The sequence below is a fragment of the Cornus florida genome, unplaced genomic scaffold, assembly GCF_030987335.1.
Source record: "Cornus florida cultivar Cherokee Brave unplaced genomic scaffold, ASM3098733v1 CherokeeBrave_3.0.0_Hap2_Chr08, whole genome shotgun sequence".
NCBI lineage: Eukaryota > Viridiplantae > Streptophyta > Magnoliopsida > Cornales > Cornaceae > Cornus > Cornus florida.
In genome coordinates, this window is record NW_026775578.1 from 43,180,833 (window position 1) to 43,252,921 (window position 72,089).

At 34.2% G+C, this 72,089-nt stretch overlaps 4 protein-coding genes and 2 pseudogenes across 6 annotated transcripts in view; all 6 read right to left on the reverse strand.

Moving 5' to 3' along the window:
* Positions 1-235: 235 nt before the first annotated feature.
* On the reverse strand, positions 236-2,718 carry LOC132268617 (uncharacterized). Its single transcript, XM_059769441.1, has 4 exons — positions 2,236-2,718; positions 1,687-1,806; positions 1,148-1,232; positions 236-1,045 (listed from the first exon to the last, which is right to left on the reverse strand). Exons 1-4 carry the CDS (start codon positions 2,386-2,388, stop codon positions 1,017-1,019), a joined length of 387 nt encoding a protein of 128 aa, XP_059625424.1. The 5' UTR covers positions 2,389-2,718; the 3' UTR covers positions 236-1,016.
* A 13,671-nt stretch (positions 2,719-16,389) lies between these two features.
* On the reverse strand, positions 16,390-24,473 carry LOC132271512 (AMSH-like ubiquitin thioesterase 3). 2 transcript variants are annotated; one of them, XM_059772910.1, is made up of 11 exons: positions 23,869-24,472; positions 20,617-20,681; positions 20,453-20,528; positions 20,160-20,357; positions 19,758-19,852; positions 17,985-18,090; positions 17,861-17,907; positions 17,317-17,647; positions 17,096-17,189; positions 16,938-17,000; positions 16,391-16,754 (listed from the first exon to the last, which is right to left on the reverse strand). In XM_059772910.1, exons 1-11 carry the CDS (start codon positions 23,983-23,985, stop codon positions 16,729-16,731), a joined length of 1,218 nt encoding a protein of 405 aa, XP_059628893.1. In that variant the 5' UTR covers positions 23,986-24,472; the 3' UTR covers positions 16,391-16,728. The 2 variants fall into 2 exon arrangements, with proteins under 2 accessions (XP_059628892.1, XP_059628893.1); XM_059772909.1 differs by having other exon boundaries at positions 16,390-17,000; positions 23,869-24,473.
* A 721-nt stretch (positions 24,474-25,194) lies between these two features.
* Positions 25,195-28,066, reverse strand: LOC132271513 (putative pentatricopeptide repeat-containing protein At3g16890, mitochondrial; annotated as a pseudogene).
* A 13,337-nt stretch (positions 28,067-41,403) lies between these two features.
* On the reverse strand, positions 41,404-49,497 carry LOC132271515 (AMSH-like ubiquitin thioesterase 3). 2 transcript variants are annotated; one of them, XM_059772912.1, is made up of 11 exons: positions 48,883-49,496; positions 45,631-45,695; positions 45,467-45,542; positions 45,174-45,371; positions 44,772-44,866; positions 42,999-43,104; positions 42,875-42,921; positions 42,331-42,661; positions 42,110-42,203; positions 41,952-42,014; positions 41,404-41,768 (listed from the first exon to the last, which is right to left on the reverse strand). In XM_059772912.1, exons 1-11 carry the CDS (start codon positions 48,997-48,999, stop codon positions 41,743-41,745), a joined length of 1,218 nt encoding a protein of 405 aa, XP_059628895.1. In that variant the 5' UTR covers positions 49,000-49,496; the 3' UTR covers positions 41,404-41,742. The 2 variants fall into 2 exon arrangements, with proteins under 2 accessions (XP_059628895.1, XP_059628894.1); XM_059772911.1 differs by having other exon boundaries at positions 41,404-42,014; positions 48,883-49,497.
* Positions 49,498-50,977: 1,480 nt separating this feature from the next.
* Positions 50,978-53,080, reverse strand: LOC132271514 (putative pentatricopeptide repeat-containing protein At3g16890, mitochondrial; annotated as a pseudogene).
* A 13,344-nt stretch (positions 53,081-66,424) lies between these two features.
* Positions 66,425-72,089, reverse strand: part of LOC132270144 (AMSH-like ubiquitin thioesterase 3) — an 8,084-nt gene continuing 2,419 nt past the window's right edge. Inside the window, exons 2-10 of the mRNA XM_059771346.1 lie at positions 70,649-70,713; positions 70,485-70,560; positions 70,192-70,389; positions 69,793-69,887; positions 68,020-68,125; positions 67,896-67,942; positions 67,352-67,682; positions 67,131-67,224; positions 66,425-67,035 (exon numbers count right to left, since the gene is read on the reverse strand). Coding sequence (XP_059627329.1) covers positions 66,917-67,035; positions 67,131-67,224; positions 67,352-67,682; positions 67,896-67,942; positions 68,020-68,125; positions 69,793-69,887; positions 70,192-70,389; positions 70,485-70,560; positions 70,649-70,713 — 1,131 coding nt within the window. The 3' untranslated portion in view covers positions 66,425-66,916. The remainder of the gene's footprint in view (positions 67,036-67,130; positions 67,225-67,351; positions 67,683-67,895; positions 67,943-68,019; positions 68,126-69,792; positions 69,888-70,191; positions 70,390-70,484; positions 70,561-70,648; positions 70,714-72,089) is intronic.

The following is a 72,089-nucleotide window of genomic DNA, read 5'->3' on the forward strand; positions in this document are numbered from 1 at the left end:
TCACTCACACCAAAACTTTATACATAAACTACAGCAGTAATCTAGGGGTGCAACTTGGGCTGGCCCAACCCGGCCCAACCCCAACCCAACCTCAACCCGAATCGGGTTGGGTTGGGTCAACCCGAATTGTACCCAACATGAATTGGGTTATAACCCGAACCAAATATGTTCGGTCGGGTCGAGTTCACCTTTACTTTTTGTCATTGCAATGGATATCATCTCTTCTGTTATCACCAAACTCGCCTCCTCTAATCCATCTTTAGGTACCATTGGAGATGCAAGGAAATGACTATTACACATGTAGCATTTGCCAATGAGCTACTGATGCTATTTTATGCTGATTTAAATTTAGTGACTATCCTAAAATGTATTGATACATTCTCTAATCTCACTGGGTTGAAAGTTTAACTAATCAAAGAGTTGTGTCTCCTAATAAATTGCAACCTATAACAGCTTCACCTCAATCTTCCATTGCTATTTCCAAGGATGAAAGCCAAAAAAATAAATAAATAAATAAAATAAAATAAGAAGGTGAAACACTGGTAAACAAAGGGAGTACCTAAAGAGACATAACAATTCCATCAGACAACTTGAAAGTTGAATACTTGTATAACCATAATAAGGAGGATTAATTATAAATAAATAAATAAAGATATGAGAATAATCTAATGCACTGTTCTTGTCATTCAGCAACACAGAAGAACAAAGATCTGACAATAATGTACAGAGAGCAACCAAGGGCACACTCTTGTGAACAGCAAAATAACAAGATAAAAGTTAACAATGTCAAAATTAATACCATTGATTTGAAATGGACTATTATATTTTGCTACTGAATACTTTCTCCTTTTTAGAATTAAAATTTCAAACATTAAAAACAGATACGGCTAGTTCATTACTAACAGGCAACTCTTCCTCAAACAGTCTCTCTACTCTTAGTTTCCTTCTCAATATATGAGCAGCACTTTGGTTGATCAAGCATATCACGACTACTTGTCATCCATAGATGAAAAAGATCAGAGGAAATTTTGAGCCTCCAACGTCTCTTAAATTCCAACAAAATGCAAATTAAAAATATGTAAGATTCTCTTATTATACTGTATAATTTATACATATATGAACAAGTAAAAGGGTAATTATTCAATACCTTGTTCGACAACCTCAAGAGCCTCTAACGTCTCTTCAATCTCAACTGGATTAGGTGAAGCTCTTAGCCAATCTTGAGCACAATACTAGAAGTTCCAACATTATGCATTTAGAAGATTATTGATTTCAACTCACATTGCCAAAGGAAATTTAGAAATATTTGCAAGAAATTTTAACTAAAATCGTAACAGTTCATCTATTTAAAAGCTCCTTTTAATGTACATTTTTAATCTTAGTGGTATTTCCTCTCTCTTAACAGAGTTTGGGAGAGTAATTAAGGTCTTTTTAAATATATATATATATATATATATATATATATATATATATATATATATATATATATATATATATATATGGATTTACCAAATAAGCAATTGATTAGCACAAACACACACACACAAACAGATAAGGGAGTGGCAAGAAAAAGGTATAAATATTATCACATAAGCAAAATGAACAAAAATGCTCATCTCCTTCTCACGTATTCATGCAAAGCTTTTGGGCTGTGTGAGTATTTTTAATATTCAATGACACACTTACAAGTAAAACAGGAAATAGGAAACGTGAACTCCCAGAAAAATGGGCTCTTAGGCCCCTTGCAAGATTCCCAATTGCTTGAATGGCTTCAACTGCAATAGCTATGTTCACATCTCTAATAAGCTGGAGAACAAAAAAAATAAAGAAAGAAAGCAAGGAAAAACTGCATGAATATTTAACAATTTTGATGAACCGCAACACAAACAAGAAGAATATATGAATTTAGAAACTACAGATGGATAGACATATAAACTTCCAAATTCAAAACCCAGATCTGAACAGAAAATGGGATGCAATGGATAGAATAGTTCTGGGCTTCACATCTTAGTTAAGCTTTAGCCTCTATAGAAATGTATTAACATAAACAAAGTATATGAGAGATCAAAAAAACTCGAACAAAATTCAATTCAGCAGTACAAAGCTTTCACGTCCACGATTTGTTAAACATTAATCGTTTTGAAAATGCAACAGAGTCATGTGACTTTGTGAAAATCCATGAAATCAAATACTATTATTAAGCATAATTTAAAGATCGAAAAAGTTAATTATTACCTCAACCCACCAGAGATGTGAGATAGAAGGAGTCCCCGAGAGATGTGAGATGGAGGTGAGGGAGTCGCTGAGAGATATTAGATAGAGGGAATCGCTGGTAGGTGAGGGAGTCGCTGAGAGATATGAGATAGAGGGAGTCGCTGAGAGCTTCATCGAGTTTCGAGTTTCACAGGAGATCGAGTTTCACAGGAAATCGGCAGGAAGGCCAGAGAGAAGAGAAGGATGAGGAGAGAGAAAGTTAGGGTTTCTTTATCGTTATTTTATTTTTTTTTTTTAATGAAATGTTTAATTTGGGCTTTCGGGTTGGGTTCGGGTTGAACCCAGCCCAAACCGAATAAGGTTGGGTTTTGAAAAAACCCAACCCGACTGAAACTCGAATTGTAAATTTATATGTCCAGATTTTAGAATTCATGGGCAGGACTCGGGTTGGGTTGGGCTAACCCGCCCAAGTTGCACCCCCACAGTAATCACTCAATCAATCACTCATTCACAAAATTGCATCTATTGGTTGCTACACACTAATGGTAGACTCAAGATCTCCCATTTATAGTTGATTAAATCGGTAACAAATATAAATTGCACTTACCGGTTGTTACACACCGATGGGAGTTTTTAGAAATAGAGAGATATTTTGGTGCAGGTAGAACAGTAGACGGTTAGAGATATTTTGCTCCAGGTGGGAGGTTTCTAGAAAGAGAAAAAGAGGAAGTGTAGAGAGAAACTTCCTAGAGAAAGAGTACCACTGTCCCTCAACACAAAAATCCTATCTTTCTCGTAGTTATTCCGATTCGATGGTTTATCTCTCTCCATAAGGGGTAACGATTGGTGAAAATTTTAATTCGTTAATTTACGGATTAGAGTTAGAGGGAACGGATTAAGTTTTTTTTTAAGAATTGATTTTACGAGTTGGGCTATTTAAATTCACCAATATTATTATTATTATTTTTAACTATGGATAATTTTTATCCGTTAATAATATTTAAAAGTTTGTAAGTTTTTAGGATTAAAAATTAATAAAAACTTAGAATAATACTACCTCCGTCTAAAAAAAAAATGTCGTGTTTCGAGAACGGGGACAGTTCACTTTATGAAAGTCACCGTTTTCTAAAAGTGAAACTTTTTATGGAATGAAGAGAGTAAAATTATAAAGAAAATAGACACTTTTTATGGAATGAAAAGAGTAAAATTATAAAGAAAATAGAAAGGGAGGTGAGTTCAATAATCTACATTTGTACTCTCATTTTAAAGGAAATAACAATTTTAATTCTAATTTTATAAGTAAATAAATATTAATTTTCAAATGACACAAATGCTCTTTCAAATTTTTAAAAAAAATGAAAAAAAAATTATTATTGTTGAATAATATATATATATATATATAGTCAAAAGTCTTCTAGCTTAACTAGTAAGATGCCTCATGTTGGTTCTTGGAGTGCATGAGTTTGAAACTGGGCACCAACTAACTCCTTAAATATATATATTTATATTTTTACATGACAAACAAAAAATATCCAAAATAAAAGTTATTTTTGTTGAATAAATTGTCTCTTCTGACATAACCCCAAAAAAAATTATCTATATTGAATAAATTACCTTTTTGACAAAAATAAATAAATAAATAAATTATTGAACAAATTATCTCTTTTGTCAAAATTCAAAAAAAGGTTCTCTATTTAATAAATTATATATTTTGATAGAACCCAACAAAAAGTTAACAAAAAAAAGGTTACTACTTTGGACAAGACCGAAAAAAAGAAATACTGGAAAAAAAGTTAACTTTGTTGAATAAATTATCTCTGTTAATAATTGAAAAAAAACTTCTAAAAAAGTTATATATAAATAAATTATCTCTTTTGACTATCAAAAAAATATATGTATTGAATAAAGCATCTTTAGGACCCGGAAAAAAAAAAAAGAAAAAGAAAAAGAAAGTGCAGCACAGGAAAGAAAAAAATGTGATAGGAACCATTTTATCATTTCATTTAAAAGAAAAACATATAATATATGAGTTCAGCGGGTAAATAAAAGATTTGTATGTCCATTGCAAACCCACCTTTCTTCTTTTCTAATCCAACAAAACCAGTCTATTCCCTAATTCAACAAAACCACTTTATTCCACTTTAACAATCCACCCAATCCTTCTTTCCTAATCCAACAAAACCAGTCTATTCCCTAATTCAACAAAACCACTTTATTCCACTTTAACAATCAACCCAATCTGTTTTTTAACAAATGTGGGTGGTCGATGTAAACTTAGAATTTTAATTTTGTGAGAATAATGATTTAATAACCAAATTCGATAATTACCGAATTCAATTTATGTCGACAAATAATTACCGAATTCAATTTATGTTCGTGGATTTCACCATATTATGGTGACATTTGATGAAACTCATCACTCTTCTCACATAAATTAAATCCGTTAATAGTCAAATTCGTCCCTAAATCACTAATTTTTTAATATCACAAAAATTAGTTGGCGGTAGACATAGATTGTAGAACTGTGTCATTGGATTAGTAGTAATTGCGCATCCTCAATTCTGCATTGCAGCAACTGCCCACAAAGCCATGGCGGGATAAATCAACAAGTTTGAGAGTATCAGTTCCTGCGGGTTGGGTGGTAGTGGTGGTGGTGGTGGTGGTGGTGGGTGGCTCATATGGTGACTAGAGGAGAAGGCAAAGAAGGGGTTTGTGTGGGTTGGTTCAAAAAAGGACCCATCCAATCACGTCAGCATCAGAATTTACTCTTTCAACTTTACTCAAGTCATCAGAAAGGTGAATAGCTTTAGACAATATTATTAGACTACATATTAAATACAGTACACCTCTGGTACTCGTATCAAAGGGACCCATCCAATCACTAATGTGAATGATCATTTCCTTGGTACAAAATCCTGGTAATAATACATATTTTTTCCATTATCATCAATGCTCCAACATGGATAACAAGACTCGCGACTGGGGTACTGATATGATGGTGTTAGAAACACAACATCACACATGCATATCATGTTCACTTCCCTTCAAAGTTCTAATTACAACAAACCAGTGACTTTACAATGTGCTTGACAGAGAAAACTCACCGAAGATCTACTACATCAAACTCCAAATTGGGGTTCATAAAAACATGAGAACAGTGCTCATAAGTCATATATTGGACTTCCATTCCTCATGCGGATGAAAACCACGCTGTTGGGACAATTTCGAATAATAGAAACACCACTAGGATCGGACAAATGAAAAATGCCATGCGGACTGCAGTGGCATAAAACACAAAAAATGAATATTAGTGCCACAAAACTTTAAATACGTGCATCGATTCAAAATTACTTATACAGAAGAAATGTATGCATTCATGAACAAATGTTTATAAATAAAAAGGTCATTATCCAGTGCCAACGCAACCTATATTCACAGTGTTTGGAGGGGAAGACTGGGTGCGAGATTACTTTTAACACCATTTTGCACAAAGTAACTACAGTGAAAATCAAACATGCATCTTCATGCTACTCAACTTGAGCTTTCTACAAGCAATGATCCTTCACAAATATGCTCAGATACACACGTATGCACGAGAGAGCTGACAACCTGCCCCGTAATAGTCAGTGAGGTCAGTCAAGAGCAATGGTGGTTATTTATTGGAGATTTCATTGGGCATGGGTATTACGGTTGTATAGGACGTTCAACATACTATCCTACCTCCCACTGTTATTGTTAATCTCATATGAGATTAAGATCAATCTGGATGAGATTAAGATCCAGAAACCCAAAGTTGAGACCTGAGATTTGGATTGATGTAGTAATGACCAAAGGGCCATATATACAGTGTCTTTTACCAGTCCCTGCCAATCCTCCATCAATGATTTATGGTATTGATTTTAGGAATCCTCCATCAATGTATTTCCATATTTATCACTTGTATTCTTTCACCAATAAATAGAGGCCGTATAATTTCTCTCTTCAAAATTTTTATCTTTCAACAAAAATAAATCACCATATATAGCAGTGTCTAACTACAACTCGTTGGTCCATGCCAATTGCCAAGTCAAGGCGAATCGAACCTTTCTGCAGTGTGGTTTGTAACTACATATATAGCAGATAAAAAATTTTGCGCACGTCAAATAATTCACTTATGTGCAGCAGTCAGATATATTGAAGATAAAATTTCAAGTTAAAAACACATACTTGTGTGCAAACATACATTATCTAAGTTGATCACTCAAAATTATTAGTTACTAAAATTCATGCATTTTCCAAGAAAAATTCTTGCAAGACTGTTTCAAAATAGGATACAAGAAAACTGGGAATCAAAAGAACAGTACCTGGACGTGTCTGTAGGAGCCATAACAATTGCAATTGATTCTGGTAACATGATCTAAGAAGAAGCCACAAACCAGATACTTCAGTCAAGTACAATTATAATAGATCACACATAGGTCAGCAGAGATAATAGAAGTAACGAACCAGTACTAGGCAAGGTCATGTGCACCTATGGTGAAGAACAGTACGATTATTCGCAGGAATTAGATAACCTAAAAGAATAGTACATTCTTAACTTACTCGCGGAATTAGCTGTTTGTTGAAAACCAAATAATCTTTATTTTACATGACAAATTAATCATCTATTACAAAAAAAATAAAAATATACACCTGTGACTAAATCTCCCTTGGAATATGAATGGTCCCAATGTAATTGTTGAAGGGTAAATATCAACACAACTGAAAAGGGGACACTAAGGAAAGTATTTTCGCAAGTTTTTCAATATATATATTTTTTTGATCCAATCTGAAAATTCACACCAATTTTCAAATTTTCTTGAACTTATAATATATAGCTGTCAGAAATACTTGGTACTTAAAACTATGAATATTTTGCCCAAATTTAATAGCCCTATTCATCAACATTGACTGGATTTTTAGCTGAGCAGATAAAAATATAAAAATGCTTTATTTTGCCAAAATACTAATCCAGAATTCTTCCAAATTCCAACAAAACTCTGTTGTTACAGCCAATTTTTTTTTCTTCCAAACTTTTTCCTATACGAATGCAAATACCCAGTCAGAATCCAAATTTCGCCAAAATTACTCCCAAGTTTGGAAAATTTTAATATCATGGATATGTCATCATTTTTAGATGTCTCTGGTATTACAACATCCATATTTTTAATATCATCCATTTGTGAGATGGCAGTGAGATTCCCTTTGGCTCCATGAGAAATATTACACTCAGGCTGAAATCTATACAAAGTCTCAATAAAACTAGTGACTTTGACCTGTTAATGTCTCTGCCCACAGTTAGATGTCTCTGCCCACAGTTAATGTAGAAATAGTGACTTTGACCTGTTAATGTTGACCTGTTACTGTAGAAATAGTGATTTCGGGCCAAACAAAGTTTTTAACAGAATGGATCATCTTGGTATGGGTTTTGACTATCCTGGAATACAGGGTCATCATATAAATTAACTGGGTGACTAGTTTCAGCTGTAAATGCTTCTTCTTCTTCCTGTGATAGCTCTTGGAGGCGATCAGTTAAAGAAGCAGCCATTTTCTTGAGCTCTTCAATCTCCGACTTGGGAGCTTTCTTGGACTTGGAAGTGGTTGCAGAAGAGGGCTGCTTGGATTGAGTTACTTGTTGTGGTTGTAAAACTGCTGTGACTGGTGCTGGTGACTGCTGGGGAAATTCTCCCTCAATGTAACCAATGATTCTGTCAATTTGAAAGGCGTCCCACCATTTAACATAGTGACGACGAATAACTATGGTTCCTTGGACATCATATTGCCATTTGAATATCCATGGAACTTTGTATTTGCAGGAGAACAAGAGGAGAATAGGGAACTGAGAGTTGTGTCTATTAACTTTGTAAACTGTGTGGAAGTACTTGATTTGGTTGGCAAGATCTATGGGCAAGATCTCTGGAATAGAGCCATACTGAGACCACCATTTAACAAACCAGGTAGGAATTTGGGCTTTGTAATTGAATTGGTTATCAAAATTGAGAAACCAGGAATGAGTGAATGACTCATTTTGGTGAAGCAGGATGAGAAACCAGGCATTCATGTAATCATGGTAATTAAACACATAATCATTATCAGGTAATAGTTTGCACAAAGCAGGGTGACTACCCCATTCTTCTAAGGACATGATTTTTTGTATAGAGAGAATGGTAGAGTACCTTTTTGTTATCAGTTTTATCAAAAATTTGGTTAATACAGATGGACTTTGTGGAATGCAGAATATTTTTGTAAAACTGAAGTGACTTGAAAGGTTGATTGGAGCAATAATGAAGATTAGGAGGAAAATAAGACTAGGCCAATTCAATGGGGTCATGTATGTGACTAAGAGAGGGTTCAATTTAGAATAAGGGAGAAACAGGTTTTTCAATATAGTTACTGGGTGATTTGGTAGTGGTTTTTGGTGCATATGACTGGGGGGAATTTTGAGTAGTAACTTGGAAAGGATCAGGTGCAGGATCAACTAAAGCAGATTTGAAGGATGGTAACTGAGAAGCAAGTGGTTGAAATCTATTGGTAACTGCTAGGGCAGAAGATTGTGATTGGGTTTGTGATCGGGTAACTGGGGCTTTGCTGGAGCAAATATCAAAAGGTTTGACTAGGTAGGGCCTCATATATATATATATATATATATATATATATATATATAAAACACATAAAACACACACAGAAAGATGTGATTAGTACTACTTGTCCCTCTTTTACTCGGAAAAGGAAAATAATACAAAATTCAATTGTCCCCCACTTTTTTTTTTTTTTTTTTTAGAGTAACGATAGGGCAGTCCCAGTAGGACACATTCCATTAATATTATATAAATATTGATGTTATTTATACTTGTCTTGTTTTGTTTTTAAAATAAACAATATTCTAATCCAATTTTGCATTTTGATTTTTATTATTATTATTATTTTTATAGAAGGTAAAATAATTTAGGGTTTAATTCAGTTAAACCCCCTGTGATTTGTCCAATCTCCAAAAAGACCCCCACATATTTGTAAAAATTCAATCAGACCCTTGTCAGACATTATCGGCTGACAAAAACAAATAAATAAATGCAATGACTAATTTACTCTTTTGTCGTTTTCCTATATACACTTGACCAAACAATATATTTTATAACTCCCACCAAGATTAATTTTATTTGTTGAACCAAACAGTCAGCTAATCTTCTCTCATCCCTCATATCTCAATAGTAAAGTTAAGGTTACAAAATTGCTAGGAGTCAAAGTAGCACGAAGAGTCTCAGCGACTCAATGTCAAAGTTTTAGCGACCTGCTAATATGAGCATGGAGCTTGAGAGACTAGGAAGAAAACGGACATATATCGACCCAACCGTGAGCTTTAGTTTCGATGAACTTCAATTTCAGTAGGTTACGGTCCGATGAGCTTTAGTCAGATGTACAACTTCCGATACCAAGATCCTAGAGGGTACAAACTGAAGTGGACGAAGCTGCAGCAGTCACCGACGAGTTTACCCCAATTCTTCATTGAATTCAGACACCCAATACCAGAGAATGAGTACTAGATCGAGTATGCTCTCAATCAGATCCGCGAGCTTGATGGATACATATGGTTGAATTGATGATTTTATTAGATTATTTCAATGATATATTGATAAGAATGGTTGAATTGATGAGTTAAATTGAATTATTGTGGGTCGGATTTGACAAAATGGTGGGATGGAGGTTATGAAACTAAAAAATTCTCTATTTTCGCGACCTCATTGGCAGCAAGAAATTCGTGATCCGAGCCAGCGAGGCTGACCCAGGCCTCGAATATGCCAACTAAATCCTCGCCGTCGTCAACACACTCCTTACCACCGAGAGTCAGTTCAACAACCTGGCATCTGAGATGGGCTTAAAGGTTTTGTCGACAAAGGCGAGCTTGTTCTTATTAGGGTTCAAGAGGAGTGCGAGTCGGTGGTACTGAGTGGCGATCTTGAATATCTTGCTACCAATGAGTCGCGGCTGGTGAGGATCTTGTCGGTGATGAAGATCATCACTCGGCCTCTGCTGCTGCTACTATTGTGGGTGCTCTGTTCTCTTCTCTCTGTAATAAGTGTTTTTTCTAATTTATTTTCTTTTGGATTTGTATATAAAATGTCTACCTAAGGTATCTTATGGTGGAACAGGCTGGTCATTAACAGGGGCGGTGAGTTTTTATCGACGGGGAAGAAGACTTAAACGATATATTAAAAAAGAATCAAGTCTATAGCCAAACATAACCTTGGAGGGCAATTTGGGCATTTCGTCTACTTTTTTTTATTGATGCCAGTAAATAGTATCTCTGATCAGCTTTGACCGTTAACTGAGGGGGACACTGATGTGTATCAAAAAAAGTAAAGGATCTGACTGAATTTTTGCAAATGTGGGGGGTCTCTTTGAAGATTGGACAAACCACAGGGGGTGTAACTAAATTAAACCCAATAATTTATTCACATACATTACCTATGAGGCTATGACATCCCTTTTAAAAGTATGAGCCCGAAACCACAGCTGGGTCATTACGTTGTAACCTCGTCCAAATGGACAACAAAAACAAGGACTTAAGGGTCTATTTGGAAAGTGTAATGATATTATTTTTCTAATATTGATATCTAAATTTGGATCTATATTATGTTTGGGACGACTTATATTAATTTGGAATAGTTCATAATATATTAAAAATTTTGGTCAAAATTTTTATCACAAAATTGGTGATATTGTGTACTTCAGTACTATAGCGAAAGAAGTAAAATAAAATTTTGAATTTCTCAAAACAAACTTTCAATTAAAAGACATTCAGTTTTCTAAGCTTAAATGTTGGTCATATGAGCAAAAATTTTTTTATTTTTTTTATTTTTTATATACAAGCATATATTAAGTTATTAAATTTTTTTATTATTTATTCAGTGACTTAATTTTGTAGAATTATATGTATTACTGTATTCATGTCGTACCGTATCAAGACCACGTCTGTGTTTAGACTTCATTGACTTATTATTCTACGAAAAAACAGGGAAATTTTTTTGTTGTATACGTGAAAGCTACTTTGTATTATTGTTACTGTGTTGTAGGGACTTAGGTGTCTACTGTGAAAGTTTGTATTATTTAAGTTTATTATAGGGACATAATGTTTAGGTTATTTATTTATATTATAATATTATTATATTATTTAATTAAATATTGAGTTGCATAATTAATCAATTACTTCTTAACATATTTTAATTATTTCATAACATATTAATATAAAATTTGTTATATCTTTAATCTCACATAAAATATATATTTTTCAATAATATATTTTTGTACCAAATAAATGGGATCCTCACATCAATCCTATTTTTTTCATTCTCTCTTTTTAGATCACATGTCTTCTCTAAAATTTAAGTTTTTAAATCGCGTGCTATGATACTTTCGATCTAGGCAAACAATTCTCTCTTTCAGTTGCATGAACCCGTTGCACTTGTATCTTTTTCAATGCCCAACAATAATATTTTCTGAAATGGTAATTTTAGATCATTAATAAAGAAATTTATTAAAAAAACATCTAAATAAAAAAATTTCTCTGACCGATGGTATTCAAGATTGTGCTAGTTAATTTGCTTAATAGTAACCGAAAATTTTACAATTTGTAAGTATTATATTGTTCACTTCACAAAAAAATAAAAATAAATAAATAAATAAAAATCTAGGAACTTGGATAAGTGGAAGAAATTAAGTTACTATCATTGAAGTATATACAATTTTTTTTTTTTTTTTTTTTTTTTTTTTGGGTTAAAGCACTGAAGCGTACACTAGAATGCTCTGATTGGTACCTTGATTTCTTTCCCAGCATTTCTTTTTTCTTTTATGTTATATGATTTTTTGTTCGATTTTCTACATTTTCTTGCTGATTAGACTGAAAATAATAGTGTTGATAGGCATGCCTTTTTCTTTCAAAAACAAAGATCAAGTCCATGGTATTGGCTTTTCTTTTCTTCCTCGTTTCCTTTTTTTTTTTTTTTTTTTTTTTTTTTTTTTTTTTTTTTTAAGTTTAACTCTATTTTTCTTTCAAAACGAGGCATATGAATGCTAAATTTATTTATTTAATGGTGATGAAAAACAAAATCAGTAATTTTCTAAACTATTGCAAATAGAGTCTACACAAAGACATTTTTTTCAGGTTGATTTCATGAACTCTTCTTTAAATTATGACATTTTGAACACAAAAATATTGCAAGTAACATCCTCTCGTAGCCAGTACTAAAATTATTTATTTGTAAAAAAAAAAATTAGCCACAATTTAATTAGATTTTCATTTGAATAAATGTACACAACAATATAATTGAGAAAACTAATGAAAACTATCATGAGATTACTTCATGATAGCATTACTCAATTATTTATATATATATACATATATATATAAAGAGTAATATTCTCCCTAAATTATTAGATTGAGATAATTTTTTAGTAATTCTGCATTACTAACATTTATTTTGACACATGGTACTCTGCTAGATTAAAACTTATCATAATAAAAGCTTCTCATTAATTTTGAAACCCACCGCTGGAAAAAAGAGGTATCGTGGTGCCAAAATACCAGTTGGGTATTGTAAAATTTCTTACGCTGACTTAATTTATTTATTTATTTATTTTAAAAAAATAATTATAATATATATATATATATATATATATATATATATATATATATATATATATATGTTATGTTAATTTGTAGTAAGGGAATGGATGTTGATACTATTCCTAATATTGTAATCATAAAACAACTAATGAATGATACAACAATGAACATGAATCACATGATGTAGATCCTTCTTCTGTTGTTTAAAATATCAAAAATTAAAAATAAAAAAAAAATGGAAAAAAATAAAAATAAATATATTTCTCTTATATCATCCAGACTGAGAATGAGAAGGCAATAGCCTTGTTTCAACTTTCAAGAAACAAGTTGTAACAGTCGACTCCTCCTAGTCGTTGTCGTGGTGGTGGTGTCGTCGGCTTCTTTGTGAATCCAATCGAGTAAGAACCTGCAACAAACGCTGAACAACCCAATTGCTATATCGAAGAGACCATTTTGGGTTGCAAATAATCTATCAAAATATACGAAAAGTGAAACCAAAAAGAGTAACGTTACTGTAGAACCCAAAACGGTCTCGTAAACAATCACAGGATTTGACATCACTCCACGAATTTTAGCCATTAATTTAGCCATAGTTCGTGCACTCCAAACCATTACCAGAACCCTCACAAACCCCACACACATATATAAAAATTATTTTGTTATTTAATCAATGACAAATTTATTGGTTAAATACATAAAAGGATATATTAGGTTGGATGTAGTGTGATTGTCCATTGGTAAGGCATGTGTTGCTTGTGACGAAATTCAAATCTCCACTCCATCAATAAATTTAACAAAAAAAAAAAAAAAAAAAAGAATATAATAAGTTATGAAATTATTTTGTTATTTATTTCAATGACAAATTTATTGTTTATGTACATATAAATATATATTATGTTGGATGTAGTGTGATAGCCTAGTGGTAGGGCATGTGTTACTTATGGCCAAAGGCCTAAGTTCGAATTCCCACTCCATCAATAAATTAAAAAAAGAAAGTATATAATAAGTTATTAAATTATTTTGTTTATTTATTCAATGGCAAATTTATTGTTTATATACATATAAGTATATATTATATTGGATGTGGTGTGATAGCCCAGTGGTAGGGCATGTAATGCTTGTGGCCAAAGGCCCAAGTTCGAATCCCCACTCCATCAATAAATTAGAGAAAGTATATAATAAGTTATTAAATTATTTTGTTATTTATTCAATGACAAATTTATTATTTATATATATATAAGTATATAATATATTGGATGTGGTGTGATAGCCCAGTGGTAGGGCATGTGTTACTTGTGGCCCACTCCATCAATAAATTAAAAAAAGAAAGTATATAATAAGTTATTAAATTATTTTGTTATTTATTCAATGGCAAATTTATTGTTTATATACATATAAGTATATATTATATTGGATGTGGTGTGATAGCCCAGTGGTAGGGCATGTATTGCTTGTGGCCAAAGGCCCAAGTTCGATTCCCCACTCCATCAATAAATTAGACAAAGTATATAATAAGTTATTAAATTATTTTGTTATTTATTCAATGACAAATTTATTATTTATATATATATAAGTATATATTATATTGGATGTGGTGTGATAGCCCAGTGGTAGGGCATGTGTTACTTGTGGCCAAAGGCCTAAGTTCGAATCCCCACTCCATCAATAAATTAAAAAAAAAAAAAGTATATAATAAGTTATTAAAATATTTTGTTATTTATTCAATGGCAAATTTATTGTTTATATACATATAAGTATATATTATATTGGATGTGGTGTGATAGCCCAGTGGTAGGGCATGTATTGCTTGTGGCCAAAGGCCCAAGTTCGAATCCCCACTCCATCAATAAATTAGATAAAGTATATAATAAGTTATTAAATTATTTTGTTATTTATTCAATGACAAATTTATTATTTATATATATATAAGTAAATATTATATTGGATGTGGTGTGATAGCCCAGTGGTAGGGCATGTGTTACTTGTGGCCAAAGGCCTAAGTTCGAATCCCACTCCATCAATAAATTAAAAAAAGAAAGTATATAATAAGTTATTAAATTATTTTGTTATTTATTCAATGGCAAATTTATTGTTTATATACATATAAGTATATATTATATTGGATGTGGTGTGATAGCCCAGTGGTAGGGCATGTATTGCTTGTGGCCAAAGGCCCAAGTTCGATTCCCTACTCCATCAATAAATTAGAGAAAGTATATAATAAGTTATTAAATTATTTTGTTATTTATTCAATGACAAATTTATTATTTATATATATATAAGTATATATTATATTGGATGTGGTGTGATAGCCCAGTGGTAGGGCATGTGTTACTTGTGGCCAAAGGCCTAAGTTCGAATCCCCACTCCATCAATAAATTAAAAAAAGAAAGTATATAATAAGTTATTAAATTATTTTGTTATTTATTCAAGGCAAATTTATTGTTTATATACATATAAGTATATATTATATTGGATGTGGTGTGATAGCCCAGTGGTAGGGCATGTATTGCTTGTGGCCAAAGGCCCAAGTTCGAATCCCCACTCCATCAATAAATTAGATAAAGTATATAATAAGTTATTAAATTATTTTGTTATTTATTCAATGACAAATTTATTATTTATATATATATAAGTAAATATTATATTGGATGTGGTGTGATAGCCCAGTGGTAGGGCATGTGTTACTTGTGGCCAAAGGCCTAAGTTCGAATCCCACTCCATCAATAAATTAAAAAAAGAAAGTATATAATAAGTTATTAAATTATTTTGTTATTTATTCAATGGCAAATTTATTGTTTATATACATATAAGTATATATTATATTGGATGTGGTGTGATAGCCCAGTGGTAGGGCATGTATTGCTTGTGGCCAAAGGCCCAAGTTCGATTCCCCACTCCATCAATAAATTAGACAAAGTATATAATAAGTTATTAAATTATTTTGTTATTTATTCAATGACAAATTTATTATTTATATATATATAAGTATATATTATATTGGATGTGGTGTGATAGCCCAGTGGTAGGGCATGTGTTACTTGTGGCCAAAGGCCTAAGTTCGAATCCCCACTCCATCAATAAATTAAAAAAAGAAAGTATATAATAAGTTATTAAATTATTTTGTTATTTATTCAATGGCAAATTTATTGTTTATATACATATAAGTATATATTATATTGGATGTGGTGTGATAGCCCAGTGGTAGGGCATGTATTGCTTGTGGCCAAAGGCCCAAGTTCAAATCCCCACTCCATCAATAAATTAGATAAAGTATATAATAAGTTATTAAATTATTTTGTTATTTATTCAATGACAAATTTATTATTTATATATATATAAAAGTATATATTATATTGGATGTGGTGTGATAGCCCAGTGGTAGGGCATGTGTTACTTGTGACCATGGAAAAGGGATAATTTGTCTTGAACCTCGAATATTTCTTCTTCATTCAATGTCTGACACTGAACATTAAACGATGCATCAATATAATATTAAATAAAAACTGCCAATGCATGATCAATAAGGTATCAGAATTAAATTAGAGCCTTAGTTCAATGGTTGCTCGGATTTCTGTGACCATGAAGTCAAGCGCAAGCTTGTATTTTAACACTTGTTATAGTGGGATTAGAATTATCAACACATTATTCACACCCTATCTGCCTCATTTAGAAAACTCAGAAACAGGATAGCAACTCTTTGATTTAACCAGTGAAAAAAGTTCTTAGTATTTGCCTCAGTGGCAAAAGCACAGATAAACCTCTCCAAAAGGGTACTCTTGGGAAAATGAAGATAGGAACTTTCATAGGATATACCTCTCCCTCCAAAAGGATCCTCCTGGGAAAATGAAGATAGGAACTTTCGTAGGATATATTTAAATATCATTGATGCTGAAACCTCCTTCTCCTCAAACAGTCACAAGAATCAGCATTCAGAGTTGACAACATATATATAAAATAAATATAAAAAACAAAATGGCAGCATTAAGAAAACTAGAAAAACAATTTGAAATTATAAAAAGCTGAAACTAAAAAAAGGCCAATAAAACTGAACCAACTAATAATGTGAGAACTATTTTCTTACCGAGTCTGAAGTTGATTCCTGCTTTGGGATTGTAAGTGTAGTAATATGGAATACCCTGTTTTTCTACAGACAGAATAAAAAAGAACATAAGAAATTACACTTATAAAAAATCAAAGATAGCAGCTTTTTCATATTTTCAGAAACTTTGTGCTAATTACCAGTAAGCCAGCAAGCAAGCACACCACATGTTTCTAAGTTTTTTGCTGTATTTGCTTGTGCCAATCTCAAAAAATCTTCCATCATCTTTACCGACTGCAATAGGAGTAAAATGATATTAACATCACATTTATCAACAACATAAATACGCAAGATTAAAGAAGTTTGTCAGCATCAACTGTTAACAAAAAAATTGTAGCTCAAAAATCAGCACAAGGCATACAATGTGTAAATGCTGATAAGAATTAGAACCAGGAATCTCATCCTTGGATGGATTCGCAGGCCCGGGTTTTGGATCCGTAACTCTTGACGGGGAGATTGGAACAATATCTGGTTGTACTTGAGCAAGCACAGGAGGTGGAGAAGGTTGCCTGATATTGCCCAGTGGAAGATAATTTCTCCTTGCTTCAATATTAAATGGAGGACAGGAATCCACTGAAGGAGATACCCATCTACCATCATCTAAGGAGAGCACTGATTCCATGGTAGATCTATTCACTTCCAAATCGCCATCTTTTACTGCCACGATGTCGTATTGTCCAGCCTGATTCAGACTATAACAATAGGTGACACCAGATAAAAAAAATATTACAAGCAGGCAACTTTAGAAAAATATAATTAGCATAAAGTATCAAGAGCAATATTTGAGGCAGTTCTCTCAAATGCTACAAAAAGAATATTAAGTAGGACCTCAAACCAGGTACAATAAAATAAGTAAGAATTTGCAGGTTAAAATAGGAATCATCGAGTTTTGTTGAAGTCCTGACCCTGAATTTTCATCTGCAGTTAAGTCCATATTGCTTGGATAATGAACCTGTATTACATAATGGAATTGATCAATTCAAGGAATTTTAATTTAATACTAGATAAAATGCCATGAATGAATTTTACCTTTATCTCTGCACTAGGACCCAGCCACCGACCTTGAAGACCATCTGGGCCTAAAATTGAGTGTCTAGACAATGTTTCCTTCTTGGGAAGAGGTAGACTAACAGATCTGCATGTCAACCATGTACCATAATGTCACCCTTCCGAGAATTAGAAAAAACAGAGATGTTTAAAATTTTAAATTCACATTTACAAATCAGTATCAACAAGATACAGCCTAATCGTCTTCAAACTCGTGCAAAAATATTTTGTACGCAGTTTAGATAAAAGCAACTATCAGAGAAATTAAAAATACAAATCGAAGGAATACAGACATACACCTTTATATATGCTGGTGGAGTCTCTGGAGATCTCTGAACCCAATTAGGAGTACGAGTCCAAAAACAAAAATTTATACCTTCCACTAATGGAACTCATCTAAACCAACCATAAAGTATAGACCATATACCATGACCCAATAACATAACATGAACTGCACCAGGACTTGCAACTACAGCTTATAATTGAGAAAACCTACAAATTATAATAATACCCTTGATTTCTAAAACACAGTGCTTTTTTCTGCATATTATTTGTCACGCCATATTTCCATTTTTGGATGTCCAGCATAGATGGACACTTCAAAAAATCAAATTATAGATTGCTGTAAGATTCCTATATTACACTTTTCTAATTGAATTTGAATGCAACAACTAGCATGAAATTTTGAACAAAGGATTAGTCTTGAAAGTTTTTACTTTCACTTTTACAATGCATTCAATGCTTGCAAACTTGAAATTGTAAAAATGGAAAAAATAGTACAGGATGGAGTAAAAAACTCATCTAGTAGCATATAACCTAAAAGATTACGAAAGGTATAACCATGCATGACTCAAAAAGAAAATAGCATGGTCCCAAGTGTCTGCATATCATCTAACATGTGCCATATCAAAGCTTCATCCTCGGAAACATTCTTATACCTGTAAAGTGCATCTCCACTTTTCTCCATCATAGTTCTAGCCTTCTAGGTATTCAACTCTCAAAGCTATGTTCCCATACCATACATCAATTCCAACAACGAACCTAGGATGACCTAAAAGATCCACCACCCCTTCATAAGACCAACCGCAGAAAATTCCTGTAATCCCTCCAAACCCAACCACCCAACTGCTCCAATATTTCCCTCCACCAACCTTCTCCATAAGATATCCCAAATTAAACATACACGATCAATCCCTTGATAAAAAAACCTCTGTCATTAACTGAATAACAAACAACATACCGTTGCATTTAAACTAATTCCTGAAAATTAAAAACAAACTCGCAAAAGTTGCAATATGCTATAAATTTTAAAGCTGGAATCATTGATCCTTCATTGTCCAACAGAAAAATCAAAACTCATAAACAGAGACACTTCTACAAAATTCTATGTCTGCATCGGACATTAACACTTTGCAAACACTCCTAGACATGCATTCAACACAATCTTTTGAGTTTAGTTAACACCATTGAGGACCGTTCTCTCAAAATGAGACATAGAGTACTCTGGAAATGGGCAGTCACACAGTAAGTGAAGACAACAAAAGCCATAAAGGATAGTGGCACTCATGGAATAGGATAGAGAAATCACCGTTTGATGACTATAACTTCACCCATGACATATAAAGACCACAAATTCCAGTAGCAACTTCCAAAAATACAAACTTAACAAGTATTATAGAAAGCACAAGCCAACGAACATTATTTACAGGCCTCAAAACCCTAAAACATGATGTTACCATTGAACAGTGTACTCACAGCTTCTGGAACTGCATGTCAATAGAATTTGATGGCAAAACCCGAGTCTGACCATTGTTTTGCATCCGTGAAGACAAAAGCGCCATCCTAACTGGCTAAGACCACAAGAAGAAAGAAAAAGAATGAGGAGGAAAAAAAAATTTGGAACAAAATTTTGGAAAACATAATGACTGAAATTAAATTAAGAAAGAAAGGACACGACGACTTAGCAGACATTATAACTGATATGCTCCTAGGAATAAGGACAATAAATAAATGCATAGCAAATGAATCCATAAAAATTAAATATTAAAAGAACCACTCATTGAAGGATATAAAATAAGAAAAAGGAAAAAGAATTGTTCATAACACTCTAAAGTAAACATAAGTAAGACTTTAAAACACCATGTACTGGCTAAATACCTGGTTATTATCTATGCTCAAAGAAACTTCCCTATTGACAGATGGCCATTCCAGAGAAAATGCATCTGAACCATATGTTCTTTCTCGGCCATCAAGTTGATAGTGTTGAGCTCTTGCAAAAGCTTTGTTCATTTCATTCACTCGACGGTCGAATTCTGGCTTCAAAGATTCAAGCTCATCTAATACAGCTAACAGTTTCTGAAACAACAACATAACAGCAAGAAGATGCCGTGTCACCATGAATCTGAAACATATAAATAGAGTAGCTACGAAAACAGGTACACCCTACTCACCTTCCTGTAATATGTTCTCTCTTTTGTAAGAAAAACCTGGTAATCTCGATGGAATGGTATTGTTTCAGACACCAAACTGGGAAAATGAAGAATAAGCACATGCATCCATATGTCTCATAAATTCAGCAATATGGAAAAAACTGACAGCAACATTCATTCCTCACCTTGAATACCTAAGAAGTATGATATACAAGTCTACAATATTCCTTTCCCCCCGATAAATACTTGCCTGGACACAAGTGATATGCCAAGAAATAAAGTAATTTACATCAGAAAACAGCAAAAAAAGAGAGGCTCAATTTTATGTTGCTTAAGAAATTGAGTTACTGTAAATCAATGCCCTTATTCCAAAAAAGGGAGGTGCTTCAGATATAAAGGATTTTCGTCCTATTAGTTTGGTGGGCTGCATTTACAAACTCATTGCTAAGGTGCTCGCTTTAAGGATGAAGGAAGTTAGGGATGGAATTATTTCGGATTCCCAGAACGCTTTCGTTGGCGGACGACAAATTCTTGATTCAGTTCTTATTGCTGGCGAATGTGTGGATTCCAGATTGCGGAGTGGTATTCCTGGAGTTCTATGCAAACTTGACATTGAGAAAGCATATGATCATGTGAATTGGAATTTCCTACTCTATTTGTTACAAAGAATGGGGTTTGGAAGTAAGTGGAGGAAATGGATTGAGACCTGGCTTTCGTCTGTCAAGTTTTCAGTTCTTGTGAATGGCTCTCCCGCCAGTTTCTTTGGTTGCTCTAGAGGTATAAGACAAGGTGATCCTTTGTCATCTTTCCTTTTTCTTGTTGTTATGGAGGGGTTAAGTAGACTGATGCATAGGGCAGAGGACCTTGGTTTTGTTAAGGGTTTCAGAGTGGGTAGAGATTTAGACCATCAGATGGAGATTTCCCATTTACTCTTTGCAGATGACACCCTAGTTTTCTGTGATGCTGATGTGTCTCAACTTCGACACTTGAGGTGTGTTCTGACTTGTTTTCAGGCAGTTTCCGGGCTAAAAGTCAATGTGACAAAGAGTATGCTCGTCCCAGTAGGGAATGTTCCGGATATTTCCTCTTTAGCTGCAGTCCTTGGATGCAGAGTGAGCTCATTCCCTATTCCTTATTTGGTTTGCCCCTAGGGGTCTCTTCTAGTTTAGTGGGGAGTTGGGATTCTGTGATTGACAGGTACGCGAAGAGATTAGCAGGTTGGAAGAAGCAATACTTGTCAAAAGGGGGTAAAGTTACTCTTATAAAGAGCACCTTGTCGAGCCTTCCCACTTATTTTCTCTCTATGTTCCAAATCCCTTGTTCCATTGCAGACAGGATTGAAAAAATTCAAAGGGATTTCCTTTGGGGTGGTAAGGGCGATGAGTTCAAGTACCACCTTGTCAAATGGGAGGATGTTTGTAAGCCTGTGAAATTGGGTGGACTTGGTATAAGACGTTTAGTTCCTTTCAATCAAGCTCTCTTGGGTAAGTGGTTATGGAGATTTGGGAGGGAAAGACATCGACCATGGCGCAGGCTAGTCTCTTGTCGGTTTGGCGAAGAGGCTGGAGGTTGGTCTACGCGTCCGGTTACCCTAGCGGGAGGAGTAGGGATGTGGAAGGCTATTCGGAAAGGATGGGATGTTTTTTCGGCTCATATCAGATTCAAACTCCATGACGGACGTTGCATTCAGTTTTGGGAAGATCTCTGGTGTGGGGATCAGTCACTTTCTCGTACTTTTCCAAGATTATATAGCATTGCCGTTAATAAACACGCCTACATAGTCGACTGCTATCGGCTTGATAGCGGCGGGATTATATGGGATGTGCATTTTCGGCGCTCTTTTCAGGATTGGGAGATGGACGAGGTATGTGTTTTTTTGGATCTTCTGTATCGACAGGAGGGCGTTGGTAGAGGTAATGATGTTTTAAGTTGGGTTCCCTCTTCTCATGGTCGTTTCGAAGTTAGATCTTTGTTCTTATGTTTGTCAAATTTTGTTAATCGAGACTTCCCGTGGAAAACTATTTGGCGGTCTATGGCTCCAACTAGGGTGGCTTTCTTTGTTTGGACTGCTGTGTGGGGAAAGATTCTGACAATTGATAATTTGAGAAAAAGGGGCAATTGTATAGTTAATTGTTGTTGTCTATGCAAGGATGGCGAGGAGTCCGTTAACCACCTCCTTTTGCATTGCCCTGTGGCGATTGACTGTTGGAATCTTATTGTTGGGTTGTTTGGTATGTGTTGGGTTATGCCACGATCTACTAAGGAATTGATTCATATTTGGAGAGGTTGTCGAGTGAGAAGAGACGTTCGCGAGTTCTGGAGAATTGTACCACATTGCGTATGGTGATGCATTTGGAAGGAGAGAAACAGCAGAATGTTTGAAGGAAAAGAATCGGCTACGGAAACGGTCAAACTTTACATTCTTCGTTCTCTCTTCAATTATGTGAAGAGGAGCTTTTGTTCTTCTTCATATGATTTAATTACTTTTCTGGATTCTTTGGGGCCTTAGCTCCGGTTCCACTTTTGTAATTGGGATGCGTTCTCCTTTTGAACGCCTTTTTTAATATTATTTTTACTTATCAAAAAAAAAATATATATATATATTAGTTCATACTTATATGACAATCTAAATAAGAAAAGTTGGAGCGTTTTTAAAGCACTTTAACAGATTGAAAAAATTCAATTACTTTGAAATAAGTCACTTTATAAATGAGAAAACATGTCCTTACTTAAAGCTAATCCACTATGAACATAACTTTACAACCATGTCTAACATGTACATGCTGCTGGTAACAAGACACTTCAGATGTAAGTGCATTAGCAAAATTCAACATTGAATGTCATATTTCCGTTGTTCCCCAACTTTGTCCTTAAAAGTCTTACATTCACCGAATGACACATACTACCAAGTCCGGTTTATCAAGGTTGTTGGAAGGAGCAAACCAGCTCGTCCTCGTAGCAAACAATCTCATTCTACTGAAACTTATTAACCTCCTACATTGCATACTCATTCACTTTGAAATAAACACATCAATTGCTATCTAATATTATTTACAACAATTCGATTACAAATAACGATAACAAACTGTCAAATTTAGACTATAGCAAGATGCTTTTAATTTTATTTTATTCTCTCTCTCTTTTTTTTTTTAAATGGTGTTGCTAGGTTGGAGCAAAATTTCTTCAGTCAGAACTTCACAGCGAAACCGAGAAGTTATTGAGGCATCACAACCGTTGTATCGTTTATTTTTAAGAACGAAAATGATTTTTTTAAAGGGGAAGATGAATGCATTGAACCTAAAAAACCAAATTGAACACTTGTAAATTGCACTAAATTAACTTTTTTAAATCAAATCAGATCCATTAAACAATGATCATGAAAAACAGAGATATATAAAGAATTTGAATATCGAACAGGTATATACAAATAACCGAACCTGTTTGACAAGGTCATCGGCGATTCGGTAGTAATTGCGGAGAGCGATTCGATTGTCGACGTCGATCTTTCGAGCGACCGCATTCAAATTGAACGGATTCTCCGGAAGCGGCCTCATTTTTCGGCGTGAACAGCCGGGATTTCTGTGGTGCCGGGAGGGTTCACGGCAGAGGTAAACGGAGTCGTTCCACTCGGCGACGTAAACACCAATTAAATTGAGAGATCGATGGTCTGGACGTATCCGCTAAGTAAAACTCATCGTATTAAAAATAGGCTTGATTCTATAGTTCAATTCAATCTTCTACTATGTTTATACGTATATGTCGACATATAAATCTTTCATGAATTTTATCCCAATTTTAGGTCAAATCAATATATAAAATTAGAATAAATTCAGTTTTGCGAAATTCAACTAGTTTCAAGACGATACATTTTAGAATACTTCTGCGTAGGGATGAAAGGAGTTCTATATTCAGCTAAAAAGAGTCAAACTTCAAATCCAAATCCTTTTCTCGTTGATTTGCACCATTTTTACGCTCAAAATCAATCAGAAGGTCCAGTATCCTTCCTTAAATAATAGGAAGTATATGTTGTTCCATTATTCCAACATTATATGCTGCCCCTTCGTTAGCCCTTCAACATAAGCCCTCGTAAGGGTAAGAAATAATAGGAATGGTGCTGATTTTCATTTTTCTTCGACCTTTTTTCAGTTTCAAGCACCACCTTTTTCCTGCCTATTACTCATCTTAAAAAGCTGAAACGACCAGCACAGTCTCCAATTTAGGAGTTGGAGGTTAAGGCACTCTCCTTCAAAGGGGATAGGTGGAAGAGTAAATAATTCAAACATCTGATTATTCTTACAGATTTGAGCTATTACAAATTATTCAATATTGGAATAATCTTCTTTTGTCAATCATAATGCCCTATTCAGTATGCTTGTATCAATACTTAGAAGTCATTTTAAATCAATTATTCTCACGTACCAATGATATTGATCATGATGCGCTCCACGAGACATGCGATATGCAAAAAATTTGGCGAAAGACTTCCAAGGGTAATTTTTAGGAATATTTTCTTATTTTAGGGTTATAGTATCGGATAGGGATTTGAGTCGTTAGACTATCTAGTAGTTCTTTTATTATGTTCAAGAAATATACATGGCTTTGGTATAATAGTGATTTACAGCTTTATGATTGAATATTCGATTTAGTAAGTCCTTTATCTCTCTCACACACACATTCATTCTCTTTCCCCTCATGTGTCACTAGGATTTCAACTAATTCTTAGATCACAATGACAAAATTCACTTAAAAGGTGAAAGGGTTGAGATTCAAATTTTTAAAAAGCTCCATATAAAGGGATGTTATAGCTATAGCAACCACAACTATTCAGTTTAAAGTTGATTCCAACAAATGGCATGCCAGGAAATGCTGGAACGCTAAAATACCAAAATCTCAAATTAGTTTATCATGAAAATAACATAGTCCACGCCAGCAAAATTTATAAGGAATTGCAAGCATTTATAATTGGAACTCATCTTTCTGCAGGCATGGCTAATGATAGGTATTTCAATAACAAAACAAACCTCAACTCAGAAAAAATCAGCCAAGGAATTGCAAGAATTGACCCATGTCACATCAAACATTAGTTTAATTAAAAAATAAAAATAACAAAATTTATCTTTTTACATAAGATCATTAATTCCTTTAGAAAAACTCAGCTAGTTATACATGAAGAAATCTCCAAGATAGTACACACACACAAAAACAAAAACAAAAAAGCGCAGATTAAAAGAATTTTTAACTGCATATTATAACTATCCAAATTCAGAAACAGTACAAGGATATCCACCAGGAATGCATGCAGTAAAAAGCTAGGAAATAAAGGGGGGGAAAAAAGTTCAGTGTGGACAACATTGGAGTTCGTGTTATGTACCTGAAATGTACCTGATTCCACAATGCAGCAGGTAACATAGCAGCCTGGTAATCGATAGCTCCACCTACTTTCAGAGCAAAAAGCTCTACTTAGCAGCCCAACCTCATGAATATAAATCATAAGAATCTAAAAAAAAACCCATTATATGAGATAAGGATGGGTTATAACATAATTCCCCTCTCTTTGCATTTCTTGACTATATCCTTGGCCCCTTCAGAGTAAGCTGACTGAACTAGGGCATCAATCAATGAGTGACAAGTATAAGCATCAGGAACACATCCATTTGCTTCCATAGAGAAGAACAAGTTCGTAGCTTCATCAAATCTCCCCGATTCACACAATGCCTTAATAAAAGCACAATAAGTAAAATTGTCAGGACTCAAATCTGAAGTCAACATGGTTACAAGAACCTTCTGGGCTTTCTCAATCTTATTCATTTTACAGAAACTTTGGATAAGAGTATTGAAAGAGAATATACCGGGTCTTATTCCATCATCTTGCATCTGTTTCAAAAGTTTCATTGATTTGGCAACATCCCCCACAATACATAACGAGCGGATCAAAATATTATATGTGACAGTATTTGGAATGATGCCCCACTATGGCATTTCTGTGAAACAATCAAAATCATCCTTGATCTGGTGCACGCGACAAAGGCCATCAATTATTGAACTAAAAGTGAAAATATTTGGTCTGAAACCCTGTTCTAAGAGCATCTCCAACAACTCCCGTGCTTTACCTACTTCCCCAGTCTTGCAAAACCCGCTAATTAGAGTATTGAAAGTAACAAGGTTAGGAGCAATATTTCTTTGTTGCATCCCTCTGAAGGTCTCCAATGCTCTGTCCATCATTTTAGCTTTGGAGAAGTAATCAATTGCCATGTTATATGAGAAGACATTTGCCACAAGTCCATCCTGAATTATCTTTTTTAAATACCGAGTCCCTTCTTCATCTCGTCCGGACTTATACAGAGCCTCAGTAAGAAGAAAAAAAGTATTAAACCCCACTTTCACACCTCGATCAATAAAACCAACGAGTGTCTTACATGTTTCCTCAAGGTCTAGTCCCTTAATAAAACAAGTTATTGTAACATTAAATGTTGAACTGTCAGGAAAATAACCTCTCTCGCTAGCCTTTTTCAAAAACTCCGCCGCCTCTCTCGGCAAAGAATTATTAGAAAGACAATGCAAAATAGTATCACAAGCTACTTTAGGCAAAACCGGCTTCCCCTCCACAAATCTAGATAACAGCTGAAATGCTTTCTGTGGGAATAGACAACGAAACACACCGTTAACCAATGATCTATATGTGGCTTCATTTGGACTCACATTTCGCTCCCTCGTTTTCTCTAATATTCTAAACGCTCCATCAACCATTTTTGCATTACAAAACCCATCAATTAGTATCGTATAAGTAAACACATTGGGTGAATATCCCAAACCATCCATCTTTTTCAGCAAACGCATTGCCTCGTCCACTACACCAACCTTACAAACTCCATGAATGAGGATATTATATGTAAACCTATCAGGATTGCAATTATCTGACGGCATCTGTTGAAATTTCAGATAAGCTAAATCAAGTGAATTCGATTTAACTAATGCATCTATAACTGCATTATGAAATTTACCCGAAAACTTCATCACAGTATTTTGCCAGCCCTAATCTCCCCCAACTACCAATCAAAATACAAAACAAATCTTCAGTAACCTGACACCCAGAGCTTCTAATATCTCGAATCAACTCAACTGATAAGACTACCGGACCTTTCCTATAAAGGGAATTAGCTAAGACACCCCTAATCGATTGATTTCTCGTGAACACAGGGTCGATATTCGAAACCCAGATATAAAATTTCAAAGGATGCAATGGGTTTTCCTGATTTTGTAGAATACTCACAATTAACTGATGATTCAAACTGATCCGCTTCACTTTAAACTCGTGGTTTAGCAACAAGAACCAGTCTTTACTTGAAAGTATCTGAGAAATGTACTGATGGTCGATTGGTTTTTCATGTAATTTGTGTTTATTAACTGAAATGTGACTGTTTGTAATAGAAGGCAAGTTGGGGTTTTTGAATTGAGAGTTCAATAAAGACTTACCTCTAAAAGAAGCTTCGATGTTGTTGTTGTTGGTAGGTTTGTGGTCAACAGCCGTTAAATTTTCAAAAATTGGGGATTGTTTTCGCTGATTGTGAAATTTTTCTGATTGGTTTCGGATTGCAGGTAAAGCCCTAGAAGCCAAAGAAGAAAACCCTCTCATGTCCCTTGGAACAACTGCAGATGACGAAAACCCTAGAAGAAAAGCAATTGTTGATGCATTCAGATGAATATTGACAGGATTTATGAGAGCTCCAGCCATTGGAACTCCAAAATGAACTTCATACATAGCTGGGATATTTGGTGCAATTACGGCCACCTGCCAGTGTTGGAAAAATAACAGTAAGCTGCCAAGTTTCAACAAGATCTGAAACAAATTGCACAAGGGAACAAGTACCTCACATAAATATATATTATACATGGCAAAATCATTATTCATTATTTTGCGGTTTGTAGTTTAATCTTTTAGCCACCAGATGATTTTTTTCTTATACTTTAGTCTAAAAAATATATCCTGTGATATTCAATATTAGAGAAACTTAAACATACATATTTTCATTGGTTTAATTAGAAAGAAAATTTGGTCTTGGTGACAAGGAAAAATCCTACTTAAACAACAAAAAAATGCACTGAGATGCACAACAGATATTCAAGATTATGATATTTTTAGCTTCCAGTCACCAGAGGAGTTGGCAGTGAGACATGTTTGGCTCTGGTGGATTTCAGATCAGACCAAGACTGGCTAGGTTGCATTCAAAGCAAACTTTGATATCATTACTTAGACAAATGAGTATTCTGCCGATAAAATACAACACATGTTATGTGAAAATCGAAACTATCATTATGTCTGCCCCAATGCCAATTGCTTTACAATATAAGAGCAATAAGATAATAGTGAAGATTATAGATCTAATAAACTTAGCTCCACCGTAGCCTTTCCTGTTCAGTGCGCAGTTCAAGGTAAGATCTATGATGATTTCAATTTGAATTTCATACATTTACTGATTAGGTTGTTGAGCTTCCAGTTGAAATGGAGACTTTTTTTTATTGATAAGCATGGTTAATTAAAATATAAGCAGCCCAATTCAACTGATATTTCAGAACTTCAATCAAGCTCACAAAAATATAGTTTTGACTCAATACAACTAAAATGCTGAACTCAGGGAACAAAATGATATTTCATTTGGGATTCTCAAATATATATCTGTTATGTTTGGGAGTACTGAATCTGGATTTGGAATTTAAAGAAAATTGGTTCAAAATTTTAAATGCATTTTCTCCAATTCCAAATCTAATCCGTGCTCGACACAAATATGAAATACTCAGGTATAATCTGTATTAGTGTCCCTTAAAATTGAAACATTTCAATCCACCAACCAAAAAAATCTCCAAACCATCTTAACAAACTAAATAACTATGAATCTTGTATGAATTCATATATTTCAATAAAAATCCGACATAAAAAAAATGAGCAAGAAAATCAATTCTACGGCATAATTTAAATCTGAACGACTCCACAAGATGGTCAAAATAGTAATTCAGTCAACAAATAAGTCATCAAATTGCATATACAAAACAAGTAACTCTGTTCGGTTGAGTTGCAAATAAATGTTATATAAGACAATTTAATTATTCGAATCTTATATTTTTCTTGAGTTTTCTGAGCAACCAAACAGAGGGTGGAGCAAAATTTCAATTGAAGCAATGGAAGTACCGTGGAACCGATACCGATGGAGCGGTTGGAGAGAGTGGAGGCCAATCGACGGCATCGTTGGTAAGTCTGGAGCCACGTGTAGTGCAGAGACTCATGGACCACAGATTTACGGTGGGGATGCACCAAAGCTGCTCTCTCCAAGAACCCAAATGGTGTCAGTGCTTCGTAGTTCGCTGGGTTCTTCGGCAGATTGTCTATGTCTCTCTCCAACACCATCTCTACATGAAAGTACAAAGAATTTCCCCCAATTACAGAGAGAGAAATTTTTCACTCCCAATCTTTTCTAACCCCTTTTCCCTCTCAATTTCCCTTATTTATAGACGATTACAACCTCCTCTGGCCTGGGCCTTATCTGCTCCCTTTTGCCTGGACTCAACTTCTCTCATTTTAATATGGGCTTCTGCAATAACTTTATGGATCTGAAGGGTATTGGGAAGTCCTTTTCGCTGTGTAGGCATAGAAATAATTAGTGACTCAAGGGGAGTGGGGGTAACAGAAGGAATGGTAGGCTGAGTGAGGGAAAGCTCAATCTTATCGAGTTGATTCCTAATAGTATGTAAATATTGATTAGTAAAGTTATTTTGTTCAATAATTTTTCGAGTGTCATTTTCAGCGATTGTGGTAGTAACTTTTAAAGGAGATGCTGTAATTTCTGTTCCCATGTGATCTAGAATTACTGAATCTAAGGGAGGATGAGAGGATGTGGTTATTGATTTATCTGATTTTTTCCACTTGACTTTGGTTAATACATTGATTTGATTATAACAGTTTTCTAGATAATCAAAAATTTTGATTTCTAGTTGGTGTTCTGTCATGAATCGTTGCCAATGACAGAGGATTCAATGTTGTTCCTTCTCAGTATGATTTTTCTGGAAGGTTTTTCTTTTTACTTTATTTTTCTGGGAGGACTATTCATCATGTAACTTAGAGAGATCATATTTAAAAGGTTTACGAATAGTGTTTAGCGAAGGATCTATTGGGTTTATGTTACCAATGAAATCAGAAGGTGAGGGGGAATTAGGCGCAGACTGAGACTTAACAGTAACTGGAGGAGTTCGCTCATAGCAAGGATGACTAATTTGTTCTTCAATGTTAATGCCTTTTAACTTAGTGTCTTTAAACGGAGGATTAAGTTTTGAATTTTTTCTTGCAGGAGGAGGGACTGAGTCGCTATCTTTGTCAAGATCTAGTCGGGAGAAGGTAAAAGGATGAGAACGAGTCAGAAGGCGTTGTTCATCAAAGCTTATTATAACTGTTCCATTAATATATTCCTGAATTCTATCAAGACTACAGATATCATTTTATATGTTTACTGGATGATTTTCATTTTCAAGAAACCACTCATTTGGTAAAGAAATATCTTTCCAAGCAATAGTTTTCTTTAGTTGAACATTAGCATTAACAGAACTACTTTCGATTAATAGAGTATGTCCTTTGGCATCTTTCTTCATTACTTGGATGTTGAGATTGGTTCATCTTGTCTTATAGTAAACTCGATATATAAGACCCAGAGGTTGTGCACCAGGGAGCATTTGTAACCAGAAGTTTTAATATTAAGGGTTAAGGCTTTTAATAAATGAGGATCTGTTAGACTAAGGGTTAGATCTAGGTAGCAATTAAAATGAACTGGACCATTATAGAGACTGGTTTCGATTATTCCTAGGAGACTATCATCATATTCTAGGAATCTAGCATCTCGAAGGGCTAAGAGTACTGAGGCGTTGAAACCAGCACCACCAAATGGGTTTATGGCCACTTAGACTAAGCCTATATGAATAAAATTGGATCCACGATCCTTATGTTTTTTTATTGCTTTACTAGTGAGTAACTGACATTTTTCATGTTCTCTAGATAAGGAGTAGATTTGTTCTACTATTTTGACTGTGTAGTCACTAAGAAAGGTTGACTTGAAGAAACTAGTTTTGTAAATTTCTCTGGTTGGAATACGAGGAATATTCCAATCACTAAAATCTAAACTAATATCTTCAACCTGGTATTCTTCTTCATTGACTATGTTTGGAACTGGAGGAGGTAAGCTAGTTCTGGATCTAGAACTCATTGAAGAGGAAGACCTGAATAACCTATTCATGGTTACTTATCTTGAACTATCTCTGGTTGATTGACTAAATAAAACATACTAGTTTCATGATCCTCTTAAAGTGGTATCTAGTTTCTATCCATGCGCTTATCCGCTCATGCCGTCCCACTCAGGCCTCTCTTGGGTCTTACTATTTGGCTCGGGTCTTATTGTTTGGATCTGGACTTACAGGAAAGAGTAAGAGTACAACGATATGAGAATCAATAAACAGGATGAATTAAACAGAGTAATCAAACAAGATAAGTAAGAGAGAAGACACATAATAGATTATACAAATAACCAAATAAATGGCTCTGATACCAAAAGGGGAAGCGCACAATAACTTAAAACAAGTAAAAGCATTTAAAATAGAGGCGGTGTATAACCGATCAAGATATAACAGAATAACTTAATTAAGGCGGTATATAACCAACCAAGATATATATATTTATAATAACAGGATAAATAACTGAATCAAACTTGTATTACTGAAAATAGTTACAACAGAATATTAACTGAAAATAACTTATAAATTAATGTAACTGATAGAAGTCTGAAGAATACAGCATATTGCTGATGTATTACACTCAGAAGGGGTAAATAAACAAGAACTGAATATTACAAATAGAACTGAATTTTGAAAGCTGAATTCTCTTTCTCAAAGTCTGTAAGAGAAGCCTGAATGAAGCCTAATGAGCAATGGGATTGACCACAGCATTTATAGGCGAGGCTACAGACATCTGAGGCGCAATTTTCGGCTTTCAAAAAGTAACTTTTGACTTTTCGGACTGCTTTTAACTGTTGGTGAATAGTGAGTTACTGTTCCGGTCGTTTGTGCCGACAGTTACTATAGATGAATAGTTCTTTGTCGGGAGCACTGTAGAAATAGTGATTCTGCCCACAGTTAATGTAGAAATAGTGACTTTGACCTGTTAATGTTGACCTGTTACTGTAGAAATAGTGATTTCGGGCCAAACAAAGTTTTTAACAGAATGGATCATCTTGGTATGGGTTTTGACTATCCTGGAATACAGGGTCATCATATAAATTAACTGGGTGACTAGTTTCAGCTGTAAATGCTTCTTCTTCTTCCTGTGATAGCTCTTGGAGGCGATCAGTTAAAGAAGCAGCCATTTTCTTGAGCTCTTCAATCTCCGACTTGGGAGCTTTCTTGGACTTGGAAGTGGTTGCAGAAGAGGGCTGCTTGGATTGAGTTACTTGTTGTGGTTGTAAAACTGCTGTGACTGGTGCTGGTGACTGCTGGGGAAATTCTCCCTCAATGTAACCAATGATTCTGTCAATTTGAAAGGCGTCCCACCATTTAACATAGTGACGACGAATAACTATGGTTCCTTGGACATCATATTGCCATTTGAATATCCATGGAACTTTGTATTTGCAGGAGAACAAGAGGAGAATAGGGAACTGAGAGTTGTGTCTATTAACTTTGTAAACTGTGTGGAAGTACTTGATTTGGTTGGCAAGATCTATGGGCAAGATCTCTGGAATAGAGCCATACTGAGACCACCATTTAACAAACCAGGTAGGAATTTGGGCTTTGTAATTGAATTGGTTATCAAAATTGAGAAACCAGGAATGAGTGAATGACTCATTTTGGTGAAGCAGGATGAGAAACCAGGCATTCATGTAATCATGGTAATTAAACACATAATCATTATCAGGTAATAGTTTGCACAAAGCAGGGTGACTACCCCATTCTTCTAAGGACATGATTTTTTGTATAGAGAGAATGGTAGAGTACCTTTTTGTTATCAGTTTTATCAAAAATTTGGTTAATACAGATGGACTTTGTGGAATGCAGAATATTTTTGTAAAACTGAAGTGACTTGAAAGGTTGATTGGAGCAATAATGAAGATTAGGAGGAAAATAAGACTAGGCCAATTCAATGGGGTCATGTATGTGACTAAGAGAGGGTTCAATTTAGAATAAGGGAGAAACAGGTTTTTCAATATAGTTACTGGGTGATTTGGTAGTGGTTTTTGGTGCATATGACTGGGGGGAATTTTGAGTAGTAACTTGGAAAGGATCAGGTGCAGGATCAACTAAAGCAGATTTGAAGGATGGTAACTGAGAAGCAAGTGGTTGAAATCTATTGGTAACTGCTAGGGCAGAAGATTGTGATTGGGTTTGTGATCGGGTAACTGGGGCTTTGCTGGAGCAAATATCAAAAGGTTTGACTAGGTAGGGCCTCATATATATATATATATATATATATATATATATATAAAACACATAAAACACACACAGAAAGATGTGATTAGTACTACTTGTCCCTCTTTTACTCGGAAAAGGAAAATAATACAAAATTCAATTGTCCCCCACTTTTTTTTTTTTTTTTTTTAGAGTAACGATAGGGCAGTCCCAGTAGGACACATTCCATTAATATTATATAAATATTGATGTTATTTATACTTGTCTTGTTTTGTTTTTAAAATAAACAATATTCTAATCCAATTTTGCATTTTGATTTTTATTATTATTATTATTTTTATAGAAGGTAAAATAATTTAGGGTTTAATTCAGTTAAACCCCCTGTGATTTGTCCAATCTCCAAAAAGACCCCCACATATTTGTAAAAATTCAATCAGACCCTTGTCAGACATTATCGGCTGACAAAAACAAATAAATAAATGCAATGACTAATTTACTCTTTTGTCGTTTTCCTATATACACTTGACCAAACAATATATTTTATAACTCCCACCAAGATTAATTTTATTTGTTGAACCAAACAGTCAGCTAATCTTCTCTCATCCCTCATATCTCAATAGTAAAGTTAAGGTTACAAAATTGCTAGGAGTCAAAGTAGCACGAAGAGTCTCAGCGACTCAATGTCAAAGTTTTAGCGACCTGCTAATATGAGCATGGAGCTTGAGAGACTAGGAAGAAAACGGACATATATCGACCCAACCGTGAGCTTTAGTTTCGATGAACTTCAATTTCAGTAGGTTACGGTCCGATGAGCTTTAGTCAGATGTACAACTTCCGATACCAAGATCCTAGAGGGTACAAACTGAAGTGGACGAAGCTGCAGCAGTCACCGACGAGTTTACCCCAATTCTTCATTGAATTCAGACACCCAATACCAGAGAATGAGTACTAGATCGAGTATGCTCTCAATCAGATCCGCGAGCTTGATGGATACATATGGTTGAATTGATGATTTTATTAGATTATTTCAATGATATATTGATAAGAATGGTTGAATTGATGAGTTAAATTGAATTATTGTGGGTCGGATTTGACAAAATGGTGGGATGGAGGTTATGAAACTAAAAAATTCTCTATTTTCGCGACCTCATTGGCAGCAAGAAATTCGTGATCCGAGCCAGCGAGGCTGACCCAGGCCTCGAATATGCCAACTAAATCCTCGCCGTCGTCAACACACTCCTTACCACCGAGAGTCAGTTCAACAACCTGGCATCTGAGATGGGCTTAAAGGTTTTGTCGACAAAGGCGAGCTTGTTCTTATTAGGGTTCAAGAGGAGTGCGAGTCGGTGGTACTGAGTGGCGATCTTGAATATCTTGCTACCAATGAGTCGCGGCTGGTGAGGATCTTGTCGGTGATGAAGATCATCACTCGGCCTCTGCTGCTGCTACTATTGTGGGTGCTCTGTTCTCTTCTCTCTGTAATAAGTGTTTTTTCTAATTTATTTTCTTTTGGATTTGTATATAAAATGTCTACCTAAGGTATCTTATGGTGGAACAGGCTGGTCATTAACAGGGGCGGTGAGTTTTTATCGACGGGGAAGAAGACTTAAACGATATATTAAAAAAGAATCAAGTCTATAGCCAAACATAACCTTGGAGGGCAATTTGGGCATTTCGTCTACTTTTTTTTATTGATGCCAGTAAATAGTATCTCTGATCAGCTTTGACCGTTAACTGAGGGGGACACTGATGTGTATCAAAAAAAGTAAAGGATCTGACTGAATTTTTGCAAATGTGGGGGGTCTCTTTGAAGATTGGACAAACCACAGGGGGTGTAACTAAATTAAACCCAATAATTTATTCACATACATTACCTATGAGGCTATGACATCCCTTTTAAAAGTATGAGCCCGAAACCACAGCTGGGTCATTACGTTGTAACCTCGTCCAAATGGACAACAAAAACAAGGACTTAAGGGTCTATTTGGAAAGTGTAATGATATTATTTTTCTAATATTGATATCTAAATTTGGATCTATATTATGTTTGGGACGACTTATATTAATTTGGAATAGTTCATAATATATTAAAAATTTTGGTCAAAATTTTTATCACAAAATTGGTGATATTGTGTACTTCAGTACTATAGCGAAAGAAGTAAAATAAAATTTTGAATTTCTCAAAACAAACTTTCAATTAAAAGACATTCAGTTTTCTAAGCTTAAATGTTGGTCATATGAGCAAAAATTTTTTTATTTTTTTTATTTTTTATATACAAGCATATATTAAGTTATTAAATTTTTTTATTATTTATTCAGTGACTTAATTTTGTAGAATTATATGTATTACTGTATTCATGTCGTACCGTATCAAGACCACGTCTGTGTTTAGACTTCATTGACTTATTATTCTACGAAAAAACAGGGAAATTTTTTTGTTGTATACGTGAAAGCTACTTTGTATTATTGTTACTGTGTTGTAGGGACTTAGGTGTCTACTGTGAAAGTTTGTATTATTTAAGTTTATTATAGGGACATAATGTTTAGGTTATTTATTTATATTATAATATTATTATATTATTTAATTAAATATTGAGTTGCATAATTAATCAATTACTTCTTAACATATTTTAATTATTTCATAACATATTAATATAAAATTTGTTATATCTTTAATCTCACATAAAATATATATTTTTCAATAATATATTTTTGTACCAAATAAATGGGATCCTCACATCAATCCTATTTTTTTCATTCTCTCTTTTTAGATCACATGTCTTCTCTAAAATTTAAGTTTTTAAATCGCGTGCTATGATACTTTCGATCTAGGCAAACAATTCTCTCTTTCAGTTGCATGAACCCGTTGCACTTGTATCTTTTTCAATGCCCAACAATAATATTTTCTGAAATGGTAATTTTAGATCATTAATAAAGAAATTTATTAAAAAAACATCTAAATAAAAAAATTTCTCTGACCGATGGTATTCAAGATTGTGCTAGTTAATTTGCTTAATAGTAACCGAAAATTTTACAATTTGTAAGTATTATATTGTTCACTTCACAAAAAAATAAAAATAAATAAATAAATAAAAATCTAGGAACTTGGATAAGTGGAAGAAATTAAGTTACTATCATTGAAGTATATACAATTTTTTTTTTTTTTTTTTTTTTTTTTTTTTTTTTTTTGGGTTAAAGCACTGAAGCGTACACTAGAATGCTCTGATTGGTACCTTGATTTCTTTCCCAGCATTTCTTTTTTCTTTTATGTTATATGATTTTTTGTTCGATTTTCTACATTTTCGTGCTGATTAGACTGAAAATAATAGTGTTGATAGGCATGCCTTTTTCTTTCAAAAACAAAGATCAAGTCCATGGTATTGGCTTTTCTTTTCTTCCTCGTTTCCTTTTTTTTTTTTTTTTTTTTTTTTTTTTTTTTTTTTTTTTTTTTTAAGTTTAACTCTATTTTTCTTTCAAAACGAGGCATATGAATGCTAAATTTATTTATTTAATGGTGATGAAAAACAAAATAGTAATTTTCTAAACTATTGCAAATAGAGTCTACACAAAGACATTTTTTTCAGGTTGATTTCATGAACTCTTCTTTAAATTATGACATTTTAAACACAAAAATATTGCAAGTAACATCCTCTCGTAGCCAGTACTAAAATTATTTATTTGTAAAAAAAAAAATTAGCCACAATTTAATTAGATTTTCATTTGAATAAATGTACACAACAATATAATTGAGAAAACTAATGAAAACTATCATGAGATTACTTCATGATAGCATTACTCAATTATTTATATATATATACATATATATATAAAGAGTAATATTCTCCCTAAATTATTAGATTGAGATAATTTTTTAGTAATTCTGCATTACTAACATTTATTTTGACACATGGTACTCTGCTAGATTAAAACTTATCATAATAAAAGCTTCTCATTAATTTTGAAACCCACCGCTGGAAAAAAGAGGTACCGTGGTGCCAAAATACCAGTTGGGTATTGTAAAATTTCTTACACTGACTTAATTTATTTTAAAAAAATAATTATAATATATATATATATATATATATATATATATATGTTATGTTAATTTGTAGTAAGGGAATGGATGTTGATACTATTCCTAATATTGTAATCATAAAACAACTAATGAATGATACAACAATGAACATGAATCACATGATGTAGATCCTTCTTCTTGTTTAAAATATCAAAAATTAAAAATAAAAAAAAAATGGAAAAAAATAAAAATAAATATATTTCTCTAATATCATCCAGACTAAGAATGAGAAGGCAATAGCCTTGTTTCAACTTTCAAGAAACAAGTTGTAACAGTCGACTCCTCCTAGTCGTTGTCGTGGTGGTGGTGTCGTCGGCTTCTTTGTGAATCCAATCGAGTAAGAACCTGCAACAAACGCTGAACAACCCAATTGCTATATCGAAGAGACCATTTTGGGTTGCAAATAATCTATCAAAATATACGAAAAGTGAAACCAAAAAGAGTAACGTTACTGTAGAACCCAAAACGGTCTCGTAAACAATCACAGGATTTGACATCACTCCACGAATTTTAGCCATTAATTTAGCCATAGTTCGTGCACTCCAAACCATTACCAGAACCCTCACAAACCCCACACACATATATAAAAATTATTTTGTTATTTAATCAATGACAAATTTATTGGTTAAATACATAAAAGGATATATTAGGTTGGATGTAGTGTGATTGTCCATTGGTAAGGCATGTGTTGCTTGTGACGAAATTCAAATCTCCACTCCATCAATAAATTTAACAAAAAAAAAAAAAAAAAAAGAATATAATAAGTTATGAAATTATTTTGTTATTTATTTCAATGACAAATTTATTGTTTATGTACATATAAATATATATTATGTTGGATGTAGTGTGATAGCCTAGTGGTAGGGCATGTGTTACTTATGGCCAAAGGCCTAAGTTCGAATTCCCACTCCATCAATAAATTAAAAAAAGAAAGTATATAATAAGTTATTAAATTATTTTGTTTATTTATTCAATGGCAAATTTATTGTTTATATACATATAAGTATATATTATATTGGATGTGGTGTGATAGCCCAGTGGTAGGGCATGTAATGCTTGTGGCCAAAGGCCCAAGTTCGAATCCCCACTCCATCAATAAATTAGAGAAAGTATATAATAAGTTATTAAATTATTTTGTTATTTATTCAATGACAAATTTATTATTTATATATATATAAGTATATAATATATTGGATGTGGTGTGATAGCCCAGTGGTAGGGCATGTGTTACTTGTGGCCCACTCCATCAATAAATTAAAAAAAGAAAGTATATAATAAGTTATTAAATTATTTTGTTATTTATTCAATGGCAAATTTATTGTTTATATACATATAAGTATATATTATATTGGATGTGGTGTGATAGCCCAGTGGTAGGGCATGTATTGCTTGTGGCCAAAGGCCCAAGTTCGATTCCCCACTCCATCAATAAATTAGACAAAGTATATAATAAGTTATTAAATTATTTTGTTATTTATTCAATGACAAATTTATTATTTATATATATATAAGTATATATTATATTGGATGTGGTGTGATAGCCCAGTGGTAGGGCATGTGTTACTTGTGGCCAAAGGCCTAAGTTCGAATCCCCACTCCATCAATAAATTAAAAAAAAAAAAAGTATATAATAAGTTATTAAAATATTTTGTTATTTATTCAATGGCAAATTTATTGTTTATATACATATAAGTATATATTATATTGGATGTGGTGTGATAGCCCAGTGGTAGGGCATGTATTGCTTGTGGCCAAAGGCCCAAGTTCGAATCCCCACTCCATCAATAAATTAGATAAAGTATATAATAAGTTATTAAATTATTTTGTTATTTATTCAATGACAAATTTATTATTTATATATATATAAGTAAATATTATATTGGATGTGGTGTGATAGCCCAGTGGTAGGGCATGTGTTACTTGTGGCCAAACGAATCCCACTCCATCAATAAATTAAAAAAAGAAAGTATATAATAAGTTATTAAATTATTTTGTTATTTATTCAATGGCAAATTTATTGTTTATATACATATAAGTATATATTATATTGGATGTGGTGTGATAGCCCAGTGGTAGGGCATGTATTGCTTGTGGCCAAAGGCCCAAGTTCGATTCCCTACTCCATCAATAAATTAGAGAAAGTATATAATAAGTTATTAAATTATTTTGTTATTTATTCAATGACAAATTTATTATTTATATATATATAAGTATATATTATATTGGATGTGGTGTGATAGCCCAGTGGTAGGGCATGTGTTACTTGTGGCCAAAGGCCTAAGTTCGAATCCCCACTCCATCAATAAATTAAAAAAAGAAAGTATATAATAAGTTATTAAATTATTTTGTTATTTATTCAAGGCAAATTTATTGTTTATATACATATAAGTATATATTATATTGGATGTGGTGTGATAGCCCAGTGGTAGGGCATGTATTGCTTGTGGCCAAAGGCCCAAGTTCGAATCCCCACTCCATCAATAAATTAGATAAAGTATATAATAAGTTATTAAATTATTTTGTTATTTATTCAATGACAAATTTATTATTTATATATATATAAGTAAATATTATATTGGATGTGGTGTGATAGCCCAGTGGTAGGGCATGTGTTACTTGTGGCCAAAGGCCTAAGTTCGAATCCCACTCCATCAATAAATTAAAAAAAGAAAGTATATAATAAGTTATTAAATTATTTTGTTATTTATTCAATGGCAAATTTATTGTTTATATACATATAAGTATATATTATATTGGATGTGGTGTGATAGCCCAGTGGTAGGGCATGTATTGCTTGTGGCCAAAGGCCCAAGTTCGATTCCCCACTCCATCAATAAATTAGACAAAGTATATAATAAGTTATTAAATTATTTTGTTATTTATTCAATGACAAATTTATTATTTATATATATATAAGTATATATTATATTGGATGTGGTGTGATAGCCCAGTGGTAGGGCATGTGTTACTTGTGGCCAAAGGCCTAAGTTCGAATCCCCACTCCATCAATAAATTAAAAAAAGAAAGTATATAATAAGTTATTAAATTATTTTGTTATTTATTCAATGGCAAATTTATTGTTTATATACATATAAGTATATATTATATTGGATGTGGTGTGATAGCCCAGTGGTAGGGCATGTATTGCTTGTGGCCAAAGGCCCAAGTTCAAATCCCCACTCCATCAATAAATTAGATAAAGTATATAATAAGTTATTAAATTATTTTGTTATTTATTCAATGACAAATTTATTATTTATATATATATAAAAGTATATATTATATTGGATGTGGTGTGATAGCGCAGTTGTAGGGCATGTGTTACTTGTGACCATGGAAAAGGGATAATTTGTCTTGAACCTCGAATATTTCTTCTTCATTCAATGTCTGACACTGAACATTAAACGATGCATCAATATAATATTAAATAAAAACTGCCAATGCATGATCAATAAGGTATCAGAATTAAATTAGAGCCTTAGTTCAATGGTTGCTCGGATTTCTGTGACCATGAAGTCAAGCGCAAGCTTGTATTTTAACACTTGTTATAGTGGGATTAGAATTATCAACACATTATTCACACCCTATCTGCCTCATTTAGAAAACTCAGAAACAGGATAGCAACTCTTTGATTTAACCAGTGAAAAAAGTTCTTAGTATTTGCCTCAGTGGCAAAAGCACAGATAAACCTCTCCAAAAGGGTACTCTTGGGAAAATGAAGATAGGAACTTTCATAGGATATACCTCTCCCTCCAAAAGGATCCTCCTGGGAAAATGAAGATAGGAACTTTCGTAGGATATATTTAAATATCATTGATGCTGAAACCTCCTTCTCCTCAAACAGTCACAAGAATCAGCATTCAGAGTTGACAACATATATATAAAATAAATATAAAAAACAAAATGGCAGCATTAAGAAAACTAGAAAAACAATTTGAAATTATAAAAAGCTGAAACTAAAAAAAGGCCAATAAAACTGAACCAACTAATAATGTGAGAACTATTTTCTTACCGAGTCTGAAGTTGATTCCTGCTTTGGGATTGTAAGTGTAGTAATATGGAATACCCTGTTTTTCTACAGACAGAATAAAAAAGAACATAAGAAATTACACTTATAAAAAATCAAAGATAGCAGCTTTTTCATATTTTCAGAAACTTTGTGCTAATTACCAGTAAGCCAGCAAGCAAGCACACCACATGTTTCTAAGTTTTTTGCTGTATTTGCTTGTGCCAATCTCAAAAAATCTTCCATCATCTTTACCGACTGCAATAGGAGTAAAATGATATTAACATCACATTTATCAACAACATAAATACGCAAGATTAAAGAAGTTTGTCAGCATCAACTGTTAACAAAAAAATTGTAGCTCAAAAATCAGCACAAGGCATACAATGTGTAAATGCTGATAAGAATTAGAACCAGGAATCTCATCCTTGGATGGATTCGCAGGCCCGGGTTTTGGATCCGTAACTCTTGACGGGGAGATTGGAACAATATCTGGTTGTACTTGAGCAAGCACAGGAGGTGGAGAAGGTTGCCTGATATTGCCCAGTGGAAGATAATTTCTCCTTGCTTCAATATTAAATGGAGGACAGGAATCCACTGAAGGAGATACCCATCTACCATCATCTAAGGAGAGCACTGATTCCATGGTAGATCTATTCACTTCCAAATCGCCATCTTTTACTGCCACGATGTCGTATTGTCCAGCCTGATTCAGACTATAACAATAGGTGACACCAGATAAAAAAAATATTACAAGCAGGCAACTTTAGAAAAATATAATTAGCATAAAGTATCAAGAGCAATATTTGAGGCAGTTCTCTCAAATGCTACAAAAAGAATATTAACTAGGACCTCAAACCAGGTACAATAAAATAAGTAAGAATTTGCAGGTTAAAATAGGAATCATCGAGTTTTGTTGAAGTCCTGACCCTGAATTTTCATCTGCAGTTAAGTCCATATTGCTTGGATAATGAACCTGTATTACATAATGGAATTGATCAATTCAAGGAATTTTAATTTAATACTAGATAAAATGCCATGAATGAATTTTACCTTTATCTCTGCACTAGGACCCAGCCACCGACCTTGAAGACCATCTGGGCCTAAAATTGAGTGTCTAGACAATGTTTCCTTCTTGGGAAGAGGTAGACTAACAGATCTGCATGTCAACCATGTACCATAATGTCACCCTTCCGAGAATTAGAAAAAACAGAGATGTTTAAAATTTTAAATTCACATTTACAAATCAGTATCAACAAGATACAGCCTAATCGTCTTCAAACTCGTGCAAAAATATTTTGTACGCAGTTTAGATAAAAGCAACTATCAGAGAAATTAAAAATACAAATCGAAGGAATACAGACATACACCTTTATATATGCTGGTGGAGTCTCTGGAGATCTCTGAACCCAATTAGGAGTACGAGTCCAAAAACAAAAATTTATACCTTCCACTAATGGAACTCATCTAAACCAACCATAAAGTATAGACCATATACCATGACCCAATAACATAACATGAACTGCACCAGGACTTGCAACTACAGCTTATAATTGAGAAAACCTACAAATTATAATAATACCCTTGATTTCTAAAACACAGTGCTTTTTTCTGCATATTATTTGTCACGCCATATTTCCATTTTTGGATGTCCAGCATAGATGGACACTTCAAAAAATCAAATTATAGATTGCTGTAAGATTCCTATATTACACTTTTCTAATTGAATTTGAATGCAACAACTAGCATGAAATTTTGAACAAAGGATTAGTCTTGAAAGTTTTTACTTTCACTTTTACAATGCATTCAATGCTTGCAAACTTGAAATTGTAAAAATGGAAAAAATAGTACAGGATGGAGTAAAAAACTCATCTAGTAGCATATAACCTAAAAGATTACGAAAGGTATAACCATGCATGACTCAAAAAGAAAATAGCATGGTCCCAAGTGTCTGCATATCATCTAACATGTGCCATATCAAAGCTTCATTCTCGGAAACATTCTTATACCTGTAAAGTGCATCTCCACTTTTCTCCATCATAGTTCTAGCCTTCTAGGTATTCAACTCTCAAAGCTATGTTCCCATACCATACATCAATTCCAACAACGAACCTAGGATGACCTAAAAGATCCACCACCCCTTCATAAGACCAACCGCAGAAAATTCCTGTAATCCCTCCAAACCCAACCACCCAACTGCTCCAATATTTCCCTCCACCAACCTTCTCCATAAGATATCCCAAATTAAACATACACGATCAATCCCTTGATAAAAAAACCTCTGTCATTAACTGAATAACAAACAACATACCGTTGCATTTAAACTAATTCCTGAAAATTAAAAACAAACTCGCAAAAGTTGCAATATGCTATAAATTTTAAAGCTGGAATCATTGATCCTTCATTGTCCAACAGAAAAATCAAAACTCATAAACAGAGACACTTCTACAAAATTCTATGTCTGCATCGGACATTAACACTTTGCAAACACTCCTAGACATGCATTCAACACAATCTTTTGAGTTTAGTTAACACCATTGAGGACCGTTCTCTCAAAATGAGACATAGAGTACTCTGGAAATGGGCAGTCACACAGTAAGTGAAGACAACAAAAGCCATAAAGGATAGTGGCACTCATGGAATAGGATAGAGAAATCACCGTTTGATGACTATAACTTCACCCATGACATATAAAGACCACAAATTCCAGTAGCAACTTCCAAAAATACAAACTTAACAAGTATTATAGAAAGCACAAGCCAACGAACATTATTTACAGGCCTCAAAACCCTAAAACATGATGTTACCATTGAACAGTGTACTCACAGCTTCTGGAACTGCATGTCAATAGAATTTGATGGCAAAACCCGAGTCTGACCATTGTTTTGCATCCGTGAAGACAAAAGCGCCATCCTAACTGGCTAAGACCACAAGAAGAAAGAAAAAGAATGAGGAGGAAAAAAAAATTTGGAACAAAATTTTGGAAAACATAATGACTGAAATTAAATTAAGAAAGAAAGGACACGACGACTTAGCAGACATTATAACTGATATGCTCCTAGGAATAAGGACAATAAATAAATGCATAGCAAATGAATCCATAAAAATTAAATATTAAAAGAACCACTCATTGAAGGATATAAAATAAGAAAAAGGAAAAAGAATTGTTCATAACACTCTAAAGTAAACATAAGTAAGACTTTAAAACACCATGTACTGGCTAAATACCTGGTTATTATCTATGCTCAAAGAAACTTCCCTATTGACAGATGGCCATTCCAGAGAAAATGCATCTGAACCATATGTTCTTTCTCGGCCATCAAGTTGATAGTGTTGAGCTCTTGCAAAAGCTTTGTTCATTTCATTCACTCGACGGTCGAATTCTGGCTTCAAAGATTCAAGCTCATCTAATACAGCTAACAGTTTCTGAAACAACAACATAACAGCAAGAAGATGCCGTGTCACCATGAATCTGAAACATATAAATAGAGTAGCTACGAAAACAGGTACACCCTACTCACCTTCCTGTAATATGTTCTCTCTTTTGTAAGAAAAACCTGGTAATCTCGATGGAATGGTATTGTTTCAGACACCAAACTGGGAAAATGAAGAATAAGCACATGCATCCATATGTCTCATAAATTCAGCAATATGGAAAAAACTGACAGCAACATTCATTCCTCACCTTGAATACCTAAGAAGTATGATATACAAGTCTACAATATTCCTTTCCCCCCGATAAATACTTGCCTGGACACAAGTGATATGCCAAGAAATAAAGTAATTTACATCAGAAAACAGCAAAAAAAGAGAGGCTCAATTTTATGTTGCTTAAGAAATTGAGTTACTGTAAATCAATGCCCTTATTCCAAAAAAGGGAGGTGCTTCAGATATAAAGGATTTTCGTCCTATTAGTTTGGTGGGCTGCATTTACAAACTCATTGCTAAGGTGCTCGCTTTAAGGATGAAGGAAGTTATGGATGGAATTATTTCGGATTCCCAGAACGCTTTCGTTGGCGGACGACAAATTCTTGATTCAGTTCTTATTGCTGGCGAATGTGTGGATTCCAGATTGCGGAGTGGTATTCCTGGAGTTCTATGCAAACTTGACATTGAGAAAGCATATGATCATGTGAATTGGAATTTCCTACTCTATTTGTTACAAAGAATGGGGTTTGGAAGTAAGTGGAGGAAATGGATTGAGACCTGGCTTTCGTCTGTCAAGTTTTCAATTCTTGTGAATGGCTCTCCCGCCAGTTTCTTTGGTTGCTCTAGAGGTATAAGACAAGGTGATCCTTTGTCATCTTTCCTTTTTCTTGTTGTTATGGAGGGGTTAAGTAGACTGATGCATAGGGCAGAGGACCTTGGTTTTGTTAAGGGTTTCAGAGTGGGTAGAGATTTAGACCATCAGATGGAGATTTCCCATTTACTCTTTGCAGATGACACCCTAGTTTTCTGTGATGCTGATGTGTCTCAACTTCGACACTTGAGGTGTGTTCTGACTTGTTTTCAGGCAGTTTCCGGGCTAAAAGTCAATGTGACAAAGAGTATGCTCGTCCCAGTAGGGAATGTTCCGGATATTTCCTCTTTAGCTGCAGTCCTTGGATGCAGAGTGAGCTCATTCCCTATTCCTTATTTGGTTTGCCCCTAGGGGTCTCTTCTAGTTTAGTGGGGAGTTGGGATTCTGTGATTGACAGGTACGCGAAGAGATTAGCAGGTTGGAATAAGCAATACTTGTCAAAAGGGGGTAAAGTTACTCTTATAAAGAGCACCTTGTCGAGCCTTCCCACTTATTTTCTCTCTATGTTCCAAATCCCTTGTTCCATTGCAGACAGGATTGAAAAAATTCAAAGGGATTTCCTTTGGGGTGGTAAGGGCGATGAGTTCAAGTACCACCTTGTCAAATGGGAGGATGTTTGTAAGCCTGTGAAATTGGGTGGACTTGGTATAAGAAGTTTAGTTCCTTTCAATCAAGCTCTCTTGGGTAAGTGGTTATGGAGATTTGGGAGGGAAAGACATCGACCATGGCGCAGGCTAGTCTCTTGTCGGTTTGGCGAAGAGGCTGGAGGTTGGTCTACGCGTCCGGTTACCCTAGCGGGAGGAGTAGGGATGTGGAAGGCTATTCGGAAAGGATGGGATGTTTTTTCGGCTCATATCAGATTCAAACTCCATGACGGACGTTGCATTCAGTTTTGGGAAGATCTCTGGTGTGGGGATCAGTCACTTTCTCGTACTTTTCCAAGATTATATAGCATTGCCGTTAATAAACACGCCTACATAGTCGACTGCTATCGGCTTGATAGCGGCGGGATTATATGGGATGTGCATTTTCGGCGCTCTTTTCAGGATTGGGAGATGGACGAGGTATGTGTTTTTTTGGATCTTCTGTATCGACAGGAGGGCGTTGGTAGAGGTAATGATGTTTTAAGTTGGGTTCCCTCTTCTCATGGTCGTTTCGAAGTTAGATCTTTGTTCTTATGTTTGTCAAATTTTGTTAATCGAGACTTCCCGTGGAAAACTATTTGGCGGTCTATGGCTCCAACTAGGGTGGCTTTCTTTGTTTGGACTGCTGTGTGGGGAAAGATTCTGACAATTGATAATTTGAGAAAAAGGGGCAATTGTATAGTTAATTGTTGTTGTCTATGCAAGGATGGCGAGGAGTCCGTTAACCACCTCCTTTTGCATTGCCCTGTGGCGATTGACTGTTGGAATCTTATTGTTGGGTTGTTTGGTATGTGTTGGGTTATGCCACGATCTACTAAGGAATTGATTCATATTTGGAGAGGTTGTCGAGTGAGAAGAGACGTTCGCGAGTTCTGGAGAATTGTACCACATTGCGTATGGTGATGCATTTGGAAGGAGAGAAACAGCAGAATGTTTGAAGGAAAAGAATCGCCTACGGAAACGGTCAAACTTTACATTCTTCGTTCTCTCTTCAATTATGTGAAGAGGAGCTTTTGTTCTTCTTCATATGATTTAATTACTTTTCTGGATTCTTTGGGGCCTTAGCTCCGGTTCCACTTTTGTAATTGGGATGCGTTCTCCTTTTGAACGCCTTTTTTAATATTATTTTTACTTATCAAAAAAAATATATATATATATATTAGTTCATACTTATATGACAATCTAAATAAGAAAAGTTGGAGCGTTTTTAAAGCACTTTAACAGATTGAAAAAATTCAATTACTTTGAAATAAGTCACTTTATAAATGAGAAAACATGTCCTTACTTAAAGCTAATCCACTATGAACATAACTTTACAACCATGTCTAACATGTACATGCTGCTGGTAACAAGACACTTCAGATGTAAGTGCATTAGCAAAATTCAACATTGAATGTCATATTTCCGTTGTTCCCCAACTTTGTCCTTAAAAGTCTTACATTCACCGAATGACACATACTACCAAGTCCGGTTTATCAAGGTTGTTGGAAGGAGCAAACCAGCTCGTCCTCGTAGCAAACAATCTCATTCTACTGAAACTTATTAACCTCCTACATTGCATACTCATTCACTTTGAAATAAACACATCAATTGCTATCTAATATTATTTACAACAATTCGATTACAAATAACGATAACAAACTGTCAAATTTAGACTATAGCAAGATGCTTTTAATTTTATTTTATTCTCTCTCTCTTTTTTTTTTTAAATGGTGTTGCTAGGTTGGAGCAAAATTTCTTCAGTCAGAACTTCACAGCGAAACCGAGAAGTTATTGAGGCATCACAACCGTTGTATCGTTTATTTTTAAGAACGAAAATGATTTTTTTAAAGGGGAAGATGAATGCATTGAACCTAAAAAACCAAATTGAACACTTGTAAATTGCACTAAATTAACTTTTTTAAATCAAATCAGATCCATTAAACAATGATCATGAAAAACAGAGATATATAAAGAATTTGAATATCGAACAGGTATATACAAATAACCGAACCTGTTTGACAAGGTCATCGGCGATTCGGTAGTAATTGCGGAGAGCGATTCGATTGTCGACGTCGATCTTTCGAGCGACCGCATTCAAATTGAACGGATTCTCCGGAAGCGGCCTCATTTTTCGGCGTGAACAGCCGGGATTTCTGTGGTGCCGGGAGGGTTCACGGCAGAGGTAAACGGAGTCGTTCCACTCGGCGACGTAAACACCAATTAAATTGAGAGATCGATGGTCTGGACGTATCCGCTAAGTAAAACTCATCGTATTAAAAATAGGCTTGATTCTATAGTTCAATTCAATCTTCTACTATGTTTATACGTATATGTCGACATATAAATCTTTCATGAATTTTATCCCAATTTTAGGTCAAATCAATATATAAAATTAGAATAAATTCAGTTTTGCGAAATTCAACTAGTTTCAAGACGATACATTTTAGAATACTTCTGCGTAGGGATGAAAGGAGTTCTATATTCAGCTAAAAAGAGTCAAACTTCAAATCCAAATCCTTTTCTCGTTGATTTGCACCATTTTTACGCTCAAAATCAATCAGAAGGTCCAGTATCCTTCCTTAAATAATAGGAAGTATATGTTGTTCCATTATTCCAACATTATATGCTGCCCCTTCGTTAGCCCTTCAACATAAGCCCTCGTAAGGGTAAGAAATAATAGGAATGGTGCTGATTTTCATTTTTCTTCGACCTTTTTTCAGTTTCAAGCACCACCTTTTTCCTGCCTATTACTCATCTTAAAAAGCTGAAACGACCAGCACAGTCTCCAATTTAGGAGTTGGAGGTTAAGGCACTCTCCTTCAAAGGGGATAGGTGGAAGAGTAAATAATTCAAACATCTGATTATTCTTACAGATTTGAGCTATTACAAATTATTCAATATTGGAATAATCTTCTTTTGTCAATCATAATGCCCTATTCAGTATGCTTGTATCAATACTTAGAAGTCATTTTAAATCAATTATTCTCACGTACCAATGATATTGATCATGATGCGCTCCACGAGACATGCGATATGCAAAAAATTTGGCGAAAGACTTCCAAGGGTAATTTTTAGGAATATTTTCTTATTTTAGGGTTATAGTATCGGATAGGGATTTGAGTCGTTAGACTATCTAGTAGTTCTTTTATTATGTTCAAGAAATATACATGGCTTTGGTATAATAGTGATTTATAGCTTTATGATTGAATATTCGATTTAGTAAGTCCTTTATCTCTCTCACACACACATTCATTCTCTTTCCCCTCATGTGTCACTAGGATTTCAACTAATTCTTAGATCACAATGACAAAATTCACTTAAAAGGTGAAAGGGTTGAGATTCAAATTTTTAAAAAGCTCCATATAAAGGGATGTTATAGCTATAGCAACCACAACTATTCAGTTTAAAGTTGATTCCAACAAATGGCATGCCAGGAAATGCTGGAACGCTAAAATACCAAAATCTCAAATTAGTTTATCATGAAAATAACATAGTCCACGCCAGCAAAATTTATAAGGAATTGCAAGCATTTATAATTGGAACTCATCTTTCTGCAGGCATGGCTAATGATAGGTATTTCAATAACAAAACAAACCTCAACTCAGAAAAAATCAGCCAAGGAATTGCAAGAATTGACCCATGTCACATCAAACATTAGTTTAATTAAAAAATAAAAATAACAAAATTTATCTTTTTACATAAGATCATTAATTCCTTTAGAAAAACTCAGCTAGTTATACATGAAGAAATCTCCAAGATAGTACACACACACAAAAACAAAAACAAAAAAGCGCAGATTAAAAGAATTTTTAACTGCATATTATAACTATCCAAATTCAGAAACAGTACAAGGATATCCACCAGGAATGCATGCAGTAAAAAGCTAGGAAATAAAGGGGGGGAAAAAAGTTCAGTGTGGACAACATTGGAGTTCGTGTTATGTACCTGAAATGTACCTGATTCCACAATGCAGCAGGTAACATAGCAGCCTGGTAATCGATAGCTCCACCTACTTTCAGAGCAAAAAGCTCTACTTAGCAGCCCAACCTCATGAATATAAATCATAAGAATCTAAAGAAAAACCCATTATATGAGATAAGGTTGGGTTATAACATAATTCCCCTCTCTTTGCATCTCTTGACTATATCCTTGGCCCCTTCAGAGTAAGCTGACTGAACTAGGGCATCAATCAATGAGTGACAAGTATAAGCATCAGGAACACATCCATTTGCTTCCATAGAGAAGAACAAGTTCGTAGCTTCATCAAATCTCCCCGATTCACACAATGCCTTAATAAAAGCACAATAAGTAAAATTGTCAGGACTCAAATCTGAAGTCAACATGGTTACAAGAACCTTCTGGGCTTTCTCAATCTTATTCATTTTACAGAAACTTTGGATAAGAGTATTGAAAGAGAATATACCGGGTCTTATTCCATCATCTTGCATCTGTTTCAAAAGTTTCATTGATTTGGCAACATCCCCCACAATACATAACGAGCGGATCAAAATATTATATGTGACAGTATTTGGAATGATGCCCCACTCTGGCATTTCTGTGAAACAATCAAAATCATCCTTGATCTGGTGCACGCGACAAAGGCCATCAATTATTGAACTAAAAGTGAAAATATTTGGTCTGAAACCCTGTTCTAAGAGCATCTCCAACAACTCCCGTGCTTTACCTACTTCCCCAGTCTTGCAAAACCCGCTAATTAGAGTATTGAAAGTAACAAGGTTAGGAGCAATATTTCTTTGTTGCATCCCTCTGAAGGTCTCCAATGCTCTGTCCATCATTTTAGCTTTGGAGAAGTAATCAATTGCCATGTTATATGAGAAGACATTTGCCACAAGTCCATCCTGAATTATCTTTTTTAAATACCGAGTCCCTTCTTCATCTCGTCCGGACTTATACAGAGCCTCAGTAAGAAGAAAAAAAGTATTAAACCCCACTTTCACACCTCGATCAATAAAACCAACGAGTATCTTACATGTTTCCTCAAGGTCCAGTCCCTTAATAAAACAAGTTATTGTAACATTAAATGTTGAACTGTCAGGAAAATAACCTCTCTCGCTAGCCTTTTTCAAAAACTCCGCCGCCTCTCTCGGCAAAGAATTATTAGAAAGACAATGCAAAATAGTATCACAAGCTACTTTAGGCAAAACCGGCTTCCCCTCCACAAATCTAGATAACAGCTGAAATGCTTTCTGTGGGAATAGACAACGAAACACACCGTTAACCAATGATATATATGTGGCTTCATTTGGACTCACATTTCGCTCCCTCGTTTTCTCTAATATTCTAAACGCTCCATCAACCATTTTTGCATTACAAAACCCATCAATTAGTATCGTATAAGTAAACACATTGGGTGAATATCCCAAACCATCCATCTTTTTCAGCAAACGCATTGCCTCGTCCACTACACCAACCTTACAAACTCCATGAATGAGGATATTATATGTAAACCTATCAGGATTGCAATTATCTGACGGCATCTGTTGAAATTTCAGATAAGCTAAATCAAGTGAATTCGATTTCACTAATGCATCTATAACTGCATTATGAAATTTGCCCGAAAACTTCATCACAGTATTTTGCCAGCCCTAATCTCCCCCAACTACCAATCAAAATACAAAACAAATCTTCAGTAACCTGACACCCAGAGCTTCTAATATCTCGAATCAACTCAACTGATAAGACTACCGGACCTTTCCTATAAAGGGAATTAGCTAAGACACCCCTAATCGATTGATTTCTCGTGAACACAAGGTCGATATTCGAAACCCAGATATAAAATTTCAAAGGATGCAATGGGTTTTCCTGATTTTGTAGAATACTCACAATTAACTGATGATTCAAACTGATCCGCTTCACTTTAAACTCGTGGTTTAGCAACAAGAACCAGTCTTTACTTGAAAGTATCTGAGAAATGTACTGATGGTCGATTGGTTTTTCATGTAATTTGTGTTTATTAACTGAAATGTGACTGTTTGTAATAGAAGGCAAGTTGGGGTTTTTGAATTGAGAGTTCAATAAAGACTTACCTCTAAAAGAAGCTTCGATGTTGTTGTTGTTGGTAGGTTTGTGGTCAACAGCCGTTAAATTTTCAAAAATTGGGGATTGTTTTCGCTGATTGTGAAATTTTTCTGATTGGTTTCGGATTGCAGGTAAAGCCCTAGAAGCCAAAGAAGAAAACCCTCTCATGTCCCTTGGAACAACTGCAGATGACGAAAACCCTAGAAGAAAAGCAATTGTTGATGCATTCAGATGAATATTGACAGGATTTATGAGAGCTCCAGCCATTGGAACTCCAAAATGAACTTCATACATAGCTGGGATATTTGGTGCAATTACGGCCACCTGCCAGTGTTGGAAAAATAACAGTAAGCTGCCAAGTTTCAACAAGATCTGAAACAAATTGCACAAGGGAACAAGTACCTCACATAAATATATATTATACATGGCAAAATCATTATTCATTATTTTGCGGTTTGTAGTTTAATCTTTTAGCCACCAGATGATTTTTTTCTTATACTTTAGTCTAAAAAATATATCCTGTGATATTCAATATTAGAGAAACTTAAACATACATATTTTCATTGGTTTAATTAGAAAGAAAATTTGGTCTTGGTGACAAGGAAAAATCCTACTTAAACAACAAAAAAATGCACTGAGATGCACAACAGATATTCAAGATTATGATATTTTTAGCTTCCAGTCACCAGAGGAGTTGGCAGTGAGACATGTTTGGCTCTGGTGGATTTCAGATCAGACCAAGACTGGCTAGGTTGCATTCAAAGCAAACTTTGATATCATTACTTAGACAAATGAGTATTCTGCCGATAAAATACAACACATGTTATGTGAAAATCGAAACTATCATTATGTCTGCCCCAATGCCAATTGCTTTACAATATAAGAGCAATAAGATAATAGTGAAGATTATAGATCTAATAAACTTAGCTCCACCGTAGCCTTTCCTGTTCAGTGCGCAGTTCAAGGTAAGATCTATGATGATTTCAATTTGAATTTCATACATTTACTGATTAGGTTGTTGAGCTTCCAGTTGAAATGGAGACTTTTTTTTATTGATAAGCATGGTTAATTAAAATATAAGCAGCCCAATTCAACTGATATTTCAGAACTTCAATCAAGCTCACAAAAATATAGTTTTGACTCAATACAACTAAAATACTGAACTCAGGGAACAAAATGATATTTCATTTGGGATTCTCAAATATATATCTGTTATGTTTGGGAGTACTGAATCTGGATTTGGAATTTAAAGAAAATTGGTTCAAAATTTTAAATGCATTTTCTCCAATTCCAAATCTAATCCGTGCTCGACACAAATATGAAATACTCAGGTATAATCTGTATTAGTGTCCCTTAAAATTGAAACATTTCAATCCACCAACCAAAAAAATCTCCAAACCATCTTAACAAACTAAATAACTATGAATCTTGTATGAATTCATATATTTCAATAAAAATCCGACATAAAAAAAATGAGCAAGAAAATCAATTCTACGGCATAATTTAAATCTGAACGACTCCACAAGATGGTCAAAATAGTAATTCAGTCAACAAATAAGTCATCAAATTGCATATACAAAACAAGTAACTCTGTTCGGTTGAGTTGCAAATAAATGTTATATAAGACAATTTAATTATTCGAATCTTATATTTTTCTTGAGTTTTCTGAGCAACCAAACAGAGGGTGGAGCAAAATTTCAATTGAAGCAATGGAAGTACCGTGGAACCGATACCGATGGAGCGGTTGGAGAGAGTGGAGGCCAATCGACGGCATCGTTGGTAAGTCTGGAGCCACGTGTAGTGCAGAGACTCATGGACCACAGATTTACGGTGGGGATGCACCAAAGTTGCTCTCTCCAAGAACCCAAATGGTGTCAGTGCTTCGTAGTTCGCTGGGTTCTTCGGCAGATTGTCTATGTCTCTCTCCAACACCATCTCTACATGAAAGTACAAAGAATTTCCCCCAATTACAGAGAGAGAAATTTTTCACTCCCAATCTTTTCTAACCCCTTTTCCCTCTCAATTTCCCTTATTTATAGACGATTACAACCTCCTCTGGCCTGGGCCTTATCTGCTCCCTTTTGCCTGGACTCAACTTCTCTCATTTTAATATGGGCTTCTGCAATAACTTTATGGATCTGAAGGGTATTGGGAAGTCCTTTTCGCTGTGTAGGCATAGAAATAATTAGTGACTCAAGGGGAGTGGGGGTAACAGAAGGAATGGTAGGCTGAGTGAGGGAAAGCTCAATCTTATCGAGTTGATTCCTAATAGTATGTAAATATTGATTAGTAAAGTTATTTTGTTCAATAATTTTTCGAGTGTCATTTTCAGCGATTGTGGTAGTAACTTTTAAAGGAGATGATGTAATTTCTGTTCCCATGTGATCTAGAATTACTGAATCTAAGGGAGGATGAGAGGATGTGGTTATTGATTTATCTGATTTTTTCCACTTGACTTTGGTTAATACATTGATTTGATTATAACAGTTTTCTAGATAATCAAAAATTTTGATTTCTAGTTGGTGTTCTGTCATGAATCGTTGCCAATGACAGAGGATTCGTTGTTGTTCCTTCTTAGTATGATTTTTCTGGAAGGTTTTTCTTTTTACTTTATTTTTCTGGGAGGACTATTCATCATGTAACTTAGAGAGATCATATTTAAAAGGTTTACGAATAGTGTTTAGCGAAGGATCTATTGGGTTTATGTTACCAATGAAATCAGAAGGTGAGGGGGAATTAGGCGCAGACTGAGACTTAACAGTAACTGGAGGAGTTCGCTCATAGCAAGGATGACTAATTTGTTCTTCAATGTTAATGCCTTTTAACTTAGTGTCTTTAAACGGAGGATTAAGTTTTGAATTTTTTCTTGCAGGAGGAGGGACTGAGTCGCTATCTTTGTCAAGATCTAGTCGGGAGAAGGTAAAAGGATGAGAACGAGTCAGAAGGCGTTGTTCATCAAAGCTTATTATAACTGTTCCATTAATATATTCCTGAATTCTATCAAGACTACAGATATCATTTTGTATGTTTACTGGATGATTTTCATTTTCAAGAAACCACTCATTTGGTAAAGAAATATCTTTCCAAGCAATAGTTTTCTTTAGTTGAACATTAGCATTAACAGAACTACTTTCGATTAATAGAGTATGTCCTTTGGCATCTTTCTTCATTACTTGGATGTTGAGATTGGTTCATCTTGTCTTATAGTAAACTCGATATATAAGACCCAGAGGTTGTGCACCAGGGAGCATTTGTAACCAGAAGTTTTAATATTAAGGGTTAAGGCTTTTAATAAATGAGGATCTGTTAGACTAAGGGTTAGATCTAGGTAGCAATTAAAATGAACTGGACCATTATAGAGACTGGTTTCGATTATTCCTAGGAGACTATCATCATATTCTAGGAATCTAGCATCTCGAAGGGCTAAGAGTACTGAGGCGTTGAAACCAGCACCACCAAATGGGTTTATGGCCACTTAGACTAAGCCTATATGAATAAAATTGGATCCACGATCTTTATGTTTTTTTATTGCTTTACTAGTGAGTAACTGACATTTTTCATGTTCTCTAGATAAGGAGTAGATTTGTTCTACTATTTTGACTGTGTAGTCACTAAGAAAGGTTGACTTGAAGAAACTAGTTTTGTAAATTTCTCTGGTTGGAATACGAGGAATATTCCAATCACTAAAATCTAAACTAATATCTTCAACCTGGTATTCTTCTTCATTGACTATGTTTGGAACTGGAGGAGGTAAGCTAGTTCTGGATCTAGAACTCATTGAAGAGGAAGACCTGAATAACCTATTCATGGTTACTTATCTTGAACTATCTCTGGTTGATTGACTAAATAAAACATACTAGTTTCATGATCCTCTTAAAGTGGTATCTAGTTTCTATCCATGCGCTTATCCGCTCATGCCGTCCCACTCAGGCCTCTCTTGGGTCTTACTATTTGGCTCGGGTCTTATTGTTTGGATCTGGACTTACAGGAAAGAGTAAGAGTACAACGATATGAGAATCAATAAACAGGATGAATTAAACAGAGTAATCAAACAAGATAAGTAAGAGAGAAGACACATAATAGATTATACAAATAACCAAATAAATGGCTCTGATACCAAAAGGGGAAGCGCACAATAACTTAAAACAAGTAAAAGCATTTAAAATAGAGGCGGTGTATAACCGATCAAGATATAACAGAATAACTTAATTAAGGCGGTATATAACCAACCAAGATATATATATTTATAATAACAGGATAAATAACTGAATCAAACTTGTATTACTGAAAATAGTTACAACAGAATATTAACTGAAAATAACTTATAAATTAATGTAACTGATAGAAGTCTGAAGAATACAGCATATTGCTGATGTATTACACTCAGAAGGGGTAAATAAACAAGAACTGAATATTACAAATAGAACTGAATTTTGAAAGCTGAATTCTCTTTCTCAAAGTCTGTAAGAGAAGCCTGAATGAAGCCTAATGAGCAATGGGATTGACCACAGCATTTATAGGCGAGGCTACAGACATCTGAGGCGCAATTTTCGGCTTTCAAAAAGTAACTTTTGACTTTTCGGACTGCTTTTAACTGTTGGTGAATAGTGAGTTACTGTTCCGGTCGTTTGTGCCGACAGTTACTATAGATGAATAGTTCTTTGTCGGGAGCACTGTAGAAATAGTGATTCTGCCCACAGTTAATGTAGAAATAGTGACTTTGACCTGTTAATGTTGACCTGTTACTGTAGAAATAGTGATTTCGGGCCAAACAAAGTTTTTAACAGAATGGATCATCTTGGTTTGGGTTTTGACTATCCTGGAATACAGGGTCATCATATAAATTAACTGGGTGACTAGTTTCAGCTGTAAATGCTTCTTCTTCTTCCTGTGATAGCTCTTGGAGGCGATCAGTTAAAGAAGCAGCCATTTTCTTGAGCTCTTCAATCTCCGACTTGGGAGCTTTCTTGGACTTGGAAGTGGTTGCAGAAGAGGGCTGCTTGTATTGAGTTACTTGTTGTGGTTGTAAAACTGCTGTGACTGGTGCTGGTGACTGCTGGGGAAATTCTCCCTCAATGTAACCAATGATTCTGTCAATTTGAAAGGCGTCCCACCATTTAACATAGTGACGACGAATAACTATGGTTCCTTGGACATCATATTGCCATTTGAATATCCATAGAACTTTGTATTTGCAGGAGAACAAGAGGAGAATAGGGAACTGAGAGTTGTGTCTATTAACTTTGTAAACTGTGTGGAAGTACTTGATTTGGTTGGCAAGATCTATGGGCAAGATCTCTGGAATAGAGCCATACTGAGACCACCATTTAACAAACCAGGTAGGAATTTGGGCTTTGTAATTGAATTGGTTATCAAAATTGAGAAACCAGGAATGAGTGAATGACTCATTTTGGTGAAGCATGATGAGAAACCAGGCATTCATGTAATCATGGTAATTAAACACATAATCATTATCAGGTAATAGTTTGCACAAAGCAGGGTGACTACCCCATTCTTCTAAGGACATGATTTTTTGTATAGAGAGAATGGTAGAGTACCTTTTTGTTATCAGTTTTATCAAAAATTTGGTTAATACAGATGGACTTTGTGGAATGCAGAATATTTTTGTAAAACTGAAGTGACTTGAAAGGTTGATTGGAGCAATAATGAAGATTAGGAGGAAAATAAGACTAGGCCAATTCAATGGGGTCATGTATGTGACTAAGAGAGGGTTCAATTTAGAATAAGGGAGAAACAGGTTTTTCAATATAGTTACTGGGTGATTTGGTAGTGGTTTTTGGTGCATATGACTGGGGGGAATTTTGAGTAGTAACTTGGAAAGGATCAGGTGCAGGATCAACTAAAGCAGATTTGAAGGATGGTAACTGAGAAGCAAGTGGTTGAAATCTATTGGTAACTGCTAGGGCAGAAGATTGTGATTGGGTTTGTGATCGGGTAACTGGGGCTTTGCTGGAGCAAATATCAAAAGGTTTGACTAGGTAGGGCCTCATATATATATATATATATATATATATATATATATATATATAAAACACATAAAACACACACAGAAAGATGTGATTAGTACTACTTGTCCCTCTTTTACTCGGAAAAGGAAAATAATACAAAATTCAATTGTCCCCCACTTTTTTTTTTTTTTTTTTTTAGAGTAACGATAGGGCAGTCCCAGTAGGACACATTCCATTAATATTATATAAATATTGATGTTATTTATACTTGTCTTGTTTTGTTTTTAAAATAAACAATATTCTAATCCAATTTTGCATTTTGATTTTTATTATTATTATTATTTTTATAGAAGGTAAAATAATTTAGGGTTTAATTCAGTTAAACCCCCTGTGATTTGTCCAATCTCCAAAAAGACCCCCACATATTTGTAAAAATTCAATCAGACCCTTGTCAGACATTATCGGCTGACAAAAACAAATAAATAAATGCAATGACTAATTTACTCTTTTGTCGTTTTCCTATATACACTTGACCAAACAATATATTTTATAACTCCCACCAAGATTAATTTTATTTGTTGAACCAAACAGTCAGCTAATCTTCTCTCATCCCTCATATCTCAATAGTAAAGTTAAGGTTACAAAATTGCTAGGAGTCAAAGTAGCACGAAGAGTCTCAGCGACTCAATGTCAAAGTTTTAGCGACCTGCTAATATGAGCATGGAGCTTGAGAGACTAGGAAGAAAACGGACATATATCGACCCAACCGTGAGCTTTAGTTTCGATGAACTTCAATTTCAGTAGGTTACGGTCCGATGAGCTTTAGTCAGATGTACAACTTCCGATACCAAGATCCTAGAGGGTACAAACTGAAGTGGACGAAGCTGCAGCAGTCACCGACGAGTTTACCCCAATTCTTCATTGAATTCAGACACCCAATACCAGAGAATGAGTACTAGATCGAGTATGCTCTCAATCAGATCCGCGAGCTTGATGGATACATATGGTTGAATTGATGATTTTATTAGATTATTTCAATGATATATTGATAAGAATGGTTGAATTGATGAGTTAAATTGAATTATTGTGGGTCGGATTTGACAAAATGGTGGGATGGAGGTTATAAAACTAAAAAATTCTCTATTTTCGCGACCTCATTGGCAGCAAGAAATTCGTGATCCGAGCCAGCGAGGCTGACCCAGGCCTCGAATATGCCAACTAAATCCTCGCCGTCGTCAAAACACTCCTTACCACCGAGAGTCAGTTCAACAACCTGGCATCTGAGATGGGCTTAAAGGTTTTGTCGACAAAGGCGAGCTTGTTTCTATTAGGGTTCAAGAGGAGTGCGAGTCGGTGGTACTGAGTGGCGATCTTGAATATCTTGCTACCAATGAGTCGCGGCTGGTGAGGATCTTGTCGGTGATGAAGATCATCACTCGGCCTCTGCTGCTGCTACTATTGTGGGTGCTCTGTTCTCTTCTCTCTGTAATAAGTGTTTTTTCTAATTTATTTTCTTTTGGATTTGTATATAAAATGTCTACCTAAGGTATCTTATGGTGGAACAGGCTGGTCATTAACAGGGGCGGTGAGTTTTTATCGACGGGGAAGAAGACTTAAACGATATATTAAAAAAGAATCAAGTCTATAGCCAAACATAACCTTGGAGGGCAATTTGGGCATTTCGTCTACTTTTTTTTATTGATGCCAGTAAATAGTATCTCTGATCAGCTTTGACCGTTAACTGAGGGGGACACTGATGTGTATCAAAAAAAGTAAAGGATCTGACTGAATTTTTGCAAATGTGGGGGGTCTCTTTGAAGATTGGACAAACCACAGGGGGTGTAACTAAATTAAACCCAATAATTTATTCACATACATTACCTATGAGGCTATGACATCCCTTTTAAAAGTATGAGCCCGAAACCACAGCTGGGTCATTACGTTGTAACCTCGTCCAAATGGACAACAAAAACAAGGACTTAAGGGTCTATTTGGAAAGTGTAATGATATTATTTTTCTAATATTGATATCTAAATTTGGATCTATATTATGTTTGGGACGACTTATATTAATTTGGAATAGTTCATAATATATTAAAAATTTTGGTCAAAATTTTTATCACAAAATTGGTGATATTGTGTACTTCAGTACTATAGCGAAAGAAGTAAAATAAAATTTTGAATTTCTCAAAACAAACTTTCAATTAAAAGACATTCAGTTTTCTAAGCTTAAATGTTGGTCATATGAGCAAAAATTTTTTTATTTTTTTTATTTTTTATATACAAGCATATATTAAGTTATTAAATTTTTTTATTATTTATTCAGTGACTTAATTTTGTAGAATTATATGTATTACTGTATTCATGTCGTACCGTATCAAGATCACGTCTGTGTTTAGACTTCATTGACTTATTATTCTACGAAAAAACAGGGAAATTTTTTTGTTGTATACGTGAAAGCTACTTTGTATTATTGTTACTGTGTTGTAGGGACTTAGGTGTCTACTGTGAAAGTTTGTATTATTTAAGTTTATTATAGGGACATAATGTTTAGGTTATTTATTTATATTATAATATTATTATATTATTTAATTAAATATTGAGTTGCATAATTAATCAATTACTTCTTAACATATTTTAATTATTTCATAACATATTAATATAAAATTTGTTATATCTTTAATCTCACATAAAATATATATTTTTCAATAATATATTTTTGTACCAAATAAATGGGATCCTCACATCAATCCTATTTTTTTCATTCTCTCTTTTTAGATCACATGTCTTCTCTAAAATTTAAGTTTTTAAATCGCGTGCTATGATACTTTCGATCTAGGCAAACAATTCTCTCTTTCAGTTGCATGAACCCGTTGCACTTGTATCTTTTTCAATGCCCAACAATAATATTTTCTGAAATGGTAATTTTAGATCATTAATAAAGAAATTTATTAAAAAAACATCTAAATAAAAAAATTTCTCTGACCGATGGTATTCAAGATTGTGCTAGTTAATTTGCTTAATAGTAACCGAAAATTTTACAATTTGTAAGTATTATATTGTTCACTTCACAAAAAAATAAAAATAAATAAATAAATAAAAATCTAGGAACTTGGATAAGTGGAAGAAATTAAGTTACTATCATTGAAGTATATAAATTTTTTTTTTTTTTTTTTTTTTTTTGGGTTAAAGCACTGAAGCGTACACTAGAATGCTCTGATTGGTACCTTGATTTCTTTCCCAGCATTTCTTTTTTCTTTTATGTTATATGATTTTTTGTTCGATTTTCTACATTTTCTTGCTGATTAGACTGAAAATAATAGTGTTGATAGGCATGCCTTTTTCTTTCAAAAACAAAGATCAAGTCCATGGTATTGGCTTTTCTTTTCTTCCTCGTTTCCTTCTTTTTTTTTTTTTTTTTTTTTTTTTTTTTTTTTTTTTTTTTTAAGTTTAACTCTATTTTTCTTTCAAAACGAGGCATATGAATGCTAAATTTATTTATTTAATGGTGATGAAAAACAAAATCAGTAATTTTCTAAACTATTGCAAATAGAGTCTACACAAAGACATTTTTTTCAGTTGATTTCATGAACTCTTCTTTAAATTATGACATTTTGAACACAAAAATATTGCAAGTAACATCCTCTCGTAGCCAGTACTAAAATTATTTATTTGTAAAAAAAAAAATTAGCCACAATTTAATTAGATTTTCATTTGAATAAATGTACACAACAATATAATTGAGAAAATTAATGAAAACTATCATGAGATTACTTCATGATAGCATTACTCAATTATTTATATATATATACATATATATATAAAGAGTAATATTCTCCCTAAATTATTAGATTGAGATAATTTTTTAGTAATTCTGCATTACTAACATTTATTTTGACACATGGTACTCTGCTAGATTAAAACTTATCATAATAAAAGCTTCTCATTAATTTTGAAACCCACCGCTGGAAAAAAGAGGTACCGTGGTGCCAAAATACCAGTTGGGTATTGTAAAATTTCTTACGCTGACTTAATTTATTTTAAAAAAATAATTATAATATATATATATATATATATATATATATATATATATGTTATGTTAATTTGTATTAAGGGAATGGATGTTGATACTATTCCTAATATTGTAATCATAAAACAACTAATGAATGATACAACAATGAACATGAATCACATGATGTAGATCCTTCTTCTTGTTTAAAATATCAAAAATTAAAAATAAAAAAAAATGGAAAAAAATAAAAATAAATATATTTCTCTTATATCATCCAGACTGAGAATGAGAAGGCAATAGCCTTGTTTCAACTTTCAAGAAACAAGTTGTAACAGTCGACTCCTCCTAGTCGTTGTCGTGGTGGTGGTGTCGTCGGCTTCTTTGTGAATCCAATCGAGTAAGAACCTGCAACAAACGCTGAACAACCAATTGCTATATCGAAGAGACCATTTTGGGTTGCAAATAATCTATCAAAATATACGAAAAGTGAAACCAAAAAGAGTAACGTTACTGTAGAACCCAAAACGGTCTCGTAAACAATCACAGGATTTGACATCACTCCACGAATTTTAGCCATTAATTTAGCCATAGTTCGTGCACTCCAAACCATTACCAGAACCCTCACAAACCCCACACACATATATAAAAATTATTTTGTTATTTAATCAATGACAAATTTATTGGTTAAATACATAAAAGGATATATTAGGTTGGATGTAGTGTGATTGTCCATTGGTAAGGCATGTGTTGCTTGTGACGAAATTCAAATCTCCACTCCATCAATAAATTTAACAAAAAAAAAAAAAAAAAAAGAATATAATAAGTTATGAAATTATTTTGTTATTTATTTCAATGACAAATTTATTGTTTATGTACATATAAATATATATTATGTTGGATGTAGTGTGATAGCCTAGTGGTAGGGCATGTGTTACTTATGGTCAAAGGCCTAAGTTCGAATTCCCACTCCATCAATAAATTAAAAAAAGAAAGTATATAATAAGTTATTAAATTATTTTGTTTATTTATTCAATGACAAATTTATTGTTTATATACATATAAGTATATATTATATTGGATGTGGTGTGATAGCCCAGTGGTAGGGCATGTAATGTTTGTGGCCAAAGGCCCAAGTTCGAATCCCCACTCCATCAATAAATTAGAGAAAGTATATAATAAGTTATTAAATTATTTTGTTATTTATTCAATGACAAATTTATTATTTATATATATATAAGTATATAATATATTGGATGTGGTGTGATAGCCCAGTGGTAGGGCATGTGTTACTTGTGGCCCACTCCATCAATAAATTAAAAAAAGAAAGTATATAATAAGTTATTAAATTATTTTGTTATTTATTCAATGGCAAATTTATTGTTTATATACATATAAGTATATATTATATTGGATGTGGTGTGATAGCCCAGTGGTAGGGCATGTATTGCTTGTGGCCAAAGGCCCAAGTTCGATTCCCCACTCCATCAATAAATTAGACAAAGTATATAATAAGTTATTAAATTATTTTGTTATTTATTCAATGACAAATTTATTATTTATATATATATAAGTATATATTATATTGGATGTGGTGTGATAGCCCAGTGGTAGGGCATGTGTTACTTGTGACCAAAGGCCTAAGTTCGAATCCCCAATCCATCAATAAATTAAAAAAAAAAAAAAGTATATAATAAGTTATTAAAATATTTTGTTATTTATTCAATGGCAAATTTATTGTTTATATACATATAAGTATATATTATATTGGATGTGGTGTGATAGCCCAGTGGTAGGGCATGTATTGCTTGTGGCCAAAGGCCCAAGTTCGAATCCCCACTCCATCAATAAATTAGATAAAGTATATAATAAGTTATTAAATTATTTTGTTATTTATTCAATGACAAATTTATTATTTATATATATATAAGTAAATATTATATTGGATGTGGTGTGATAGCCCAGTGGTAGGGCATGTGTTACTTGTGGCCAAAGGCCTAAGTTCGAATCCCACTCCATCAATAAATTAAAAAAAGAAAGTATATAATAAGTTATTAAATTATTTTGTTATTTATTCAATGGCAAATTTATTGTTTATATACATATAAGTATATATTATATTGGATGTGGTGTGATAGCCCAGTGGTAGGGCATGTATTGCTTGTGGCCAAAGGCCCAAGTTCGATTCCCTACTCCATCAATAAATTAGAGAAAGTATATAATAAGTTATTAAATTATTTTGTTATTTATTCAATGACAAATTTATTATTTATATATATATAAGTATATATTATATTGGATGTGGTGTGATAGCCCAGTGGTAGGGCATGTGTTACTTGTGGCCAAAGGCCTAAGTTCGAATCCCCACTCCATCAATAAATTAAAAAAAGAAAGTATATAATAAGTTATTAAATTATTTTGTTATTTATTCAAGGCAAATTTATTGTTTATATACATATAAGTATATATTATATTGGATGTGGTGTGATAGCCCAATGGTAGGGCATGTATTGCTTGTGGCCAAAGGCCCAAGTTCGAATCCCCACTCCATCAATAAATTAGATAAAGTATATAATAAGTTATTAAATTATTTTGTTATTTATTCAATGACAAATTTATTATTTATATATATATAAGTAAATATTATATTGGATGTGGTGTGATAGCCCAGTGGTAGGGCATGTGTTACTTGTGGCCAAAGGCCTAAGTTCGAATCCCACTCCATCAATAAATTAAAAAAAGAAAGTATATAATAAGTTATTAAATTATTTTGTTATTTATTCAATGGCAAATTTATTGTTTATATACATATAAGTATATATTATATTGGATGTGGTGTGATAGCCCAGTGGTAGGGCATGTATTGCTTGTGGCCAAAGGCCCAAGTTCGATTCCCCACTCCATCAATAAATTAGACAAAGTATATAATAAGTTATTAAATTATTTTGTTATTTATTCAATGACAAATTTATTATTTATATATATATAAGTATATATTATATTGGATGTGGTGTGATAGCCCAGTGGTAGGGCATGTGTTACTTGTGGCCAAAGGCCTAAGTTCGAATCCCCACTCCATCAATAAATTAAAAAAAGAAAGTATATAATAAGTTATTAAATTATTTTGTTATTTATTCAATGGCAAATTTATTGTTTATATACATATAAGTATATATTATATTGGATGTGGTGTGATAGCTCAGTGGTAGGGCATGTATTGCTTGTGGCCAAAGGCCCAAGTTCAAATCCCCACTCCATCAATAAATTAGATAAAGTATATAATAAGTTATTAAATTATTTTGTTATTTATTCAATGACAAATTTATTATTTATATATATATAAAAGTATATATTATATTGGATGTGGTGTGATAGCCCAGTGGTAGGGCATGTGTTACTTGTGACCATGGAAAAGGGATAATTTGTCTTGAACCTCGAATATTTCTTCTTCATTCAATGTCTGACACTGAACATTAAACGATGCATCAATATAATATTAAATAAAAACTGCCAATGCATGATCAATAAGGTATCAGAATTAAATTAGAGCCTTAGTTCAATGGTTGCTCGGATTTCTGTGACCATGAAGTCAAGCGCAAGCTTGTATTTTAACACTTGTTATAGTGGGATTAGAATTATCAACACATTATTCACACCCTATCTGCCTCATTTAGAAAACTCAGAAACAGGATAGCAACTCTTTGATTTAACCAGTGAAAAAAGTTCTTAGTATTTGCCTCAGTGGCAAAAGCACAGATAAACCTCTCCAAAAGGGTACTCTTGGGAAAATGAAGATAGGAACTTTCATAGGATATACCTCTCCCTCCAAAAGGATCCTCCTGGGAAAATGAAGATAGGAACTTTCGTAGGATATATTTAAATATCATTGATGCTGAAACCTCCTTCTCCTCAAACAGTCACAAGAATCAGCATTCAGAGTTGACAACATATATATAAAATAAATATAAAAAACAAAATGGCAGCATTAAGAAAACTAGAAAAACAATTTGAAATTATAAAAAGCTGAAACTAAAAAAAGGCCAATAAAACTGAACCAACTAATAATGTGAGAACTATTTTCTTACCGAGTCTGAAGTTGATTCCTGCTTTGGGATTGTAAGTGTAGTAATATGGAATACCCTGTTTTTCTACAGACAGAATAAAAAAGAACATAAGAAATTACACTTATAAAAAATCAAAGATAGCAGCTTCTTCATATTTTCAGAAACTTTGTGCTAATTACCAGTAAGCCAGCAAGCAAGCACACCACATGTTTCTAAGTTTTTTGCTGTATTTGCTTGTGCCAATCTCAAAAAATCTTCCATCATCTTTACCGACTGCAATAGGAGTAAAATGATATTAACATCACATTTATCAACAACATAAATACGCAAGATTAAAGAAGTTTGTCAGCATCAACTGTTAACAAAAAAATTGTAGCTCAAAAATCAGCACAAGGCATACAATGTGTAAATGCTGATAAGAATTAGAACCAGGAATCTCATCCTTGGATGGATTCGCAGGCCCGGGTTTTGGATCCGTAACTCTTGATGGGGAGATTGGAACAATATCTGGTTGTACTTGAGCAAGCACAGGAGGTGGAGAAGGTTGCCTGATATTGCCCAGTGGAAGATAATTTCTCCTTGCTTCAATATTAAATGGAGGACAGGAATCCACTGAAGGAGATACCCATCTACCATCATCTAAGGAGAGCACTGATTCCATGGTAGATCTATTCACTTCCAAATCGCCATCTTTTACTGCCACGATGTCGTATTGTCCAGCCTGATTCAGACTATAACAATAGGTGACACCAGATAAAAAAAATATTACAAGCAGGCAACTTTAGAAAAATATAATTAGCATAAAGTATCAAGAGCAATATTTGAGGCAGTTCTCTCAAATGCTACAAAAAGAATATTAAGTAGGACCTCAAACCAGGTACAATAAAATAAGTAAGAATTTGCAGGTTAAAATAGGAATCATCGAGTTTTGTTGAAGTCCTGACCCTGAATTTTCATCTGCAGTTAAGTCCATATTGCTTGGATAATGAACCTGTATTACATAATGGAATTGATCAATTCAAGGAATTTTAATTTAATACTAGATAAAATGCCATGAATGAATTTTACCTTTATCTCTGCACTAGGACCCAGCCACTGACCTTGAAGACCATCTGGGCCTAAAATTGAGTGTCTAGACAATGTTTCCTTCTTGGGAAGAGGTAGACTAACAGATCTGCATGTCAACCATGTACCATAATGTCACCCTTCCGAGAATTAGAAAAAACAGAGATGTTTAAAATTTTAAATTCACATTTACAAATCAGTATCAACAAGATACAGCCTAATCGTCTTCAAACTCGTGCAAAAATATTTTGTACGCAGTTTAGATAAAAGCAACTATCAGAGAAATTAAAAATACAAATCGAAGGAATACAGACATACACCTTTATATATGCTGGTGGAGTCTCTGGAGATCTCTGAACCCAATTAGGAGTACGAGTCCAAAAACAAAAATTTATACCTTCCACTAATGGAACTCATCTAAACCAACCATAAAGTATAGACCATATACCATGACCCAATAACATAACATGAACTGCACCAGGACTTGCAACTACAGCTTATAATTGAGAAAACCTACAAATTATAATAATACCCTTGATTTCTAAAACACAGTGCTTTTTTCTGCATATTATTTGTCACGCCATATTTCCATTTTTGGATGTCCAGCATAGATGGACACTTCAAAAAATCAAATTATAGATTGCTGTAAGATTCCTATATTACACTTTTCTAATTGAATTTGAATGCAACAACTAGCATGAAATTTTGAACAAAGGATTAGTCTTGAAAGTTTTTACTTTCACTTTTACAATGCATTCAATGCTTGCAAACTTGAAATTGTAAAAATGGAAAAAATAGTACAGGATGGAGTAAAAAACTCATCTAGTAGCATATAACCTAAAAGATTACGAAAGGTATAACCATGCATGACTCAAAAAGAAAATAGCATGGTCCCAAGTGTCTGCATATCATCTAACATGTGCCATATCAAAGCTTCATCCTCGGAAACATTCTTATACCTGTAAAGTGCATCTCCACTTTTCTCCATCATAGTTCTAGCCTTCTAGGTATTCAACTCTCAAAGCTATGTTCCCATACCATACATCAATTCCAACAACGAACCTAGGATGACCTAAAAGATCCACCACCCCTTCATAAGACCAACCGCAGAAAATTCCTGTAATCCCTCCAAACCCAACCACCCAACTGCTCCAATATTTCCCTCCACCAACCTTCTCCATAAGATATCCCAAATTAAACATACACGATCAATCCCTTGATAAAAAAACCTCTGTCATTAACTGAATAACAAACAACATACCGTTGCATTTAAACTAATTCCTGAAAATTAAAAACAAACTCGCAAAAGTTGCAATATGCTATAAATTTTAAAGCTGGAATCATTGATCCTTCATTGTCCAACAGAAAAATCAAAACTCATAAACAGAGACACTTCTACAAAATTCTATGTCTGCATCGGACATTAACACTTTGCAAACACTCCTAGACATGCATTCAACACAATCTTTTGAGTTTAGTTAACACCATTGAGGACCGTTCTCTCAAAATGAGACATAGAGTACTCTGGAAATGGGCAGTCACACAGTAAGTGAAGACAACAAAAGCCATAAAGGATAGTGGCACTCATGGAATAGGATAGAGAAATCACCGTTTGATGACTATAACTTCACCCATGACATATAAAGACCACAAATTCCAGTAGCAACTTCCAAAAATACAAACTTAACAAGTATTATAGAAAGCACAAGCCAACGAACATTATTTACAGGCCTCAAAACCCTAAAACATGATGTTACCATTGAACAGTGTACTCACAGCTTCTGGAACTGCATGTCAATAGAATTTGATGGCAAAACCCGAGTCTGACCATTGTTTTGCATCCGTGAAGACAAAAGCGCCATCCTAACTGGCTAAGACCACAAGAAGAAAGAAAAAGAATGAGGAAAAAAAAATTTGGAACAAAATTTTGGAAAACATAATGACTGAAATTAAATTAAGAAAGAAAGGACACGACGACTTAGCAGACATTATAACTGATATGCTCCTAGGAATAAGGACAATAAATAAATGCATAGCAAATGAATCCATAAAAATTAAATATTAAAAGAACCACTCATTGAAGGATATAAAATAAGAAAAAGGAAAAAGAATTGTTCATAACACTCTAAAGTAAACATAAGTAAGACTTTAAAACACCATGTACTGGCTAAATACCTGGTTATTATCTATGCTCAAAGAAACTTCCCTATTGACAGATGGCCATTCCAGAGAAAATGCATCTGAACCATATGTTCTTTCTCGGCCATCAAGTTGATAGTGTTGAGCTCTTGCAAAAGCTTTGTTCATTTCATTCACTCGACGGTCGAATTCTGGCTTCAAAGATTCAAGCTCATCTAATACAGCTAACAGTTTCTGAAACAACAACATAACAGCAAGAAGATGCCGTGTCACCATGAATCTGAAACATATAAATAGAGTAGCTACGAAAACAGGTACACCCTACTCACCTTCCTGTAATATGTTCTCTCTTTTGTAAGAAAAACCTGGTAATCTCGATGGAATGGTATTGTTTCAGACACCAAACTGGGAAAATGAAGAATAAGCACATGCATCCATATGTCTCATAAATTCAGCAATATGGAAAAAACTGACAGCAACATTCATTCCTCACCTTGAATACCTAAGAAGTATGATATACAAGTCTACAATATTCCTTTCCCCCCGATAAATACTTGCCTGGACACAAGTGATATGCCAAGAAATAAAGTAATTTACATCAGAAAACAGCAAAAAAAGAGAGGCTCAATTTTATGTTGCTTAAGAAATTGAGTTACTGTAAATCAATGCCCTTATTCCAAAAAAGGGAGGTGCTTCAGATATAAAGGATTTTCGTCCTATTAGTTTGGTGGGCTGCATTTACAAACTCATTGCTAAGGTGCTCGCTTTAAGGATGAAGGAAGTTATGGATGGAATTATTTCGGATTCCCAGAACGCTTTCGTTGGCGGACGACAAATTCTTGATTCAGTTCTTATTGCTGGCGAATGTGTGGATTCCAGATTGCGGAGTGGTATTCCTGGAGTTCTATGCAAACTTGACATTGAGAAAGCATATGATCATGTGAATTGGAATTTCCTACTCTATTTGTTACAAAGAATGGGGTTTGGAAGTAAGTGGAGGAAATGGATTGAGACCTGGCTTTCGTCTGTCAAGTTTTCAGTTCTTGTGAATGGCTCTCCCGCCGGTTTCTTTGGTTGCTCTAGAGGTATAAGACAAGGTGATCCTTTGTCATCTTTCCTTTTTCTTGTTGTTATGGAGGGGTTAAGTAGACTGATGCATAGGGCAGAGGACCTTGGTTTTGTTAAGGGTTTCAGAGTGGGTAGAGATTTAGACCATCAGATGGAGATTTCCCATTTACTCTTTGCAGATGACACCCTAGTTTTCTGTGATGCTGATGTGTCTCAACTTCGACACTTGAGGTGTGTTCTGACTTGTTTTCAGGCAGTTTCCGGGCTAAAGGTCAATGTGAAAAAGAGTATGCTCGTCCCAGTAGGGAATGTTCCGGATATTTCCTCTTTAGCTGCAGTCCTTGGATGCAGAGTGAGCTCATTCCCTATTCCTTATTTGGTTTGCCCCTAGGGGTCTCTTCTAGTTTAGTGGGGAGTTGGGATTCTGTGATTGACAGGTACGCGAAGAGATTAGCAGGTTGGAAGAAGCAATACTTGTCAAAAGGGGGTAAAGTTACTCTTATAAAGAGCACCTTGTCGAGCCTTCCCACTTATTTTCTCTCTATGTTCCAAATCCCTTGTTCCATTGCAGACAGGATTGAAAAAATTCAAAGGGATTTCCTTTGGGGTGGTAAGGGCGATGAGTTCAAGTACCACCTTGTCAAATGGGAGGATGTTTGTAAGCCTGTGAAATTGGGTGGACTTGGTATAAGACGTTTAGTTCCTTTCAATCAAGCTCTCTTGGGTAAGTGGTTATGGAGATTTGGGAGGGAAAGACATCGACCATGGCGCAGGCTAGTCTCTTGTCGGTTTGGCGAAGAGGCTGGAGGTTGGTCTACGCGTCCGGTTACCCTAGCGGGAGGAGTAGGGATGTGGAAGGCTATTCG

Coding starts and splice junctions, on each gene's coding strand:
- LOC132268617 (XM_059769441.1), bottom strand. CDS start 2,388: ATGAAGCTCTCAGCGACTCCCTCTATCTCATATCTCTCAGCGACTCCC. Junction 1,807..2,235: donor CACATCTCTGGTGGGTTGAG/GTAATAATTAAC, acceptor TTTGTTCTCCAG/CTTATTAGAGATGTGAACAT. Junction 1,046..1,147: donor TCTTGAGGTTGTCGAACAAG/GTATTGAATAAT, acceptor TTGGAATTTAAG/AGACGTTGGAGGCTCAAAAT.
- LOC132271512 (XM_059772909.1), bottom strand. CDS start 23,985: ATGAGGCCGCTTCCGGAGAATCCGTTCAATTTGAATGCGGTCGCTCGA. Junction 17,190..17,316: donor CTTATCAGCATTTACACATT/GTATGCCTTGTG, acceptor CTCCTATTGCAG/TCGGTAAAGATGATGGAAGA. Junction 17,001..17,095: donor GCTTGCTTGCTGGCTTACTG/GTAATTAGCACA, acceptor TTCTGTCTGTAG/AAAAACAGGGTATTCCATAT.
- LOC132271515 (XM_059772911.1), bottom strand. CDS start 48,999: ATGAGGCCGCTTCCGGAGAATCCGTTCAATTTGAATGCGGTCGCTCGA. Junction 45,696..48,882: donor CCGATGACCTTGTCAAACAG/GTTCGGTTATTT, acceptor ACTTGTGTCCAG/GCAAGTATTTATCGGGGGGA. Junction 42,662..42,874: donor ACTGCAGATGAAAATTCAGG/GTCAGGACTTCA, acceptor CTATTGTTATAG/TCTGAATCAGGCTGGACAAT.